Genomic DNA, 72,089 nt, shown 5'->3' with positions numbered 1-72,089 from the left:
GGTGTATAACTCAGCATTAGCATACTAGGCGTGTCTGATAATGGTGGCAGACACTATTTTTATATTAGGGTAAATAAAAATAAGAGCCCATTTTTTAAAATGCTAATTTGAGATACAAATCAAGAGCACCACATAGTCAGAACTGAGTTTTGGGCAATCTGGTCTCCTGAGCACATCCTCCCTTGAATTGTTTACCTGCCAACCTTTGCATTCCTTGGCTTGTAGATGCCTCACTTTAATCTCTCCCTCTATTTTTACATGGTGAGCTTCTTTCTATGTTTCCCTCTCTATTCTTTTCATAACACCATTCATGTTGGAATAAGGGCCCTACTACACTATGAACACATCTTAACTATTTACATCTGCAATAACTCTTTTTCTAAGTAAGTTCATATTCTGAGGTACAGGGAGTACGACTTGAATATATCATTTCTGGGCACACAATTTGCTCATAACAGGATGTGGAGATGATTAAGAATTGACTTCTGTTTTGGATAACTGCTAGGACCATAACTTATAGAAGTTCAGGCTTAGAGGTTAGACAAATTTTTCTTTGAGGTTCCACCAAACCCACTTAGTAACCAAGGAACCTTAGCCAAGGAACTTAAGCCATGGTTTTATTGTCTGCAAAATGGGACTAAAATTTGAGAAAATTAAATAAATCAGAGATTAGTTAGCATATATCAAGATGATTGGCCATATGGTTTCATTTATGAGGATTATAAAGAAACACAGCAGACATACTAACAAAACACAACAGAAATATTTGATGTTCACCAAAGGGAAAGGGGAAAGTAGAAGGGAGTATTGGGGGGGTCAAATTGACAGTACTGTAACTTTGGTGGTAAGGGCAGTGTGGTATATCAAGGTAAGAAGCTATAATCTGGAAACATAGTTTTATTTAAAAGAAAGGTAAATCAATTTTTAAAAAGTGATTAGAATAAAGTAGACACTGAATCAAGGCTACGTTTTACTTTCCCAATATCAATACTTCCATTGTTTGACCAATTTCTTCATTGACATATTTATTCTTTTTTTAAAATTATTTATTTATTTTATTTATACAAGCACTGGGATTAGTCAGAAGCATGGGAGGGCGAGAGAATTCACCAGAGTCAAAGCGGAGAGCAGAGCAGACAGACTGATTAAGTACACTGCTGAGGGGAGCAGTGGGCACAGCAGGAGAGGTCTGCGCACCATGTGGGACCCTCACCCGGTGGTTGGGAATCGAACTGGTGCTGCAGAGGTGGCGGGCAGCTTCTCAGCCCAGCACTCAATTGTTGCATCACCAGGGAGGCCCGACATATTTATTCTTCTAGTGAAGATTTATTGAACACATAACGTATGCTAAGCACTAAGGTATCATTCATGTTATATAGAGAGAAAGACAGATATAGTCCCTTCCCTCATGGGGGTTATTGTATGATCTATGCTGAATTAGAGTTTATTTAGCAAAATGCAAAATACTTTCAGGGTAAAAAAATATGCCCACTAGCATAGTATTATTATTGAAGAAAGATACAGGGAAAAACAACTAACATTTACTGAGTATTTACCATGTAGCAGACAATGTGCTAGATTATTATCTCACTGAATCCTAAACCAACCTAAAGAGTTATTTAATTATGTAAAATGGAACTGAGAGAAGAGAGGAAATCTACCAAGGTCACACAGCTGGTAATTACCAGAGCCTTTGTCCTCTGCTATATCTAGGACTCTATGGTCAGGCATTTAGTTATCAAATTGAAGATGCAGGATATAAAGATGATCAAGGAATAACAGAGGTCTAATCATTCATTGCCCTTGCTCAATACATTTAATGCCAATTTATCTCCAGTAAAACTCCAGGCCATTTTTATCCAGCCAGTTATGACTTCTCTTCTCCCCATATACATGAGAGCCATTCAAGAAAAATTTAAATTGTGCTTAATTCTACTTAATTTATGCTGGATGGGTTTGGGGAATATCTACTAGTCTTTTGAAAGTAGATATGGTCTTTTGAAAACAAAATGGTAAGAGAAGCAGTCAGCAGTCACATGCGGGAACCTATTTCAAGCTGTTGGCTCCCTTAACTTTGGGTTCTAAGAAACCAGACACCTATCCATTAGCTGAAAGTGATTCCTCCAATTTTACAGTCTCCCCCATCGACTGCCAGTCCTCCCAAAGCCCTGCATTACCATCAAAGGACTCATAAACAATAGTGCCAGGTAGACAAGCTCACCATATGGTTTGTCTATCCAGAGAAATCCTAGGATATTAGCAGCTTGGAAGACCATGATAGCTGTGGTGCTGATGTGTGTTTCTATGTCATTTTCTTTTATTTTATCATCTGTGTGGGTCATATATTCTCTAGAACACCAGCAGGAATCTCCAAACCCTTTTAGAATAATATATTTCCTCTTGTTCTCTGGGATAATATACATTTAAATCTTTTAGAAGGTCTATCATCCTGAATTTGCTCTAAGTTACACTTGACTCATTTGTCCACTTATGGTTTCAAATTGAAGTCTATTCAGAATTGAATAGGATAATTTCTTATTAGCATTGTTGTCAATGACCATCTCCTTTCAGAATATAAGCAGCAAGAACACACCAAAGTAGGAGTTTTCAACCAGGGAATTTTACCAGCCCCGAAGGACATTTGATAATGTAGAGATATTTTTGGTTGTCAAACTGCTGTGTGTATGGGATGCTATAGGCATCTACGTTGTAAAAGCAAAGGGTACTGCTAAATATCCTATAGTAATAGGGCATTCTTCTACAAGAAGGAATGATCTGGCTTGAGTATAAATAGTACTAAGTTTAAAAAATGCAGACCAAGAAGAATGTTTATTTTTCCCCCAACAATATTTAGGCATTGCCTTGGAAACTGTATGACCCATGTTCCATGACCACTGCTTATCAATTATTTTAGCAAGAGCAAACAATTTAATATCTTTGGACACCAGCTTGCTTGTATGTAAAATGAAGGAAGTGGTTTTTGGAAAAAAAATGGGAACATCTTGAAAACCACTAATTGTATGTTACAGTCAAAAAGAAAAATGTTTAATATTCAAAGGTGTTCACTGAAGAGTTATTATAATATCATATTGATATTTCAAGAATATTGTAAAATAGTAAAACTTCTGCTATAATAAATGATAGTTCATCTATTTCATAGAACATTATAAGAAGCTTACTTAAAACAGTTCTCATAAAATAAAAATGTCTTAATTACAATGTTAGAAAAGACAAGAGTCCTGGGATTAAAATTTGATATGAAGCAGTCCAGAGGAGAGGCTTTAAGAACATTCTTAGAGAGCTAATCCCTGTGCATATGCTATGGAGCTGAAAATGGGTTATGATGACTCTTTGATGCAGGGAAAATCAGAAGAAGAGAGAGAGGTGATGGGAAAGGACACGGGGTTAGGGACTGGAGAACTGGGACCTCACACACACGTCCTTTCTCCATGGTGCCTTCCAGCTTTCTCACCAATAATATTAGAAAGAAATAGTCAGCAAATTCAAGGGCTTTCCCAGTATAGTTTTATCTATTCATCTCTTGCCAGACACACTATTCCCAATTATTCTATGTTGGGAATCTTCTCCTATCCATGTGATATCTTCTACCTCAATCTTTTTTCTTCTTATTTTTTCAAGATTTATTTTATTTATTTATGCATATAAGAGCTGGGGTGTAGGCCAAAGATGGGAGTGGTGAAAGGATTCACCAGAGACAGTGGGGAATAGAACAGGCAGACTGACTGAAATACACTGCTGAGGGGAGCAGCAGGCGAGAAAGGAGAGGTCTGCTGCACCATGTGGGTATCTCCCTGGCCAGCCCTGGGATCAAACTCGAGCTGCAGTGGCTGCAGATAACTTCATAATTCTGAGACTTAACCACTTGCAGCACCAGGGGGGCTCTCTTTGTTCTTATTTTTTATTGAGGTAACATTGATTTACAACAGTATATGATTTGGAAGTATAGAGTTACACGTGTTCAGATATATGTTACTACCTATACCCACAACCAAGGCTCTAACTCAACCATTGTATGACTTTCACTTTTGAATTCTGAGGTTTTTAATTTTGTGTTCCTCCCATTTAAACTCTAGCTTACCGACCATTCCTGTTTGCTGACTAGCAATCTCAGAATAATGCAAGATATTTGTCTCAAGGTCTTACAGTTTTTTCAGCCTCAGAATGATGGTACTGAGGCTCATTGAAATAACTGAAGGTCAAAGAAAAACCATCTGGTACTGAGGAACCAAAGACAGTGGAAAAATCCTCCACAGGAAGCAGAAAGGTTAGAGAAATAGCAGATCAGAAGCTACTTGGAAACAGATTCATCATGATGAGTAAATTTTAGGCATATTCTATCTTGGTCCAGAAAGAACAACAGATGAATGAAGGCAAATATAGACACTGTATTAGAATAACATTGATAACAACTGTGCTCTGTAAAACAATGAAACTACCTTTCAAGGTAAGGAACTTCAAGATGGAAAATGGAAAGTTTTAAGCTGAATGCTGGGGAAGATTCTTCTGATGAGAGAGACTTATTAAAACCCACATTCTTTTCAGTTCTGAAATGACATTTCTGCCCATGAATGTAGCCAGACTCAGGTCCAATACACGGAGCAGCTTTCAGGCACTAGGCTAGAAATCTTCCTTTCTTACAATAATCCTAAAAAGAGGACTTTACCTCTTCCATTTGCAGTTAAGGATGTTGTGGTTTTGCCAAGCCGGTAGAGGTACTAAAGGGTTTGACTTGATCCATGGTGAAGAAAGCTTAAGAAGCCAGAAATCAGCTGGTTCTCACTTCTTTGACTGTACTGTTTTGGGTCCTCCATTTCTCCATACATATCTCAATGAAGGGAAGATTGTTGGTGACTTTGTACATAGAATGGAAAAGGCGGAGGAATATACATCTCTACTCCTGGACGAAGAGCAGGAGGGAGGGTCCCTGTGGGGAGAGATTGGGAGAATGTACCACCTGACGCCACTCATTTACCCTTTCTAGAAGCAGGACTGCAAACCCAGTGCCAGACTGTCAGTGCAAGAGACTGGCAAGAGAGAACCACGGAGGGGCCTTCAGACACATGAGCCCTCCACGGTTTACCGTGTGAAAGTGGGGAAGCTTAGGAGCAAAGAGTAATGGCTGATCTCAGTGGTCAGCAGGAGGGAAAGGAGCAGAAAAAGGCAGCTGAAAAGTACAATTTGTTTACTTTGTGTTAGGCACTGTGTTGTGTTAAGCGCTTTTTAAATGTTTTCTCTTTTATTCCTCTCAACAGTCCTATTAAGTAGGGATTATTTTCTTCATTTTTCCAAACACAGAAGCTAAGACCAAAACAGTTTTAGAGAATTGTCTTATTCCATAGGCCTTGGATATTAAAACTATTTTGTCTGATTCCATAGTCCACACTTTCTACCAGTCATGGTTTTCCAAATTCTATTCACAGGTGTTCCGTTTCATATCTTCACTATCTGCACAGCACTTGTCTTCAGTTTTCTATACATCAAATCCTCTCCTTCTTAAATTTCACTTACATAAATGTATTTTAAAGGGAAGATGGGTAATGCCATAAATGGAAAACACTTGCCGTAAATAGATGGTGGAAACAAAATAGTGTTATTAAATTATTGCTATTTAGTCTTATGTCTGGAAGCTTCTGTGCTTAAGGCATAATCTCTTTGTGAAAAAATGAAGATTAGCAATGTTTTAGAGAGGTGCTAAAGATAAAGAGTACCAAAATAATGTTTTTTTTTCCCCTTGGGTATAATCACACTGACTGAAAGAAAGTGGAAATTCATATTTTGCATTTCAAAGCTATTTAATGCCCTTCTTAACTCCCCTCTTCCTCCCCCCACCACACGCATCATCTCCAGGATGACCAGAATTCCATGCCCACATTTTGGGGAAGTCATCACAAAAGTGGTGATACTATTAGCCCCTGTTTTCAAATAAGTTCACTTTAAACAACATCTTCTCAAATGAAACAACACAGGTTATTAGAAGGGAAGCAAAGGGAAAGAAAAAGAAAATAAATGGATTTGGATTGTTGCAGTAATTTCCTAAATGGTTTTCCTACCACAAGTTTTCCATCTAATGTATCATAATTAAAGATCATGACAATTTTCCACTATGAAACATGCAATGGTTTCTTGTTCCAGATATAAGCAACTCTCAATTACTTAGCCTGGAATTTAAAACCTTGCAAAACTCTACTATGTCCCACCACCATTATACTTAGGCCACAGTGAGCCAAAAGGAACCACTCACCATTTCTCTTACTTGTTCTCAAAATGTCCTGCCTCCATTGCTACTCTGTTCTCCATGTTTTGAAAACCTTTCTCTGTCCCTACAGGATCTCCATGTATGTAATCATGGTAGACAAATACAAGTCTGGAAAGGTAAGTGTAAGACAAGTGTAGATATGAAGGTCTGCAAGGGGTGTATTGGGCTAGGCGATTGGAAAACTCCGAGACACTTTCTGGAATTGTTTCAGCTGTGTGCTGGGGATGTTCTTGGAGAAGGAATAAACTGGAATTGAGTAACAGGAGGCAGGAAGAACACATTATTGACCAAGATAAAAAACGCCTAATGATGTGTTAGCTAGGAACACAAGAAAGGATTTTCCAGCAGGTTTTCAGGTTTAGGTGTGGTTTCTTTTTGCAAGAGGCAAAAAGTTCGAGAGGAAGCAGTTTGAGATTTAAATCTAGGGACTACGGGAGACCAAAATTAAGAAGAAATGCGAAGGGATTGGCTTGGCACATGAGAAGAGACGTTTGGAGAAGCTCACAGGACAGTCGTGATTTTCTGTAAGTGGAATCAGCAGAATGAATTTATAGGACACAGTTACTCCTACGTAGTTGGAGCATCAAGATCTCTGGATTTGACCTTTTAATATCTAACACCAGGAGAGTCAGACTGCTCCGACTTAATGTGCAGTCACAGAATGTCTAAGGTCCTCTAGCTTATGCCTGAGCCCATGTCTCCGAGAGAAGAGCTACTCTGTTAACTGTAGTGGCAGGAGATTAATATCCACAAGAAAGACACAATTACATTTTCTGGAAGCCTTCAGTATCAGGAAATCCTCTTCTAAACAGGGTGTCTGCCTTCTTGCCAGGTGGTGCCAGTTTTGCCCTTAAAAATCCCTTGAGTTGAATCCTTCCTCAAATATGTGATGGTGATGGGTTTTTCTCCTTAAGCCAGAATGTTAGGCTATTGAACCACTTTTTCATATAAAATGATTTCAAAACATTTCATCGTCTCAGAGATTCTTTTTTGAATGTACCAACATCTGTTTAAATTGTCCAGAAATAAAAATATCACCCCGGATGTGGTTTGATCAGGGGAAAGTAGTGAAGAATACATTTCAGGCATGAGGTTTCATTAAGTCCAGCCAAATTGCTGACTGAGATTTATGAAGTACTTATTACCTGTAGGCAATTTCTTAAGCGTTTTAATGCATCATCCTATTTAATCTTTTCAAACCCTATGAGGTAGTAACTATTAATATTCCATTTTACAAATTGACAATTGAAAGCCAAGATGGGCTAAATAATTGTCCCAAAGTCACAGAGCTGACAAATGGCTGGGTTGGGATTTGAGCTTGAGTTTGCTTGGCCTTACTATGTTATGACATCCTGTGTGTGGGTGTGGGTATGTTTTTATTCATTTCTCTTCCATCCTGGTGTTTTGCAAGTAGGTTTCTTGACTTAAGCGCCGAGCAAAAGAAATGGCATATAGAGACTCTCATTAAATGTGAGTTGAATTCCTGTGGTATAACTATTAGTAGCTCCCATTTTGCAGATGAGAAAACTGAGTGTGGGATTAACAACAAATATTTACTAAGTCTTCTAAGTCCCAGAGACAGCATTCCTGCCAACAAAAGTGTGACAAAAGTAAGCAGACAGTGTTATGACAATAAAGTTGACTGTCTCTGGACTCAGAGGCCAACACTGTTTCCTTAACACCACAATCTTACCATGTAACAAAACTGCTCAGAATCAAGAGGAAGAAAAATATTTGCCATCTCCAGAAAAAAAGAAAAAGAAAACAACAACAAAAAATTCAGAGAAGTGAAGATGTCCTTAGAAAAAAGTTCTGATAAGGAAACACAATGGCTCTTTACCCTTGCCCTACAAATCTAATTTTTTTTTATTAATGCCCTCCCTCCCCACCAGTAAATGTGGCATTCTTTTAAATATGCACTAAAAGTGTAAATCAGGGCAAAGACCATATTTCACGCCAAGAGGCTTGTATATCCATCAGGTATTTATGGCGCTGCTGTTAGCCAACTCTTCCATCTGGGATGTCTTTAGTCATCTTTCATCTGGTACACCTATTAGAGAACTCCAGACCATCCATAACAAAGGGGCTCATCTTTTAGAACTCCTTTGGCAGGAGGGAGAAATCCAAAGGTTTCCCATAAAGCCTGTGTTTCCAATTGCGTTTAAAGCGGTTGTTTGATATGATAATGTCTTGGGGAGTGGGGGGAACTTGGCCCTGCCTCTCAAGGATAATAGAGGACAATTATTTTATTTTGTTGTGTGTCTAACAAGGAACCATCTATTAAAAGCACAAGGGTTTGTGTAATCTACAAATTACGGAGGGACGAGTTTGCAGCTCCTCTCTTCATTCCTCCCCCTGAAAAACTAAAAGCTTTGGCCAAAGAAAGAGCTTTTTATCCTTTCTAAATTGGGTAGTGGATACCTGCTATAACCTAAAACCAGTTTAAAAAAAAAAAAAAAACAGAAGGGGAACGATTTAATGGACTCTCCCATTAAATATGATCGAATATTCCTGGAACCAAAATGTTTCCCATATACTTTCCAGTTTGACTCTGTTCAAGTAAAGGTGAAAGCTAAAATCTAAACATGAGCTTGAGCTTTTTTTTTTCTTCCCCCTTTAATAATCATTTCGAAAGAGATGAATGCATCACTGGGAAAAAACAACGGCTTTCATCGTCACTTTGAACACCGCAATGCTCTCATTAATCCCTCAGCAGAATGCCTCATTATTAAAATAATATGCCGAGAGTTTGCAGTTCAAAAAAAGGCAGGAGACAAATTCACTTCTATAATGCTCCAGAATGTCTCAAAAGGAAATAAAACTACCAACTTTCATCCTATTCCAGTCATAAACACAATGTCCACGAGGAACTGTAATTCTTCTTGACATGACAGCTTAGCTGGTTCCAAACACACAAACCCTTGCTGGAGACCTCTAGGACCGCTCCCATCCTCGGCCTGGGTGCAGAGACACAGGCCTGCAAGTGTCTCCTATCAATTAGACATTCAGAACAGAGAAGGGCTGGCTAAATGCATGGGGGGAGGAAGCGGCAGGGTTTTTATGCCATATTAATTGGACATTGCTATTTAAACTCTTCAAGACTCCAAATGGTTTTGGCATACGATCAGAACCATAAAATAAATGGACTCAAGAAGTGAAAAGGAATACTCTGAGCTAGGCCATTTCCTGTTCCTCCCTAGAATCCTAAATTGTATCTGGTACCAGAATTTCAAGCTTAAATCTCAGCTGAATAATCAGCCAGCCTTTAAATGCTGCTGCAACTGTAATAGAGACTTCTCTTTTTCTTCATTTTGGCCTCCTTAAGAGGCAGTGGCATGAATAAATAACCATCTTTATTTTTAATTGGCAACAGGTATGCCTCTGTTCAAAAAATTTACCCAGCAAAATAAAACCTTACTGGAGATTTTTTTTTATTCTCTCTTTCAGGGCTAGTATTTTGTTAAGCCACAGGGCCTCCTCTGCCTCCCAGGGCTGTCTTTCTGAGACAATCATCCTGAAAAGTAGGTTACCTCTGGTAAGAAGTCTGGGTGGTGTTGTGCTCTGGGACAGAAGGTGGTGAGAGATCTGCATGGCCTTGCTTCCTTCCGGCTTTGCTTTCTTGACCATCGAGACCATCTCTGACACCAGTTGGCTTTACACTGTGATAATGACCACAGTCAGGCCACAAAGCAGTTGCCTCAGTAGTAAAGTCACTGCCAGCACTTCCCCTCTTCATACTGGGCAGGTAGATGACCCTTTCAGACCTGACCCAATCACTGGTAGAGGGAGATCTCACTGAAGGTCAAGGTGGTGAAGCCAGAAGACTGACAGCTGGCATGGGATAGAGGTTAAAGGGTGAGTTCACTAAAGCTGTTGGACAAAGCCAGGGCTGGCTGCTATGCCACTTACATTGTTTCCCTACCTAGGCTGTTGGAACCCTCTGCAGCTAACACAGGAATGCATCTATCTTTCCTTTGTGTTCTTTAGGTAAACACCCAGAACTGAAATAGCTGGATCTTATGGGTAGAAACTAGACTTTGGTGGAGTGTGTACAGATGTTGAATTACAGTATTGTGCCCCCGAAGCTTATATAATGTTATAGGCCAATGTTCCTTCCACTTTTATAAAGCTTGGGGAAAAAAAAAAAAAAAGGAATGCTATGCCCTTAAATTCAGGGTGGAATTTCTTTAGCAGAGACCCTGCTGAGAGATTACACTGCAGAGGGGGAAAGGAGACACCCTTTCATTACCTTCCAAGGCTGTACCAGATGAGCTCAGAGAGCTTCCCAGACATTCTCACATCTAAACTGCACTTTGAAGGAGGTGTGACTCCAATTTATAGATGAGGAAACTGAGACTTACAGAGTGTAAGGGACATGCTCAGGGAGCATGATATTAACTTCATGGTTGAAATTATATCAGTATATCCCACAAATCCTGGTGGCTACTGCCCAAGGCTCCTTGTGTCACATCTTGGGGACCCTGCATCCCCCCGGGAACCCTCTGCCTGTTTGGTGTTCATCACTACCTGCCTTCCCCTGAGGCTTCCGCTGGGGATCAGCTTGGTGTCCTGGGTTCCCATCACTCATCACAGGCCTCTACTCATTGCCTGGCTCTGGGGAACCCACAGCCTTATTCCTCCAAATGAAACCTAATCTTGGTTCTAACATTTCACTTGCCTGTGCTGTACTGACCCACTCTCAGGAAGCCAGGATAACAGGGACAGTGTGCTGGAGACTTCAAAATATCTCTGTATTCTTGTAGCAAGTCAAAGCATGAATTATTGCTAAGAGTACGGACTTTGAGTTTGCTCAGAATTGGGCTGAAATTGTGACATCACTTCTCACTAGGTGGGTCACCTTGAGCAAGTTTCTTATGTCCATTAACCTCAGTTTTCTTGTCCACAAAATGGGGGTAAGAATGCATTCCTCCTGGGGGGGCTCCCTGGTGGCACAAGGGTTAAGATACAACCTATGAAGCTGTCCGCAGCCACTGCAGCTCAAGTTCGATTCCCAGCCAGGGAGCTACCCACATGGTGCAGCAGACCTCTCCTGACTTGCCCACTGTACTTTGGCCAATCTGCCTGTTCTGTTCCCCACTCTGTTTCTGGTGAATCCTCTTACCCCCACATGCCTCTGGCCTGTACCCCAGCTCTTGTATGCATAAATATTTTTTTTTTTTAAAAGAATGCATTCCTCCTGGATTCATTGTTAGGCCAATGTGAGATAATGCATTTACGCTAAGTATAGTGTGGAGTGTTTTGTGAATACTTAATAAATGGAAGCTCTTATTTAGGGTAGATGTTCAAAATGAAATGGATTCCATATTTATATTCGAGTAAATAAATGAAGCTTACATCCCAGAGAAGGAATGAGACAGTGTTATCTGAGAATACTGCCCTACCTTCCCCAGGGATGCAGAAGTCCCTCCCCACCCCTTGGTGCAAATATTCCTTGTGCTGCAATTTTTCATGTCTTGCGAGGTCCAATCAATACAATTGATTTAATGATTAATTTATTGTGTTCCTCAGTAAAAGCCCGGCATTGACTTCTTAAAATGGAATCTTACTGCATTTTAGACAAATAAAACAAATTGGCAGCAATCATTTAAAGGGGAAGTACAAAGTGTTCTAAACAGCTACAATCAAAACGAAGAATAAAAAAAAAAAAAGCCTTGTACTATTTTAAGGATGTAAACTGGAGGGATAAGTTAGTGATAAAACTCTCCGAGTTGCTGAGCCATAGAAAGATCATCTGAGCAGTTATACTCATGTGGGTACTGACCTTATTGCTGACCTCGCCCTCTTACTGAGGACAACAGGGGATCCCTCCACCCTCCTTACTAGTATTAGACATAGCTGTGTTCCTCTTTGGCTCGTGGTTAGCTTTTATCTCATAGACTGTAACAGAGCCCTTGACACTTTCTTTGGCTTACGGGAGACCCACGGGCACGTCTATGTCCTTGCAGAGTTATTTGCATGGTGTGTCATTTCATTCTGGACTTGTGTAATATCTGCCATTGTTCCTCTTTGCTTCATCTGACCCACAACATTAGAAAATGGATTACCTACCTGAATGCTAATGCATCTTTTTAAGTTGCCTATAAATATATTTGGATGAAATATAAGTAAGGACTATAGCGCTTAATAAATAAATACAGAACCTGGGGGTGAGGGTCTAATTTCTTATTCTCCCACACCATGAGCTAGTACTTGGAGGTGTATTTCCTGCCTACTGAAGTAAAGTGGACTGTGCAAGCAGCCATCCCTATCCGGTGGTTGCTTCTCTCACTAGGGTTCTGTGCTCCTTGGTACCCCTTCCTGAGAAAGGCTGAGAGGGCCCGGCCCGTGGGCCTCCTGGAGGAGGAGGGCAGGGGATGCAGGGAGGGCCTGGGAAGGCGGAGCTGCCACACGGTGTCAGTGTTGCTGCACTGGAGGGAGACCTCTGGACTGTGTCTTTGGCAGCAGGAAATGCTCCCTGCTTCCCTCACACCACTCACTCTCAGGTGAACCAGAATAAAATAGCAATTATTAGACTTTTTTTTCATGCTCCAGAGAGGAAGGGATAAGAACTCTTTGATATATACTTCCTCAGCCGCTGTGAGTGTTAAGTTTAAGTTAGTGGCGGGACCAGTGATTTTTTAAAATTAATTTCCTTCACCAGGAAACCGTCTTGATGGGATTATCTCCCCAGCACCACATGGATAGAGCCTGCTGAGACAGCCAAGTGCCTTGGCAAAGCCCTGAGCTTTGGAAACCTTCAGGCCTGGGTTAGCAAGTGGGTACTCTTTCTTCTACACTTGCTGTATCACTGCAGACAATATTGAAATTTTCAGTTTCCTCATTTCCCACAAGTAATGTATAATACCTAGTGCAGAGGAATGTTGTGAGGATTTAATTTGGTTGGGCATGAAGTGCACTAGCTCACAATAGGTGCTCAGTAAATGAGAACTGTTAGCAAGAAAGAACAAGCTGGAGATTGCTGTCTGATAACTCAAATCAGGCCTGCCCCTTTTCCCAGTGTTGGCAGGAAATAGGCAGGGTGTGTGTGTGTGTGTGTGTGTGTGTGTAAGAAAGAAAGGGAGACAGATGAGATACCTCTGTGTGTGTGTGCGTGTGTGTGTGTGTGTAAGAAAGCAAGAGATCAGAAAGAAAGAGGCAGAAAAAGAGGGAAAGAGAGAGAGAAGAGCTAAGAGAAAGGGGGTGAGCTAAGGTGCATGAGAATGTTCAGGTTATGGGTAGAGGGAGAACAGTACTCCTACTATATCATATTAATTATGTCTCATTAGGCGAACCTGAATCCTAACATCTCTTTTCCTGTATAACTGTTCTAGAACTTTCTTCTGCAGTTCTCAGAGGCTCACTCATGACAGAGTTGGAGTTGTAGTTGAATAGGTAGATGGAGATGTCTGCTGGATAAAGAGATCTACAGCTTTGGAAGAACTCTGGATGGACTTTGGAAGACACCTGAATTGGTCACATTGCATTTAAGCAAGTAACGTTCGTCCTCATCTTTCCAGCCCCTTTGGGCTCCTTCATCTCAACTTCATGCATGCAGATGTTATACCTGTTTTCTTTCAAAAGGTCTTAGTCTAGATGGAGGTACTATTCTTGTTCCACCTGGCTTGTTAATTCTGTCTGGGATTCTGTACATCTTTACCTGTGTATCACTGAATATGGAATCCACCTGGACCTATGAAATTTTGCTCTATAATCTATGGCATCCTGTCTTGCCAAATTCAGAAGTTTGAGACTATTTCTAAATTGAACCATGATATGGTATTATAGGTGAAATTTAAAGGAGTGCTGATAGATTATGTATTACAATATCTTGTTTTTCAGATGTGGAGAGTGAGACCAGGGAATCTAAGTGGTTTTTCCCATCACAGTGAAGCACAGGAATGCCCCATCAGGCAGCCTTCTTATTTATAAAGTAATGGGTGATGATCCAGATGGTAGTTCAAATACTTAAGAAGCCTGAGATTAAACTCAACCCTTCTCATAAACCAGATGCTTTAAGGCTTGAAGGGAAACATCTCAATGGTCTTAAACACATAGAATCCTTAATTAATATGGGTCGTTGTGAATGTACACTTAGATTTGTCAAGGGATAAAAAAACAAATCCTAGCCTTCTAATATAATAATGAAGTAATGAAGTGCAGTTCCCCTAAAGGTAAGAATCAGATAGATTAAAGCTATTCTGGGCATCCTGCATGCTTTCCAGACTTGACCGCTATTTCCCACTGTGGTTATAGAACATGAATCCTTCGAGATACCTAGTTAGGAAAACAAAAGCTTTGGAAATGCTGAGTGTACTTTCTCTCCTACCCTTACTGGTTCACAGTGAAAACTGGCATATTTAGTCGAAAAGCTACTTAAAGTTTGTATTTAGTTCCGATTCATAGTCCCAAATCATAACTAAAATATTAAAATAAAACATATATTAACATCTGCTAGAATAAATATTCATGAATATTCATGCTTAGACTTTCTGATGACAACACTGTCTGGATACTTTCTTAGTATTGATATTGGTTTTGGTTTTCATATTTAATCTTTGAAACCAGCGAACACTTAGACATTATTTGTAATCCTTTTATGAGGAAATTGGGGCCCAGAAGGTACAGGAACATGCCCAAGCTCACACAAACAACAAGGCCTGCTTTTCCCCTTGTGTGATCATTTTCACACAATCACAAAGAGAGCTGCACCTTTATACATAATGTTCTTTATACCTAGACTTTGAGTTTTACCACTCCTGCCTGGAATATCTTTCTTCTCTCTTAATATCTATGTCTGGAATCATATCAGTATTTCTCCTCCATGTTCCCATAGCTCTTTCCTTACCTCGACCTTAATATTGTTTACTTTATTTTGAACGTATCTAGCTATGTGTCCCCACAATAACTTGTAAGCTCCTTAAAGGCAAGCAGTGCTTTGTCTTCATTATTTGTATACCTACTCACAAGCACAGTACTTATCCTATAGTAAGCAGGCATTTACTGCACCTCCTGTTGTAGAGGCTCAATGTCTCTGTAGCACTGAATTGAACTGAACTGAAGTCAGTTCTCTCTGTTCTCAAAGCCCCAAATATTTCCCATTAAACCACACTGCCTCCAAGCCATAAAAGCTCAATTATGTTTTGGCCTAAATAAGCAGTGGAGAATTACAGGGAGCAAATTTTTGAGGTGAATAAACACCTAGGCTCAAATTTATATGATATCAAGTATTACATTATCAATTTATATATAAATCCCTAATATCCAGAAAAGAAAGCACTCAGTGAACATTAGCTATTATTTAAATGATTACAATTTCAGAGAATGCATGCTCTTACTGTTGATAACATGTTTTTATGCCTTGAGTTAAAGATTAGCTTCCAGGATTTTTGCTAACGAATATCTTGGCTGGGTAGATCTTACCTGAAAGTTAAGATTCTAGTGCTCAGAGCAGAGAAGTCACCAGTGGGGTAATCTAACATGGAAAGACTTAACCTCTCTTGTTGGTAGTTGGGTTGTCATTAGGTCATAGAGGAGTCCTGTGTAGAAGTCAAGTTCAACCTCCCTCTTTTCCTACTTTGCCACTGGGTCCAGCACCATCTATCCATCAGGAGAACAGCTGTCTGAAGATGAATCTTGTCTATGTATATTTTACAGCTTTGCCATATCATTCTTTAAGAATAGATTTACAGGGTTTTACTGTTTATTTCTATGTGTCACTTTCTCTTTAGTTGAAGGCTTTGAAGTATGTTTTTCTCTTCCTGCCTCCTTTTTCTCCATATCTGACAGTAAACTCTGAAGGTCATTATTCATGAGTAGCCCCCAAGTTCTGTCTCTTGTTTATTCACAAACTGACATTTGTTTTGAAAAGTCAGAATAGGCCCTTGACTTGTTTTCCTGCCCCTAACCATATGCAAATCACGCCAGGGCCATGTCTCAAGATCGCCCATTAAATATTGGAACTATTCAAATTGATAAACAAAATTCTTTATGATCTATCCCAACCACTCCTATGGACATATCTCTTATTGCTTATCTCCCTCTCCCTGTCCAGTAATTTTCTTACCTTTTTCCATTCTGTGCCTCTGTACCATCTCAATGTCAGGAATTCTTCTTCCCCAGATATATGGCATTTTTCCCTTGTTCTTCCAATACTCCCTCTTCTTGGAAGCCTATCCTTTTCCTCTACGGTAGCATAACTTTGGACTTACAGTGATTTTGCTAGCCTGTGTCATTGATACAGGGTCCTCTCTTTTCTCTAACCAGAAGGAAAGTCTGGAGATACATAAAGGACCTCTTTTTCAAAAGATGTCAAGTGACTACTGCCATAAGACACTTTCTCAACCTAAATTTAGGTTGCAGAGATATTTGGCTAGGAATTTCCCAAGATGGAGAGGAATAAACAGGACCAAGTAGATACCAGGAGGGAATGAGAAATGGGGAACACTAATGTGTTGGGATTTTTGTTAAACTCAGCCTTAGAGTTTTTCTGAAAAGCTTATTTTTGATTCATTTATTCCACATGGGATCTATTCCAGTTCCCTGGAGTAGGCAGAGACTCAGACAAAATAAACAACAACAAAAACACCAAAAACACGTGTGGCAAGGAAAAACCAGGTACCTATAGTTGGCATTTCTTATGTTATATTTTCTCAGGTGTTTTACGTGAGAGAGTAGGGATTTGGGTTCTTGGTTCTGCCACTGCACACATTGTAACATCTAGCACGTTGCTATTTGTGTGGTGTTTTTCTGACATGGTAACAAATGGTATTTTTTTCTGGGTCTTTCTTCTCTGTTGGATTATAAGCTTTAGTGCCAGGGTTTGGAGCCTTTTTTCTCTTCCTCAGTCCCACACTGTATCTTATAGCTACCGCAATAAAACAGAATAGGGCTAGCCTCTTGGACTGTGGAGATAGTTAGTTTAGGTTCAAATCTCAGTTGTACCTCCTAGTGCAGTGCGGCTCCATGCTGGTTACGTTAAGCTTTCTGCATCTCAGTTTCTTCACGTATTTAGTGAAGATAAAAATAGTAACTTTCCTATATCATTGCTGAGACGATCTAATGAGCTAATGCGTACAGAAAATGTGTGCCTGTCATAGCAGTTATTGAATAGATGCAAGTTATAAATAATTTTATTTCTCTGGGGCATACTATTTTATCTGCATAGAGTAGGCACTTAATAAATGTAAACAAATAATAGAGCATTGGGTAGAAAGTTTTTCAAGACAATGTGTAAATTGACTTGCGGCAGGGTGATGTCCCACCAAGGTCATGGGCTGGAAGCAAGATGACTGTATTAGAGCTCTGTGCCTCTGACTTTCATTAGTACGGGCCCTGTCTCATAGCTGATTGAACTCAATAATACCTTATTTAACCCCAGAGGTAGGTGTTAGTTTCACTTTCTATTTTATTTCTGTCTCTGCACAATGTATGATGGAGTTGTCTAAACAGAAAACTGCTTTCTTAGGAGCTGAAGTTTTGTGACAGGGATGCTAATGCTGGGAACAGAGGTGAGGCTGAAAAGAAATCTCCCCTGATCAGGTGCATTGATGACTCCTGGATTCTACTCTCTAAATGGAGGCACTTTGTGTGATTATGACCCAGATTATTTATTTGGGCATTGGCTTTATTAAATTAGTAAACAAATAAGGCCTATATATCTTATTGTCTCTACCATTTTAGCTATTTTAGGCAACTTAGCATTTCACAAAATTGTTAATTCCAATATATTTTGAAAGAAGTTTTTTGATTCAGTTAATATACCAGAATTTTGCGAATTCAAAGGTAGTTATTTTGATTTTGAACATATTCAGAAGAGTTAACAATCTCAAAAGGAGTTATTCTGAGATCTATTTTGTTGAAGAGATGAATCATTAATACTAATTGGAGCCTGAAGGTTGGGTGAGCAGTGTTTTAGTGTTAGGCTTATTAAGTGCTTATTTTATGCCAAACCTCTTCAGCATCTGTCATCTTAACAAAAGTCCTCTTAGGTACTATTAGGTCCATTTTATAGATTAGGAAACTGGCACAAAATCACAGACCAGAAAAGTAGCAGCTCCAGAATTTGGAAACCTGATTCATGATTTTTGGAATACATCATATAACTTTATGAAGCAATAGCAATGACTCCCAGACAGCGCCTGGCACATAAGAGAGATTCAATAAACATTGCTGACATGACGAATAGATGGACTGAGGGATGGCTGAATGGATGGAAGGATGGATAGATGGGTGGATGGATGGATGCATGCATGCACGCATGAATACTCCCCCTAATCTCAGTAAGGTAAAATATGTGGAAAGTCACAAGAAGTACAAAGAGGTTTAGGGGGCTTAGGGAGGTAAAAAAGTTTCAGCCTTTACGTTTTGTGTCAAGTGACTGACAGGAGAATGGTACGAAGTTCAACAAGTGTGGACTGAATCCATAGACATCAGCAAGAAAAGGAATAAGCTTTTCAGACACTTCCCCTTCAGCCCCCTTTGCTGACTTGACAAGTTAATTACTCAGCTATCAGGAGATAACTTGGTAGCAGTAACACGTGTAACTGTGTAATTATCAGGGTTTCCAGTAGTCACTGTGTAATTATCAAGTAGTTTTCATGAAACAACATGTGTTTGCTTGTAAATATACAATTAAGCGGTGTCACCACTGTTAACTATAAAACAAAACCAGCATCTGGCACTTAAGGTACCAGCTGTGGGTTCCTACAATTAAACTTTTGGTTAAACAGGACTAACTTTCCAAAGGGCACCAAGTCACAAAAACTCAGAGTACGTCTGATACCACCATTCATTCTATTTCTTTTGCCTGGGATGACAAGTTTCCACACCTCTAAGAATCTTATCTATTCTTTTTTTTTTTTTTAAAGATTTATTTATTTACTTATACATACAAGCACTGGGTACAGTCAGAAGCATGGGAGGGTGAAGGAATTCACCAGAGCCAGAGCGGGGAACAGAACAAGGCAGAATGACAAAGTACACTGCTGAGGGGAGCAGCAGGCGGCAGGAGAGGTCTGCGCGCCATGTGGGACCCTTGCCTGGTGGCCGGGGATCGAACCGGCGCTGCAGAGGCTATGGGCAGCTACCAGGCCAATACTCAACCGCTGCGCCACTGGAGAGGCCCCAGAATCTTATCTATTCTTTAAGGTCAAACTCAATTTTCTATTATTTCCCTTGAATTTGGCATATTCCTTTAAACAAGATGTAATTCTGCCTTCCTAAGCTCCCTATACATTTTTGTACCTCTTAGACTTTTAATTCATTCTACTAAGTTGGGGAAATAGGGCATATCTACCCATCAATCACGCCACAAATATTTGTTGGGTCCCTATTATGTGACAGGTCTGGGGTAGGCCGTGGGAATGCAGTAATCCACAAAATAGATATATCCCCTACCACCCCAAAATTATAGTATAGGATAGGTAAGTATGTACAAATAATTGTCAGTGTGAAACCTCTTCTAAATAGAAGCAAAAATATAGTGCCATGGGTGTTAATGCTCTCAATATAAATCACTGGATTTATATATATATATATATATTTATAAGATCCACTGGATTTATATATATAAATAATATATATAGTATATGTATAGTATAGCAAGTAGTATAGCAAGTATAGTATTGTATAGCAAGTATATATATATATACATAGTATAGCAATATATATATATATAGTATAGCAAGTCCTACTTTCTCATTTATTCAATAATTATTAGTACTTATTTTGTGCTATTTATTGTGTTATGTGCTAGGGGTTTTATAATAAATAAGACATACATTATCTTTACTTCTATCTTAAACTCCCAAAGTGTCTATTTCAGGATCCAGTGCATCTCAAGTATATAGTGTGTATTTATTTTTTGCCAATGGCATTACCTAATTACTGTAATATAAAATTATTATCATTCTTATCGTTATGTTATTCAGGACCATCTAATAATATAAATTATGAATATTATCATAGAGTATGGATAATATTACTAATCATATAGGATATTGCCCAGAAGTTTATACTCATTATTAACTCTTAAAATTCTCTAGTTATAAAGTCTTTGAAGGATATTTGGAAAATACACAAAAATATGAGATAAAAATACAAGTAATCCCCTTCAAGTGGGCCTGTTAATATTCATTTTACTCCCTGAACTTTTTCATTCATGCTTTTTAAGAGTCTCATGCTGGGCCTCCCTGGGGGCGCAGATGGTTGAGCGCAGCTCTATGAAGCTGTCTGCAGCCTCTGCAGCGCCAGTTCGATCCCACCGGCTGCGGAGTGACCCACATGGCGCAGCACGCCTCTCCTGTCTGGCCCACTGCTCCCCTCAGCAGTGTATTTCAGTCAGTCTGCCTGTTCTGTTCTCTGCTCTGTCTCTGGTGAATCCTCTCACTCTCCCACACATTTGGCCTGTACGCCGGTTCTTGTATAAATAAATCTTAAAAAAAAAATTCCTTAAAAAAAAGTCTCATGCCTACTGACTCAGCTAACTGGGTGCCCTCATCCATGTTTTTTAAGATAAAAGTTTTGTGTCCTGATTTTGTCCGCTTAGCATTAGAACATGAGAATTTTTCTATATTATTAAAAAACCTCTCAATTTTTAATAACTATTACATGTCCCATCACAGGGATACCACAGTTCTGAAGCATTTCATTAATGCCTGAGTATATCACCCATTCATTCTACTTATATTTACCAATATTTAGTGACTAGTTTTTGTCATCACTATTTAGGACACTGTAAATAAAAATTAAAACTGAGGAGGACCCATAAGAGACTTATATCCTAGAAGACAGATAGTAAATAAAAAATGTTATATACTCAGATCAATGATGTGAGCTAGAAGAAGGGCAAGAGAGTGGAGTATCCTGGGGGGAAGTGCTATTTTCTGTGAGTAATCAAGGAGATTTTCACTAAGGGGATATTTAAATAAGAGCTGGAGGGGATAGATTTCCCATGCAGGAATTTGGGGCAACAAAGTGTAAACAAAGTGTAAAGGCCCAGAGGTGAGAGGGTGCTTGGCTTGTTAAAATAATAGCAAAGGGGGATAACACCAAAGGGCCTCCCTGGTGTCTCAAGGGATTAAGATGCAACCTCTGTGTTGGCCGAGGTTGTGGAGAAAAAGGAACTCTTCTGCACTGTTGGTGGGAGTGCAAACTGGTCCAACCACTATGGAGAGCCGTGTGGAGATTTCTGGACCTACTAAACATAGAGCTTCCACAGGATCCAGCAATTCCACTCCTAAGTATTTACCCAAAGAACACAGAAACATCAATTCCAAAGAACACCTGCACCCCTATGTTTATAGCAGCACTGTTTATAATAGCTAAGCTTTGGAAACAGCCCAAATGCCCAAAAATAGATGACTGGATCAAGAAGATGTGGTACATATATACCATGGAATATTACTCAGCATTCAAAAAAGATAAACACATGCAATTTGCAGCAACATGGATGACGCTGGAAGGGATCATGCTCAGCGAAATAAGCCAAAAAGAAAAAGAAAAATACCGGATGGTCTCACTCATAGCAGGGATCTAGAAAACTTAAATAAGGGACCAGGAAAATGAATAACTATAAGAAAGTGAAAATCAAAATCAACAAAAACTATGAACCAGAGACACTTTTTGGGGGCTGGGGGGCGGGAGGGGAGGGATTGGGTTCAGAATGGGCGGATTGCAGTTGTATGGGGAATATAAAAATAAAATTTATTAATTAAAAAAAAATAAAATTAAAAAAAAAAAAAGATGCAACCTCTGAAGCTATCCCCAGCTACTGCAGCTTGTGTTTGAGCCCTGGCCAGGGAGCTACCCACATGGAACAGCAGACCTGCTGCTCCCCTCAGCAATGCATTTCACTCTGCCTGTTCTGTCCCCCACTCTGTCTCTGGTGAATCCTCTCATGCCCCACAATTCTGGCCTGTACCCCAGTTCTTGTATGCATAAATAAATAAATCTTTCAAAAAAAGAAGAAGAAGAGACCAGAGAAATATATGGGGTAGCCATGCATGGATCTACTTTGGACTGGCAGGTCATTGAAGGTTTTGAGTCAGACAGAGAATGAAAGTGCTTCTATCTGAACATATTGTGGTGTCATGTTGAGAATAGATTATAAGAAAGCAGAATGAAAGCAAGACATTCCGTTAGAAGACTGTAACAATGATGCAGAACTGTTTTTCTGGCTTTTGAGTTAGGAATAACTTTTAAAAACCTTTATTATAAAAATCTAATTAAAAAAAAAAACAGTGTAATGAACTCCCACACTCAGTTTTAACACAAACAACACATGACTAATTTGGATTCATCTGTACTCTTATTCATTACCAACCCCTATGCTCTGTTGGATTTTTTTTTTTAATACAAATTCCAGAGATAAACTTTTACCTCTAAGTAAGAAAACATTTCTAAGCTAAAAAAAAAACCATGATGAAATCCAAAAGGAAAATCTTACAGAATTTCTGGATGCTAGAATTAAATGTTCTGGACATAAAGTACTATACTTGGGAAAGTATTCACATTAAAGATACACAAAATTCGTTTTGTCATAGGTAAAAAATTTATAGAAATGGATAAGAAACATTATTAATATTCCAGCAGATATTTGGGCAAAGTAAATAATGATCTCTAAAAAAATGATTAAAAATTTTAGTCACCAAAAAATCAAATAAAAATATGCTAACACAAGATATTATCCACTCTCTCACTACCACATAACATATTTCTCTTTAGAAAAACTAGTGGTGTCTGCTGGGGGTACAGGGGATACACAGTTAAGTACCAATACTGGAAAATAAACAAATGGACTCTGTATCAAAGGCTTTAGAAACTAATTCTTTGCACCTTCTATTGGACTTCTGTAGGCTCACTCCACACAGCACCTTTGTCTTTCTCAGTGGTCATGCAGTCACTAAGGTATTTCTCCAATTACAAGAGAATCTCTCTTTCATAACAAGTTCCAATAAAAATTGTATATGTTGATGAGAATCTTTGGCCATAAGTTGAATCAGGCAAGGGCCATGTCTTACTTATTATGTCCTCAGTGCTTAGCATAGTAACTCGAATACAATCAACAAAGATTTATTAATTGAATGAGAAAAGTCAACACTCTAAGCACTGTGTGAGAATACAATGACATGAAGAAATTGTATTATTTAAGTTATTTTAACTGAGCAGATGCTATATACTAGGCACTGAAGTAAATGGAAGTATTCATATTATTCATAGCAGGTATTTGATAAATCTCAGTAAAATGAACACATGATTATGAATGAGTTTTATAGTGGAAAATTACAATCTAGTTGGAGAAAATAAAAACATATTATGGGAAAAGATTCTGAAATCTCCGTATTTGTTGATATATCCCAGAGGTTGTCGACTCAGTCTTAAAGTTACTTTAACAAAGAGAAGAGTTTATTCTTTTTGAATTTCAGCCAGATGGGTTTTTGCCAATGTTATTTGAATATATTTGGCTGAAACTAAGGTAGCTGTGAGAAGCTAAGCTCATACCCAACTCTCTTCTATGCCTTCACCCTTACTTGTGAGGTTTTCTTTGGCACAATCTCCTTTTACGACAGCTTAGAATTAAAAACAGTTGAAGTCTCATGATTTTATAGCCAGTTTATTTTCAAAGGAGGTCTGATGTAGCAGGGTTCCATAAACCATATTTTAGGGTATTCTTATTGCTGAGGCTCATAAGCTAAAACTAGTATGTGAAGATGAAAAATGAAGTTGTTTTTAAGGAGAGGCTAGTTTTGAGTTTAGAAACTGGAATTTATACTCCAGTTTTTGCTCTTCTCCCAAAGTTAAAAGAAAGTGATCTTGTCATATGATAATAATAATAATAATATTACAGAGATAATTTTACTTTTAAAAATTTCAATTCCATGCAATTTTGGTTGGTTTTTAGATGAAAGGATTAACATATCTACTCTACTGAGAACAAACTGAATTGGAAGTGTTGAAGATACATTTGAGGCCAAATCTTACTGAAACTCTGATTCTAGAATATTACATAATGCAAGAATAAAAGGTATTGGACCAGTTGAATAATTAGCAATAATATGATTTATGCTTTATTTTTAATTTCTTGATGTGATTTAGATTATGTTTCATAATTACATGCTTCTATCTTAACATCAGCAAAAAGTATTGGGTATGTACCAGGTGTAGCACATTAATGTACTAGCATATAAAGAAAAACATCAAAACAAAAATTTAAATATCATAAACCACATACATGCATCTAATTCTACCGTGCTCTAATTTCAGCCATTCCTTCACCAACCAAAGGAGGCTTGAAAATGTTTAGTGTTTGCTATAAAATTGTGAAGTATTGCAGTATACTGGCAAAGTACAGTGAAATATGTGGGTTCAAATTTTACTTCTTTACTGACAATAGAGCCATGTTCCTTATTTCTACTTATTTCTGTGTCCTTGGGAAAGTCATCTGCCTTTTCTGGTCTCAAGTTTCTTCGTTGAAAAGCTGATCATAATAACAGAACTAGCCCAAAGTCCTTTTATGGTAAGGATTAGGTGAAGTGTCTAGAAAAGAGTCTGTAGTAATACATGAAAATATCTTTAAATTGAAAAATTTTGTTTGTTTACTTCCCCCTGACATCTGTGTCACTAAGTATAAATTCCTTAATAAGTCTCTAAAAGCCCTGCCTTATCTATATTATGGACCTTTCCTTATCTGTAATACTTTCCTTACATGTAATATGGGTCTTTACAGTGTCTTGTGAAGGCTGAATGAGATCGTCTTGGAGAAAATTGTCATACAAGCCACAAAGTCTTCCCATTATCAACACCCCCACCAGAGTGGTACATTTGTTACAAATTATTAACCTACACTGACATACCACAATCAGAAAAAATCATAGTTTACATTAGAGTTCACACTTTGGACCTTCAATGCATTTGGGCAAATATATATTGATATGTATCTATCAGTATCATGAAGAGTATTTTCACTGACCTAAAGAGTTTCTGTGTTCCACCTGTGCATTCTTCTGTAACACCTGTCAATCACTGTCATTTTATAGTTTCCATAATTTTGCTTTTTCCAAAATGTCATGTAGTTGGAATCATACTGTACATATCTTTTCCAACAGGTTTTTTTTTTCACTTAATAATGTGTATGTAAATTTTCTTTGTCTTTTCATGGCTTGACAGCTCGTTTCTTTTTTTTTTTTTTTTTTTAAACAGATTATTTGAGGCATTGGAGGTTTCTGAGCAGTTTTCATGGGAATGCCATGCAGAATACCCATGCAATCTGTTTATTTTTTTTTTCTTTTTTTTTTTTATTTATTTTATAAATTTTATTGTTATATTCCCCATACAATTGCAGCCCCCCATTCTGACCCCAATCCCTCCCCTCCCGCCCCCGCCCCCCTAAAAGTGTCTCTGGTTCATAGTTTTTTGTTGATTTTGATTTTCACTTTCTTATAGTTATTCATTTTCCTGGTCCATTATTTAAGTTTTCTAGATTCCTGCTATGAGTGAGACCATCCGGTATTTTTCTTTTTCTTTTTGGCTTATTTCGCTGAGCATGATCCCTTCCAGCGCCATCCATGTTGCAGCAAATTGCATGTGTTTATCTTTTTTGAATGCTGAGTAATATTCCATGGTATATATGTACCACATCTTCTTGATCCAGTCATCTATTTTTGGGCATTTGGGTTGTTTCCAAAGCTTAGCTATTGTAAACAGTGCTGCTATAAACATAGGGGTGCAGGTGTTCTTTGGAATTGATGTTTCTGTGTCCTTTGGGTAAATACCTAGGAGTGGAATTGCTGGGTCATATGGAAGCTCTATGTTTAGTAGGTCCAGAAATCTCCACACAGCTTTCCACAGTGGTTGGACCAGTTTGCACTCCCACCAACAGTGCAGAAGAGTTCCTTTTTCTCCACACCCTCGCCAACATTTGTTGTTGCTAGTTTTTTTAATATGTGCCATTCTCACTGGTGTAAGATGGTATCTCATGGTAGTTTTGATTTGCATTTCCCTGATGACAAGTGATGTTGAACATTTTTTCATATGCCTGTTGGCCATTTGCATTTCCTCTTCAGAGAAGTTTCTTTTAAGCTCTTCTGCCCATTTTTTGACTGGATTATTTTCTTTGTTGTTGTTGAGTCTCATCAGCTCTTTGCAGATTTTTGTGATCAGACCTTTATCATTAGTGTTGGGTGCAAAAATGTTCTCCCAGTTGGTGGGGTTTCTCTTTGTTTTTGTTATTGTCTCTTTTGCTGTGCAAAAGCTCTTTAATTTGATATAGTCCCAGCTGTTTATCTTTGCCTTCACTATCACTGCTTTGGGTGATGTGTCTGTAAAGATGTCTTTGATGTGCAAATCACGTAGTGTTTTGCCTATATTTCCTTCTATATATTTTATGGTTTCAGGTCTTATGTCTAGTTCTTTAATCCATTTTGAGTTGATTTTTGTGTATGGTGTGAGGTGGTGGTCAAGCTTCATTCTTTTGCATGTAGCGACCCAGTTTTCCCAGCACCATTTATTGAACAAACTTTCTTTGCTCCAATGCATAGTCTTTGCTCCTTTGTCAAAGATTAGTTGACCATAAATCTGTGGGTTTATTTCTGGATTTTCTATTTGATTCCATTGGTCTGTATGTCTGTTCTTGTTCCAATACCATGCAGTTTTGATGATTATGGCTTTGTAGTATAGTTTGAAGTCTGGGAGTCTGATGCCTCCATTCCCTTCTTTTTTTTTCAGGAGAGTTTTGGCTATTCGGGGTTTTTTGTGATTCCATATCAATTTCATCAATAATTGTTCTATTTCTTTGAAGAATGACATTGAAATTTTGATTGGAATAGCATTGAATCTGTATATTGCTTTTGGAAGGATGGCCATTTTAATAATGTTTATTCTTCCAATCCATGAGCAGGGGATGTCTCTCCATTTCTTTGTGTCTTCTTCTATTTCTTTTAACAGTGTTTTATAGTTTTCTTTGTATAGGTCCTTTACCTCTTTTGTTAGATTTATTCCCAAATATTTGATTTTTTTTGTTTCAATAACAAAAGGGATGGTCTTTTTGATTTCTTCTTCTTCAGATTTATTGTTTGTGTATAGGAAGGCTACTGACTTTTGCATGTTGATTTTGTATCCTGCCACTTTACAGAACTGATTGATGAGTTGAATTAGCTTTTCTGTGGAGTTTTTGGGGTTCTCTATGTATAATATCATATCGTCTGCAAATAGTGACAGTTTGACTTCTTCTTTTCCTATTTGGATTCCTTGGATGTCTTTCTCTTGTCTTATTGCCCTGGCTAGGACTTCCAGTATTATATTGAAAAGCAATGGTGAGAGTGGACATCCTTGTCTTGTTCCAGATCTTAATGGAATTGCTTTCAGCTTTTCACCATTGAGAATGATACTGGCTGTTGGCTTGTCATAGATGGCCTTTATGATGTTGAGGTATGTTCCTTGTATCCCAAGAACTTCAAGGGCTTTTATCATGAATGGGTGTTGCACTTTGTCGAAAGCTTTCTCAGCATCTATTGATATTATCATATGGTTTTTATATTTCTTTTTGTTGATGTGTTGGATAACGTTGATTGATTTTCGGATGTTAAACCATCCTTGTGCCCCTGGAATGAATCCAACTTGGTCGTGGTGAATTATCTTATGGATACATTGTTGGATTCTGATAGCTAAAATTTTATTGAGGATTTTTGCATCAGTGTTCATTAGGGAGATTGGCCTGTAGTGTTCCTTTTTTGTGTTGTCCTTGTTCGGTTTTGGTATTAGTGTAATGTTGGCTTCATAGAACGTGTTTGGTATTGTCCCTTCCTTCTCAATTTTTTGGAAGAGTTTGTGAAGGATAGGCACTAATTCGTCTCTGAATGTTTGGTAGAATTCATTTGTAAATCCATCAGGTCCTGGGCTTTTGTTTTTGGGGAGGTTTTTGATTACCATTTCAATTTCGCTAATTGTAATTGGTCTGTTTAGGTGTTCTATTTCTTCTTTATCTAGCTTTGGGTGATTGTAGAGTTGTAGGAATTTGTCCATCTCCTCTAGATTGTTAAACTTGTTTCCATATAACTGTTCATAGTAGTTACTGATTATTCTTTTGATTTCTGCTGTGTCCGTTGTGATTTCTCCTCTTTCATTGATGATCCTGTTTATTTGTGCTTTCTCCCTTTTTTCCTTTGTGAGCCTGGCTAGGGGTTTGTCTATTTTATTTATTTTTTCAAAGAACCAGCTCTTGGTTTCATTGATCTTTTGGATTGTTTTTTTAGTTTCTATTTCATTTATTTCTGCTTTGGTTTTTATTATTTCTTTTCTTCTACTGGTTTTGGGGTTTTTTTGTTGTTCTTTTTCTAGATCTTTGAGCTTCGAGATTAGGTTGTTTCTTTGCGTTCTTTCTTGTTTCTTGATGTGAGCTTCTATTGCTATATATTTTCCTCTTATTACTGCTTTTGCTGCATCCCATACATTTAGGATATTGGTGTCCTCCTTGTCGTTCAATTCAAAAAATTTTTTAATTTCTTCTTTGATCTCCTCATTAGTCCAATGGTCTTCCAGTAGTGTGGTTTTTAATCTCCATGAGGTAGGAAAGTTCCTTGCCTTCTTTTTATGGTTTATTTCTAGTTTGATGCCTTCATGGTCAGAAAAGATGGTTGATATGATTTCAATCTTAGTGTATCTGTTGATGTTTGTCTTGTGCCCCAGTATGTGATCGATCCTGGAGAATGATCCGTGTGCGCTTGAGAAAAATGTGTACTCCGTTTTTTTGGGGTTTAGTGTTCTATAGATGTCTGTTAAGTCCAATTGCTCTAGGTCTTTATTTAGAGCTTTGGTTTCTTTACTTATTTTTTGTCTTGTTGATCTATCCATTGTTGATAGTGGTGTGTTGAAGTCTCCCACTACGTATGTGTTTTCTCTGATGTCTGTTTTCAGAGAGGACAACAGTTGTCTGATATATTTTGGTGCTCCTTCGTTTGGTGAGTATATGTTAATGAGTGTTATTTCTTCTTGAAGTATTGTCCCCTTGATCATAATGTAGTGACCATTGGGGTCTCTTTTTATCTTTTTGAGTTTGAAATCTGTTTTATCTGATATAAGTATAGCTGTTCCTGCTTTCTTTTTTGGCCCATTTGCTTGTAGGATTGTTTTCCATCCTTTGACTTTGAGCCTATTTTTATCTTTTGTAGCTAAATGTGTTTCCTGGAGACAGCAAAAGGTTGGGTTTTGTTTCTTAATCCAGGCTGCAACTCTGTGTCTTTTTATTGAAGAGTTTAGTCCATTTACATTTAGAGTTAATATTGATATGTTAACATCTGTATTTGCCATTGTGTTTGTCTTTCCTTTGATTTTATTTATTTATTCTTTTAATAACTTTTTTTTTTTTTTGGCCTTCTTTCATTGTTATTCGTCGCTCTGAGGTTCTGGCTTTAGGACTCCTTGTAGTATTTTTTGGAGTGGGGGTTTAGTTGCAATGAAATTCCGGAGTTTCTGTTTGTCTGGGAAGGTCCATATTCTTTCTTCAAAGAGGAAGGAGAGCTTTGCGGGATAGAGTATTCTTGGTTGGCATCTGTTTTCTTGGAGTCTGTTGACTATGTCCCTCCACTCTCTCCTTGCCCGTAGTGTTTCTTCGGAGAAGTCTGATGTCAGCCTGATTGGTTTTCCTTTGAATGTTATCTGTTTCTTCCCTCTTGCCAGCTTCATTATTTTTTCCTTGTCCTGGATTCTTGGGAGCTTTACTATTATGTGTCTTGCTGTATTTTTCCTTTCGTCGTGGAAGTTTGGTGTTCTTCTTGCTTCTTGTATATCAATTTTCAGCTCCTTCTTCACATTTGGGAAGTTCTCTTCAATTATCTCTTTGAATATTTTCTCTGTTCCTACATCTCTCTCCTCTCCTTCTGGTATTCCTATAACTCTTATATTTCCTTTCCTCATGGAGTCAGATAGTTCCCGAAGTCTTTCTTCGTTCTTTTTCCTTCGTACTTCTCTTTCCTTCTCTGTTTTGGTTCTTTTTATTTCTGTGTCTTCAAGATTACTTATTCGTTCTTCCATTTCATCTATTCTGCTTTCATTGCTTTTCCCAGAATTCTTTAGTTCTTCCATTAATTCTTTGATCTTCTGCATTTCTTTTACTTCCCTCTTTAGGGACTCAATTTCTTTCTTCTGACCATTGTTTTCCCTCTCTAGGGACTCAATTGCATTCTTCTGATCGTTGATTATTTTTCCCTTATCATTGTTTTCCTTTATGACTTCTGTCAGTTTCTTAATCACGGCAATTTTAAATTCTCTTTCTGGAAGGCTCAGAAATTCTTCCAAGTTATTGTCGTTGCAATCTGGGGGCTGGCTTTCTTTTTGTGGTGTGCTTTTTCTCTGGAGAGTTGCTAGGTTGCGTGTGGTTCTTCTCCTCCCTACTGTCTGTTTTCTAATTTGCCGTATGCGTTGGGACACTGTGTTGTTGGGACTTGCCGGCATCTTGGGTGGGCTTCTCTGTTCCCCTCTGGTTCTTCCAGGAGTCATCTGTCAGTTTCAAGCAGCCTTTACTGGAGAAAGGTCCCTGTTCTAAAATGCCGATGTGGGGACACACTCCCCTGTGCGCCTGGTCTGCCCCGGCGGTGGGTTCCTGCTCCCCTCTGGGCTTGGACTGCAGGCCAGAGGGGGTCTGGCGTGGGCGAACTTCCCCCGCTCACCTCTGGCTCCTGGGGAAGCCTTCTGCAGGTAGTCTTTACTGAAGAAATGTCCCTGTTCTAAAATGGTGATGTGGGACACACTCCCTGCGCTTCTGGTCTCAGGCACACTATTCTGCGCGCCTGGTCTGCCCCGGCTGTGGGTGCTCGCTCTCCCTGTGGGCTCAGACTACTTGTTCAGAAGGGGCCCGGTGTGGGCTAACTCCCCAGCTGGCCACTAGCTCCTTCAGTAGCCTGTGCTGGGGTCAAGTCGCTAGGTGGCACCAGAGATCTCTCCTAGAGCCCTTGGGGAGCTGATTTTCCACCCCGTGGGACAGGGAGCAGAGCGGGGATGGTAGGGTACACCTCAACGGCTTTGGGGTGCTGTGTCTGCCTTGTGCCCCACCGTCGTGGGGAACCCACGCCCCTAATTTCGTGCCCCGGGTCTCAGTTCCAAAGCCCTCAGTTCCAGGACGCGGGCTGTAGCCCAGATCAGTGGCGCGGGAATGGCGCCTTTTGAATCCCGCTCCCCTGCCTGGGCGCCTTGTTCCTGCTCACTCAGGGAGGGCCTCCGCCCGGGTCTCAGTTCCAAAGCCCTCAGTTCCAGGACGCGGGCTGTAGCCCAGATCAGTGGCGCGGGAATGGCACCTTTTGAATCCCGCTCCCCTGCCTGGGCACCTTGTTCCTGCTCACTCAGGGAGGGCCTCCGCCGTCTCCCCGCAAGCCTAGGTCGCAGGCGCAGGGCCCTGGGCAGCTGCAATCCGAACGCCGCTTTCGCGCAAGCTTACCGGGCGGCCGGGGCTGTGTGCTGGTGCTGGTCTCCTCCTGGTGGGCGGGGCTCTCTTTAATTGCGCGTGGAGCTCACCTCCGCGGCGGATCCTGCAGGGTTCGCCTCAGCTCCCGTTCACGGGGTGTGGTGGCTGAAATAGTTCCTTTCCACTCACAGTCCCACTTGCTGCATCCGTTTTTCTTGTTGGGCGTTTTGGTTTGTTGTTTCCCTCGTCTCTGCCGGTCTCTGCCGGTAGGAGAGTGCCGCCTCTGTGGGCGGGGGAGGGGAGCAGGGTTCTGCGCTTCCCTCCCTTCTGGTCCTCTTTTATGGCAACTTTCTTCTTCGGGCAGTTTGCTGGAGTCGTCCGTTTATCTTCCGTGTCCCAGTTCTCACTGGGACCTGCCGCTTTTCCTCCCTATTAACTTTTTTTAATGGGAGATCTTACTCGCAGCGTCTCCTCGCCGCCATGTTGCTCCGCCCCCTTTGACAGCTCGTTTCTTTTTAACACTGAGTAATATTCCATTGGCTGGATCATGGTTTATTTATCCATCATTTACTGAAAGACGTCCCTTGATGAACATTATTTTTTCACTGAACTCTATGCTAAATGAAATCAATCAATGACCATTTATTGTGCCTTAAAAGATGGAGTTAAATTGTTTATCAGATCAAATGTGAAGTTTGGTTACAGATAAAAGTTTTGGGAAAAAACTAACTCAAATGAAAGTAATCATAGTGTCCAACTATTGACTATCTTCCATATACCTAACATTTAACAAGTACAGTTTGATTCAATCTGCATAATCCATGAATAAATATTGCAAATTAAAGCTCTTTAAAAGAAACTGAGCAAAATTGCTTCAAGATTACATGACCAGAAAATGTAGCAAGCACTGTCTACTTGATAATAAAAATCCATGCTCTTGGGCCTCCCCTGGTGGCGCAGGCGGTTGAGCACCACACTGTGAAGCTGTCCACAGCCTCTGCAGCACCAGTTCGATCCCGGCCAGCTGGTGAGGCCGGCTGTCACGCCTGCTGCTCCCCTCAGCAGTGTATTTCATCAGTCTCCCTGTTCTGTTCCCCACTCTGTCTCTGGTGAATCCTCTCACCCTCTCGCGCATCTGGACTGTACCCCAGCTCTTGTATAAAAATAAATAAAATCTTTAAAAAAAATAAAGAAAAGAAAAAAATGCATGCTCTTTCTAGCATAGTAGACCATTCTTGGGAATATTTGGGGCTCAAATCTTAGCATCAAAGTGGGTGATCTTATAGATCTTTAGCTTTAGGAATTGGCTCCCGAATTCCTGTCTGATGAAGATATATATAATTATATATATACACACATATATATATTAGATGTATATATAATGATATACATCTCTTGCTTTCTCCTAATGGGGACATTACTTACTTTTGTTCCCCCAAATGAGACACATGCTTGACAAGTTGGAATAAATGGGGGGGAAATGAGGATTAGGACATCAGAGAGCATAGAGATATCAGGAAGTCAATGAAGGATATTTTTGGTATCCTGAAATTCCCTAATATTTTCAACTTCACATTAGTCAACACTTGAAGGAAATAACCAACACAGTAATTATAAATCCACAACATCCCCTAATGGAAACCATTTTAAAATTTTTGGAAATCTTATTACCAGAGGGATAACCAATGATATAGGAGACTATATACAGGGAGAGAATTTGTTGGTCACTCACCAATGGATGTCACTAAAGAAGAAAGGAAATAAGAGAAACTTTGTTCTGAAGAGAACCATAGTACAATTGTGTAGAAATAAAAAAATAAGATATTAATTTACTGAGGTATGGACCAAGCACTGTAGTGAGACTTTATGTGCATATTTGCTCATGACATTTTCTCAGTTATTCATATATTCCCATTTTACAGTTGAAGAAACTGAAATATAAAGAAGGTAAATGAATTGTCCAAATAAGCTAACATTTAGCTCATAGAGCTGCAACTGAGAATCAAACCTCCATCAGTGACTCCAAACGCAGCCTATTTTTCCATGGGAATACTTTCAATAAATGCTGGATAAAGAAGGAAGGGAGTGAGGAGGGGAGGGACTCAAATTTGACCCATTGACAGGTTATGTTTTATTTGTCCTTATGTCTATGGTTTTATTTTTGCCCTACATTTCATATTGATCAGCTGCTCCATTTAAAATGCTCCTAGAATGTTTGGCTTATTCAGTGACTTCATCGTTAAAAGGACACTAGGGAGGGAGGCAAGAGTCGAGTTTTCCAAGATCCATTACTATGTGCAAATTGCCCTCTCCCACATATCTCTTGAAATATCACTGCCCATTCAGTTTCATGCTATCACAGTAGTGATAAAACAGCTCTCTGCAAGGTACATGGAAAATCCATCATTCTTTTCTAGAGTAGAGATCTTTAAGACACAGAGCTAAAAGAGGAAGCATCATTATGAAGCTCCATAAAGTGAAGAAGACTTTAGTCTGCTATGGAGAAAAAAAAAACACACACACACACTCACACACACATAGATGGCAATAATATTTATACCCATTTCACACATAAACATTTAAAATGATCAAGTATCAAGTAGAAGAGTATATTTGAATTGGTCTGCCTGTTAGACATATTTGTTTGAGCTTGGGAATAAAAAAAAGCACGTCCAGAAGCAACAATTACTGTAATTGTTTTAAATAATGAGAGGCATTCAAATCCTGAGAGGACTACACATATATACAAGATTTAAGGTTGAAATTAAATAATTAAAAGCTTCTATAATGATGTGCATGATTATTATTGCATATTGTAATAATGAGGTGTACATGGTAAGTCATTTACCACAAGAAAATAATCACTATTATTTGTACTCTGTCAATTCTAGTTTTCCTGGAGTTAGCTGGGAACAAGTGGTAGGCAAGGGGGAAGACACAATGGTTCCTATCTCCCATTGCTTTTCCTGCTGTTTTGTTGAGACAATCACTTTTCCATTCACCTGACTCCTAACAGATCTGATCTGCTCTGCTTGAAGATGAATCCAGGTCCCTAATGCACGTTCTGTCTCTGTCCTGGGAAGAGTCGCAGATCCCTCACATGACGCTGACACTGCAAGGCTTTGTTCAGTGTCTTAGAGAAGGTGGGCGCATGGTGCAATGTGGATTGGTGGTTCTCAAACATTAAATGCATCAGCATCACCTGAAGGGATCATTAAAATACAGGGTAATGGGCTTATGTTCCATCATTTCTGATTGATTATGTCTGGGCGACTCAAGGTTTTATGTTTTCAAGAAGTTCCCACTGGTGGTCTGGACATGACACTTAGAGAATCACCTATATAGAGATAAATTAAAATCACAGACTTTGGTGTTAGACAGATCTGTGTTCCTATCCCAGATGTTCCACTTACCTGACCCTGGAGGATTACTTTAACCCTCTAAGGTGCAGTCTCCACAGTCATAAAATGGGCTCAATTACAACATTATTGTGCAGATCCCATAAGATAATGCATGCAAAGTCTCATTGCTGGCTTGGAGTTTGGTTAGCATTTTATAAATTGCAGCTAATATTTTGTTGCTTTTCTTGGCAAAACATTCCCTACAAATTATTTTCTGTTACTAACAGCTGAAAAAGAAGGACTAGGATTGAGTAACAGACATAGTTTACATTTAAGTCACCGCGAGTAATCAAATTTTATTGTACATGGATTCTGGGTGGGTTACATGAGAACAACCTAAGAGACAATCTAAAATCTATATATCCTGGGTTCCACTCCCATTTTGATTTAGTAGGTACAATACATAATCTAAAATATGTATTTCTAAGTCCTCCCTGGTGGCGCAAGTTGTTCAGCACAGCACTGTGAAGCTCTCTGCAGCTTCTGTAGCATGAGTTTGATCCCCAGCGAGGGAACTAACCCACATGGCGCAGCAGACCTCTCCTGTCTCGCCCGCTGCTCCCCTCAGCAGAGTCTTTCAGTCAGTCTGCCTGTTCTGTTCCCCAGTCTGTCTCTGGTGAATCCTCTCACTGCCCCCCCCCCCGCAGCCCCCCCCCCCCACCCGCCGCCGTACCTCTGGCCTGTAGCCCAGTTCTTGCATGCATAAATAAATAAATCTTAAAAAAAAAAAGAAGAAGAATCTGTATTTCTAAAAAAAGCTCCCCAGACTACTCTGATGTGTTTCATGTGTGAAAATGTTTTATCTATCATGTCAGCCATCAGATTGTTTTCCTGACATTCAACTTCCAAAGCATTGTTTTCAACCTTAGCTAAGCAGTAAAATCATCTAGGGAGATTTCAAAAATCCCAGTGGCCTGACTTTTCCCCAGGCCAATATATCAGAAACTCTGTGGGTTGGCACCTCATCAGAATTTTTTTGTTTTATTTTAAAGATCCCCTGTTAGTTACTATGTGCAGCCCAAATTGAGAATTCTTGTTTTAAAACAAGAAGAGTTTTATTAGATGAAGATGAATTGAGAAGAAATGATTTTGAAGTGTGGGGCACTATTGTGATAGGCAACAGCTGATCTTGGTGATAAAGAAGGGCTGCTTATCAGAGGGGATTTCAAAGGCATTAGTTGTCCATTATGGTGAATTAGGTGTAATGGGAGAAGGACACAGAAGGAATGGTTCCTAAATTAGAGTTGCCTATTTGAATTTTTTTTGGGGGGCAGCTTTGCCTCCTCTATATCTCAAATAAGATGTTTCATATTTGTTAATCTCACTTCTGTCATTATAAAATATGAACAGTTTTGTTATACTTGTAATGGGTTAAATATCATGCAGTATTTTTATATAAGTAATCTCATTATAAATTCAAATAATCAGTGGGAAATAAATATCATCCCCACTTTACAGACTGAAACTCAGTCATGACAATGAAAGTTCCATGGTTATCACCAGTCCCCACCTAAATGGACAACTCAGCAACACCTTTTAAAAGAAAAATTTTTCCCTCAAATTCTACTTTCAAATTTGCAAAACATTTCAAATAGGATGAAATTAAAACTGAATTGTAACAGACAAGAGAAGAGGATTTATTCTTGACCATAGTCAGAAAACTGAGGTTCTTTCCCTAGGAACATGTTAAGAAGCCAGCACAAATGTTTTCTGGTAGTAGCTTCACTCAATGTGTGTCTGGGAAAGAGATAGTTCTGGAAAGAATGCAGCTTCTATTAAATTTATTTGCATACTTCCTTAGGTTGGCTTCAAAATTGGCTCCTTAGATTGGCTTCAAAATTTTCCATTATAACTTTTCACCATTTACAATATTGGACATTAAAGTAAAATGTTATTGAACAATAAAAATGTTCTAATAAAGTAAAAGTGACAAATCCTTCCAAGTGGCAACACAGAAGGTAATTCCATGGAGCCAAGAGAATAGGCCTGTATCTGGAAATGTAGTCCTACTTATGAAATAATACTGAATCACATTTTTACAAAATATAACAAATAGAAATATAACAAATAGTTAGACCTACAGAAGAGATAACAAGTGCGTCTGTGAGGAATTAATCAGCCCTTAGAATGTTCAGATCAAGTCTCAATATTTCCTCTTGCATGTGTCCTGCCTTGATGCTTGACATTCAAAGCTATCTTAGTCACTTTGGTGGAGGGATTTATGAGGTATTGCTTGAAAGGTTGATTTAAATGTGTCTCTGCTAATATACTTAGTGTAAACTTACCTGTCAAGACAATGACATTGTTTTAAGAGAGGATTTTTAGGTTCATCCCAGTCAATATGATATTTTCCTCTATTATTGCATCTTAAAAAATAAGATGTTTAGCTAAGGCTGCTAATTCTTTGAAACTCTAATCATTTAAGCTGTCTAGCCTTGTTCAGGGTAATTATTTCTATCCATTATCCATCATGCTAAGATATGACAGCTCAGGGACAAGGAGACTTTTCAAGCAAATGCTTTAAGACAGTATTTTAGTTTGCAGGCACTGGCCAATGTTAATTAAATTATACAAACAATGATTCATGGCATAAATACAGTACAGAGAGGCTTGGAAGAAAAAAAGGTCAGTAACCAAAACTATTTTTTCTAGAAGAAAATAAGGGAGGATCTTTATTGTCATCATTTTATTTTTATCTTCCTAAATTTCAGGTGTTGTCAAAATACACTGTCTCTGAAAGTCCCACTTCTAAGATTATCAGGGGAATCTTTCTGGCTTCTATTTATGGATTGGATAAAAGGGGGGGAAATAGGATAAAAGTGAGAAATGTAAACTCCTTTGGGAGTTACAGAACATGAATCAAACCCCTCGTCATTCACAAAGTGGGAAATAAATCCCAGAAGATGGGAACTGTGACAGCTAATATTAGTATAACTGCCAATAATTCTCAAATATGCATCATTGTGTTTAAGTTCTAATGTCTCTCTAGTACACATTTTTTTTCTGGGAAGTTTTATAGGGTTACCATCTTTTGAAATATCCTCTAAGATGCATAATAATCTCAGAAACAGTGGCATATATAAAAATGCAGTACTATCACCCACCACCCATTATCCACCTTCTCTACCTGGAGGGGAAAAATACCTGACAGTTTAGCTATGTCCTTTAATCTATTGTAAAGACCACAATTTATCAACCAACCAGAAATTCAGAATTTTGGAGGGCTGATTTGAGATCTACAAAAAGAAAAAAAATTGCTGGGTCACCCTTACTTTCTCTTTATTTTATCCTTTTGCATGCAAAAAGTACTGGAAGCTCTGGGAAGAATTAAAGTTTCATAAACATATCAGAGACCTTTACTATATGAACATATCCTAGTAAGTTAGGGGATTTAGGTAAATTAACTTGCAGGCTCTTTGAGGTCAGAGACTATGTGTCATTTATCTTTGAATTTTCCACAAAGTGCAACAGGGTACTTCCCTGGCCCTCAATTGGAATGATAAATGTAAGAACCTCTGCAACTTGAGTCTAAGTAGACTCACCGTAAAATTCAAGCATATCTAGAAGTGATACAGAGAGTGCTTACAAGACTATATTGTTTGAGGACTTGATAAACTTGAAAATAACACTTTCTAAAGGAAGAGAAAATCAAGAACCACAAGTTGTATTTAACATTAGTGCTGGAGGGCAAGGGAGATGGCATCAGAAGAAGTTAATGCCTTGCTCCTGGGAGAACAAGCTAGTAGAGTACAGGCAAATAGCACACTTGGAGGAAGCTGTGACTTGGGTGAAAATAGAGCACCTCTTGATCAGAGGTCAATGCTGACAACACAACAGAAAAAAATCTGAGAAAATTCAACTCTGGTCAACAAAAAGTGAATGAGGAGGCATGTCAGCCAGGGCGGAAATCAGTTTATACCATTTCCTGAGGAGGGCAGAGCTGCTTGCTGTGGCTCTAACCATGGGATGATACTTGGAAGAATGATGGGTAAGCCAGGTGGACAGGACTTCCAGCAAGTAGGATCAAACTTAGAAAGGCATGAATCCCTCTACCCACTTTCTTTGAGATCAGACAGATGTAGGAATTGAGCAGATGCAGTGAAATGGAACTGAGTGTACCTGGAGACTGTGCAGAAAGCGTAGCTGGCAGAGTGTATTAGGAAGATGTGGCATGTACACGCAATGGTATAGTACTCGGGTATTATTGTAAAAAAGATAAAATCTTGCCATTTGTGACAACATGGGAGGTGAAGGGGATTATGCTGAGTGAAATAAGTCAGAAGGAGAAAGACAAATTCCAGACAGTTTCACGTATATTGGAATACAGAGAAACAAAGCAAAAATTGATAGTATAGGTTGTAATATATAGTATAGGTTTTAATCTCTTATCTTGATATAAAATTTCAATTTTTACTTTCTCCAAAAAAATAATTAGTTTCAAAGAAGTTTGTGTAGTTTATGCAAAGTACTTTTGACTGTTGCCATATAAGCTATGTGATCTCCAATATGTTGTCAAACATAATCTACGCTGTTTCCTTACCTTTAATATGGGGCTGATAATACCGATCTCATTTGGATACAAAGGCTTGAAGTAGTCAGATATACAAAGCCTGGTCCCGAGGGAAAATTGACAAGTGTTTCTATCATATAATTACTGCAAAAAGGGGCAGAATTTTATATTTTTCTCTAGACCATTGTAAAATATTCTTATTTCTCCTATAAATCAAACTCCCAATTAGATGCATTTAAAAACAATGATCTCTTATTATTGTATTTCAATTTTTCCTTCATATCACCAAAAAATAGATATGTGTTTCAACTATGGTAGAATTTAATTGAATGCCCAGGTCAAAAACAACTTTATATTGCACCTTTCACAAACCACAAGGAATTAAATATATATATTTCATTCTTGGCCACCATTATATGCCTTAATCTCACAAAGGATTCTAAAAACATTTTCCAATTTCAAAGCTAAGACATACATGTTACTCTTTTCCTTCATTAATAAGATAGAATACAGACCCCAATAAGCCAATCAACAATCATTCTGAATGCCAAAACAAAGTTTATTAACTTTCAGAATATTCTGACTTTCATATTCTATTAGTTGGACTTACAAAGATAAGACCCAATGAAGATAGATATGTACCCCAGTTCCTGGAAAAATGCCACAACAGCAAGAAAGAGATCAGCTCAAATCAATGCATGAATAATCAAAAGAGTATTTGGAACTGTTGGTATCTTACAGATCATATAGTCCTCTTACAGAGCAACCCCAAAAGGAAATGAGATGACCTAGATGTGAGTCCTCAACTGCACACTTAAAAAAGCTTCTTGTTTACAAGAGAAAAGAAAGAGAGAGAGAGAGAGAGAGAGAGAGAGAGAGAGAGAGAGAGAGAGAGAGAGAGAGAGAGATTGGTCAATGCATCCTACCAGAAACCTGTCTGAGCTGGGGTCTCCCAGGTGTACCCTGAAGTTAGGCAAAATGAACAACCCCCACCCTCCAGGCCCACATGTTTGGTTTTATACCAACATGCATGCTCAACTCCACCCTTAGTTTCCAGCAGTCCCCCCTTCAAGAGGTCAAGAGTTATGGCAGATTCATGGCATTATGGGAGTTGTACTCCTTGGCACCTGGGATCTCTTTGGTAGGGGGTGGGGGTGGAATTCATAAAGCATAAGTGAGTGGAGTTCATTCAGGAACACTGTTCACCCAACAGTCCTGTGGTTTTCAAACTATGTGTCAAAGATGAAAAAGATGAATCTGGGACAATAGGAAAAGGGAGAGTAAACTGAAAAGACTAGATAGTCTCCTTTTTATTTTCATATAGAATAGCATGAAAAAATATCTTGAAATAAGAGAAGTGTTGCTCACCAAAAACATTAATCACAATTTAGTCAAATAACCTCATTTTACAGATGGAGAGTGACAACAAAAGAATGACTTCATGCAAGTTTATATAGCTAGTTAGTGGCATTACTGTGATTAGAATTCAAGTTCATGATCTTCTAGGCTGCTATTTCTTATAAAGAAAAAGGATCTATATAAAGGGCAGATTTTCCAACTGTTGCTAATTTATTTTTCCCACTATGTTCCAGGTCATGTGCTAGGTTCCAGGGAAATTAAATTAAGGTTAATGTCTAAAGGAAAAAAGCTTATCAATCTGACAATAATTACAATTCACTCTTACAAGTCCATTTGAAGGTAAGCACAGACATCTGTCAGAATTCAGAGGAAGATCATATAAATCTGACAGTGGGTTAAAGAATAGGTGTTATTTGAGCAGTCTTAAAGGATATTTAGATATTTGGCAGTAAAAGAGGAGAGAATTTCTTTCTCAATAGAAGGAAAAAAGTGTGCAAAGGCATTGAGGTGAGAGAAAAATTTGTGTTCCAAGGTTGTGATGTTAAAACAAGGGAGGAATAAGAAGCTCTGAACACTCCTTACCCACTTGGGCATACTGATTCGATTCTACTGTCTGGATCAGTTGCATTGTGCCAGTTGAGAGGTTGCTGTAGCCTGAGCAAGGATATAATCAACCACATCAAAGCTGGTATCATAATAGATACATTGTGGAAACTTCCTAAATGTCCATTGAAGAAATGATGAGTATAAACATCATGTGATATATACATAAAAGAGAATATCACTCAATCTTCAAAAGGAAGGCTATCTTCTCATTTGCAACAACATGGATGAAACTTGAGGACATTATGCTAAGTGGAATAAGCCAGTGACAGAAAGAAAAATACTGTACCATTCCACTTATATGAGGTATCTAAAATATTTGAAGTCAAAGAAATAGTGTCATGGGGGATGGGATAAAGACGTTTGCTGTTAAAGGTGTATAATTCAGTTACACATGATGGATCAGTTCTAAAGATATGCTGTACAAAAATTATGCCTATAATTAACAATGTTGTACTATAATCTTCTTTAAAAAGCTTTATTTATTTATGCATACAAGAACCTGGGTACCGGCAGAGGTGTAGGGGTGAGAGAATTCACCAGAGACAGAGTGGGAAACAGAACGGGCATATCGACTGAAATACACCGCTGAGAGGAGCAGTGGGGGAGTCAGGAGAGGTCTGCTGCCCCATGTGGGTAGTTTCTTGGCCAGGGATCAAACTCGTGCTGCAGTGACTCCATCTCAACCCCTTATGCCACCAGGGAGGCGCATGTACTATAATCTTAAATAATTGTTAAGAAGGTAGACACATGTTAAGTGTTCTTACCACAAAAATAAAAACAAGAGCCTCCCTGGTGGCACAAGGGATTAAATCTCAGCACTATCAAGCTATGAGTAGCCACTGCAGCACGAGTTCAATCCCCGGTCAGGGAGCTAACCCACATGGTGCAGCAGAACTCTCCTGTCTGGCTGACTGCTCCCCTCGGCAGTGTATTTCAGTAGATCCACCTGTTTTGCTCCCCACTCTGTCTCTGGTAATCCTCTCACCTCTCCACACCTCTGGCCTACACCCCAGCTCTTATATGCATAAATAAAGAAATCTTAAAAAAAATTAAAACAAAACAATAATTGTTTTTTGGGAACAATAAGCAGATAGTGTAGCAGCAAAGTAGGTTACAAGAGGGAGATTTGCATTAAAGATGAGAAGTAAACAGAGGTCAGGTCAAAGAAGGCTTATAAATCCCAATGCTAAAAAATTGAGGGAGGAGCCACAGTCATTATCACTGTGCCACCGTGTCCCTCTGGGCTACAGTGATAGCTCAGCCCTCTTGTCCCTCACACCTTCTTATCACATGTCTCCTAAGGAACACACCTATTCCAAGCCACTGCTGAATTACCTGCAACACTTCCTGTGCTCTACTGTTCTTAAGGGACTTTTCTCCAGCAGTCATCTTACGACAACTTATAAGTGAACTAGAAAAGGGGCTTTAAGAAATGTGTGACTCAGATATTGGTTTCCAGTCACTCTCTGTCCAGTCTATAAAAATACTTCAACAAGGAGAAAATGAGTTAATGCCATCTGCATGTGGAGACAGTTTCTCTCAGCTGAGTCTTGGCTTCAGGTCTTTAGCTATACCAGTCACACAAGAAATAGTCTGAATCAAAACTCTGATTTTACACTGCTCATGAGGTGTGAAACAACAGAAACAAAAATACAGGTGCTGAGGGTTAAAGTATTGATATAATCAAAAGTAGAATAAAACATGATCACAACATCTCTGTTACTATGTTACTGCTCTCAGTGGAAAAATATAGACCCAGATATTGCACGCAGGTTGTATGCCACAGTGCTAAAGGCAAATCACAATGGGTTGAAAAGTTTCATTTCTCTTTACTCCTGCTTTGCCATAAGTTTAGAATTCTATGGGCTCCAGGGCAAAATGTGCTTTGGTTTAGACATACCTGGGTCCAAATTTCAGTTTGGAATCTTGCTAACTGAGTATTAGCAAGACAAGTTAGATAAGCTTTTGAACTTCTATGTCCAGATCTACAAAATGGAAATAATAGTTCATCCTTTTATTCCTTAAGAAGCAAATTAAATCCAATTCATTTATTATAGAATATATACCTGTTTTATTTTGAGTTTATTTGTACACAGACAAAGGCCATACCTACGAAGGTATGGGGTTAGGATTTGATGGTTAGTATTGGGACTTGTAATCAAACGCTCATGAAAACCTATCTTTCAATGACAGTAACTTTTTTTTCTAAGATTTATTTATTTTTATACAAGAACTGGGGTACAGGCCAGATGTGTGGGAGGGTGAGAGGATTCACCAGAGACAGAACGGGGAGCAGAACAGGCAGACTGGCTGAAATACACTGCTGAGGGGAGCAGCAGGTGAGAGAGGAGAGGTCTGTTGTGCCATGTGAGATTGTTGAGGCTGGCTGGGATCGAACCCACTCTGTAGAGGCTGCGGACAGCTTCACAGCGTGGCACTCAACTGCCTGCACCACCAGGGAGGCCCTATGACACTGACTCTTGAACCAATATCCAAGCCCCTCTTACTACGGGTGGTCATCATGACAGACTTAACTGACACATTAAACCTGGCAGCTTAAAGAGATAGCTGAACGGGTACTCTAACCATCAGTACTGTTAACAGTGAAGCTGAAATTTAAGTAGAAATCCTATGATTTGGACTGGCACCAGAGGGAAGCAATGGATATATTATAGAATCTGAATCATTTACCTAAGGAAAAAAAAAAGGTAATTAACTGTTACCTTCTATATAAATCTCAGGTAATTACAGACCCCAGAATTCTGAAAAATTAAAATAAACATCATTTACAAACAGAAAAAACTAGTGAGAGCTATTTGTAGATTTTCTGAAGTGCTTTCATCAGACCAGTCTAGCAGGACTGTCAAGATCATATCTCGAATCATGTTAATGTGAACATATATCACTCAGACCTCATCTCTACATTAGCTAATTGCAGCCATTTATATTAAGGAAAAGGACAATTTTGATTGGACATAGGGCTTAAAACTTGTCAGTGAGGTTCAAAATAACTCCTCTAGTTTCTCACTCCCAGAAGGCTATAGATTCTTTGTGCTAAATGTGAGAAGTTAGCTAGCTCAACATTCCACCCCTATGGACAGTCTCCACATAACATCCTACTCTGCTTTGCCAGAATTTTCTTCAGTACTTTGCAGACACAAAACTCACTAATTAATAAGAAATTTTTGTCAGTTCTAATTTTTAGGAAGATTTTTTTCTGTATTCTACATGAAATCTCTTTCTTTTTTCACTTCCACTCACATTCATTTAGGTTGTGACTCTGGCCCACAAGCCCGCCCCCTTCCATGTGACTGTGTTCCAGATCTCTGAAGACATCGCTCATGCCTTCCTTGGGTCTTCTCTCCTCCAGGCCTAGCAGGCCAGTTTCCTATGATGCACTTTATGAGTTCATATGTTCTTCCTTGTTCTCTCCTCTACGTAATTCAATTGCTCAGTGGTTTTTCTTAAAAATGAACTTGCATAATGGAACCTGCCTATTTTGACATTGACCTCATCTTTATACATACATAGTTTTGTTTGTTGGTTATACAAATTTCTGGACAAATGAGAATCAATTTTTGGATAAATGAGCAATTATGTTTTAAATTTTACATAAATACCCTTTTAAACAAACATAGACTTCTGAGTTAAAAATGTTGTTACTTAAAAACAAAGAGAAACCCCACCGACTGGGAGAACATTTTTGCACACAACACTAATGATAAAGGACTGATCACAGAAATCTACAAAGAGCTGATGAGACTCAATAAAAACAAAGAAAATAATCCAGTCAAATAATGGGCAAAAGAGCTAAAAAGAAATTTCTCTGAAGAGGAAATGCAAATGGCCAACAGGCATATGAAAAAATGTTCAACATCACTTGCAATCAGGGAAATGCAAATCAAAACTACAATGAGATACCACCTCACACCAGTGAGAATGGCACATATTAAAAAAAGTAGCAACAATAAATATTGGCGAGGATGTGGAGAAAAAGGAACTCTTCTGCACTGTTGGTGGGAGTGCAAACTGGCCCAACCACTATGGAGAGCTGTGTGGAAATTTCTGGACCTACTAAACATAGAGCTTCCATATGATCCAGCAATTCCACTCCTAGGTATTTACCCAAAGGACACAGAAACATCAATTCCAAAGAGCACCTGCACCCCTATGTGTATAGCAGCACTGTTTACAATAGCTAAGCTTTGGAAACAACCCAAATGCCCAAAAATAGAAGACTGGATCAAGAAGATGTGGTACATATACACCATGGAATATTACTCAGCATTCAAAAAAGATAAACACATGCAGTTTGCAGCAACATGGATGGAGCTGGAAGGGATCCTGCTCAGCGAAATAAGCCAGAAAGAAAAAGAAAAATACCAGATGGTCTCACTCATAGCAGGAATCTAGAAAACTTAAATAAGAGAACAGGAAAAAGAATAACTATAAGAAAGAAAATATCAAAATCAACAAACAACTATGAACCAGAGACACTCTATGGGGAGTGGGGGGCAGGGAAAGGAGGGCTTGGGGTCAAAATAAGGGGGTTGTAATTGTATGGGGAATATAAAAATAAAATTTAATTTAAAAAATGTTGTTAATTAGAAGGCAAACAAATAACAGGAGAAATTGGGAGAGTTTAGTATAATTGCTTTTTGAATACTGAACCAGTTTTACCTCATCTGAATAGACCCCACTTAGTAAAGCTGTATACTTCTTTCTATAGGTCACAGATGTCTATTTGCTGGTATTTCATTAAGGACTTTTGTGTTTATATTCAGAAGGGGTATTATTCTGCATTTTTCTTTTTTGTGTTGGTTTTGCCTGATTTTAGTATCAGAAAAATACTAGCTTAACGCAATGAATCAGAGAGTGTCCTCGCCTCTCCTCCTTTGTGCAAGGGATTGTGTGGAATTAGAGTGAATGCTTAAGAGGTTTTTTTTTTTAATATGTATTTATTTTTTTATACAAGCACTGGGTACAGTCAGAAGTGCGGGAGGATGAGAGAATTCACCAGAGCCAGAGCGGGGAGCAGAGCAGGCAGAAGGACTGAAGTACACTGCTGAGGGGAGCAGCGGGCGGCAGGAGAGGTCTGCGCATCATGTGAGACCCTTGCCTGGCAGCGGGGCATCGAACAGGCGCTGCAGAGGCTGCGGGCAGCTTCGCAACCCAGCGCTCAACCGCTGCGCTACCGGGGAGGCCCTGCTTCGTAAGAGTTTTGATAAGTTCTCTAGTTAACTGGTTGAATTAACTGGTGATTTCATTTTTGGGTTTTCCAAAACAGTATTGTCAACTTTTGAAATTATAGGGTTATTCGAATGATCTATTTCATCATGAAGATACAGGTGCTCTCAACTGCCCATGATCTATTAAAGAAATTAAATTTGTAGTTTATATTCACACACACACAAAACTCTAGGTCTTGATGGTTTTACTGATGAATTATACCTAGCATTTACAAAGAACTAGCGCCGGCTTCCATTGAAGGACTACCATAGGGTCCACTATACCCTGCCCAGCTTCATGTGTTTTTTTACCAGCCAGGAGAAGAGGTAGGGAGGACCCAGAAACACGAGAGAATTCAGGTCAGTGTCACCCATTGATGTAACCCAGCAGGCAAGCGCTCAGTTTCCTCTCCCAGAACTGCATCTCTAGTTAGCTTCCTGGCAGGGGATAGGGCAGCGGGGCAGCACCCTCTATGTCTCCACTGTGGAGATGTAGGGGCAGATCCCCATCTTGTGGTCTGTAATGAAGTTCTTTCGTCAGCCTGGAACCATTGTGTCGCTGTCTTCCAGCTTCCCTCCATCAGAATTTATTGAGGAGATACACCAGCCTCTTCTGCCAAAGTCGCACAGCATTGGAGAAGGCGACAAGCCAAGTGTCTTCCCCTGATCCAGCTTGGCTACTTTGAACACGACAGTAACACTTTATTGTTTAGAGTTTCAATTACCTGACATTTCCCTCTTTTCCTTCTCTTCTCAGTCCTCTCCTTCCTGCCTCAAATGCCCTGCCTGAGGCTCTCTTCAGAAAAACCAATCCCTCAAAGCCTTGTAGGGCCACAGGACACACAGTTTCAAATGTTTGATGATTGCCACGGGCTTTCTCTGATTCAGCCCAGCTACCACATTTGGTGGCAGCTTTACCAGTTTTACCATTTTTCTGGCTCTATTAGGAAGAAAGTCCGGGAAGGGGGTCTGGAGGCAGGGGAAGGTTGGGGTAGTGGGGAGAAGGAAAACTTTAGACGCTGAGATGCAACCTTTTATTATTTCGACCTCAACAGTATCTGTGATTGAACATTTTAAAATTAATTAATTTATTTTCTTACATTCTTGTTAATTCGTGTAGAGTATTTGATTCCCCCCTTCAGATGTGGTCCCCAGACTTCTCCCATGATAGCACCCATGATCTATAATGGAGCATATTTTACCAATATATGAAATGATCTATTTCATATAGGGTGATATGTGGCAGTATGTGTTTTTTTTGTCAAATTGGTTAATTTAATCTTGATTGTCAAATATATCTGTGTTAACTTGTTTCTAGCATCCTTTTATTATTCTTTCAATGACTTCAGAGTCTGTAGTGATAGTCTCTGTTTTATTACTAATTTTAATAATTTCCTTCATTAGTTTTCTTTGTTAGCCTTGTCTATTTTATTGATACGTCCAATGTACAGCTTCTACTTTATTTTCTTTTGTCAATTTTATTGATTTCTGCTCTTTCATTATTTCCTTTCTGCTTGCTTTGGATTTATTTTTGTTTTTGCTTTTCTGGGTTCTAGATTTTTAATTGAAAAATTTTCCTATTTTCTAATGTATAAGCATTCCAATGTAAAGAAGGTTTTTCTCAGCATTGCTTCATCTGTGTCACATTTTTTCATGAGCTGTGTTTTCATTTTTGTTCAATTCAATGTCTTTTATCTCCTTTGACACTCCCTCATTAAGTTACCAAAAGTATATTGTTAAGTACCAAGTGTCTAGATTTTCATGTTATATACCAATTGCTGTTTTCTAAGTTGATTCCTTTGTGGTCTGAGAATACATTCTGATAATTTCAATTCTATTAAATTTGCTTAGGTTCACTTTGTAGTCTATTTTGTTATATATTTTATGAATACAAGAAGAATGTGCATTCTACTGTGATTGCATAGAATGTTATGTAAATGTTTATTAGAAAAAAATCCACTGATTGATGATATTGAGTTCCTCTGTAATCATGCTTTTTTTTTTTTTTTTTAAGATGTTCTGCCAATGGGTTTCCCTGGTGGTGCAGAGGTTAAAGACAGCACTATCAAGCTATTGCCAGTCACTGCAGTATGAGTTCAATCCCCTGCCAGCCAGGGAGCAGTCTACATGGTGTAGCAGACCTGCCTTTCCTGCTGTTCCCCTCAGTAGTGTATTTCAGTAGATCTGCCTGTTCGGCTCCCCACTCTCTCTGGTGAATCTTCTAACCCCCTGCATCTCTGGCTTACACCCTAGTTCTTCTGTGCATAAATAAATAAATCTTAAAAAAATGTTCTGCTAACTTCCAGGAGTGTTGTAGTTGCTGATTTTTGCATTTTTTTCCTTTCAGTTTTAACATTTTTGTCTTAGATGTTTTGTAATTCAATTTTTCAGGGCATACACATTTGGGATTACTATGCATTTTTGTTGTATTAGCCCTTTTAATTTTATTATGTTATGTCCTTCTCTCTTTGCTGTGAAGTCTGCTTTATCTAATGTTAATGTAGACACTCCTGTTTTTGTTCGATTCATGTTTACATTAACATCTTTTTTTCATCCTTTTACATTTAACTAAATAAATGGTTAAATTTGAAGAGAATGTCTGGTATATTGGGTCATATTTTTAAGTCTATTCTAAGTCTTTGTTTTTTAATTGATGCATATATAACATTTACTTTTAATAAAATTTTAATAAAATTATTGCTACAATAAGACTTAGGTACTTTTTTTTTCTGTTTTCTTTTTGTTTGTTTTTGGCATGTATAATACTCTTTTTTTTTTCTCACTCTGCTATGGTTTATTTTAGAAATCCAAATATTTTAGATTTAGAAATCCAAATATTTATTTTAGAAATTCAATATTTTAGAAATCCAAATTGATTTATCTATAGTATTTTTGAGGATATCTCTTTGTATAACTTCTTCATTGGTTATGCTAGATATTGTCACCATTTATTTTTGGTAAAATGATAACATGATAAAAACATTACCTCTCTTTATATCTTTTTACCCTTCCTAAGTTATAATTTGCAGTACTTAGCATGAGAAAGTATATCAGATTTACCCATGTTCTCCTTTTTTGTTGTTCTTTTTTCTTCTTGAAGATCTGATATTCCTTATTTTATCATTTCCTTTCTACTTAGAGAAATTATTTAATCATTTTTAGGGTGGATCTGGTGGTAAAAAAATTCACTTAATTTTCTTTCTTTTGATAATGTATTTCTTTTTCTAAAAAAGATTTAGAATTATGATTTATGAATACAAGAACTGGGGTATAGGCCAGAGGTGCAGGGGGTGAGAGGATTCACCAGAGACAGAGTGGGGAGCAGAACAGGCAGACTGACTGAAATACACTGCTGAGGGGAGCAGTGGGCGAGTCAGGTGAGGTCCTCTGAGCCATTGGGCAGCTCCCTGGCTGGGGATCAAGCTCATGCTGCAGTGGCTGTGGATAGCATCATAGGTTGTGTCTTAACCCCTTGTGCCACCAGGGAGGCCCAGATAATGTATTTCTTAAGGATGTTTCTGTTGAGTACAGAATTGAGGACTGGAAGTTCTTTTCTTTCAGTACTTAAAAATATTGTGCCACTTCTGGCATTCATGACTACTGGTAATGAATTCATTGTCATTCAAGTAATTTTTCCACTACAGTTTTCTCTGTCACTGCTTTAAAGAATTTTATGTTTGTAATTTTCATGTTTGTGTACAATCCAGAATAGCCATAACAATTTTGCAAAAAAGAACTAAGTTGGAAGACTTGTTTTTAATGATTTCAAGACTTACCATAAAGCTAGTGATCAAGACAGCATAATATGACAAATGAACAGATACATTGATTAATAAAATACAAGAGAATCCAGAAATTGACCTACACACACATACACAGATACACACAGAGACACCTGACTGATTTTAAAAGGACATAATAAGATTAATTGGTCTTATAAGGTGATTCAGCAGGGAAATGACAATAATTTCACTGAGCAGTGCTAGATTAATTAGAACCACGATACTTAACTTATACCATATTCATAAAGTAACTCAAAATGAATCATAAACTTAATTGTAAAAATTAAGGGTATGAACCATATAGATAAATACATAGGAGAAAATCTTTTTAACTTTAAAGTAGGCAAAAATTCTTTAAGTAGCACACAAAAGGTATAATTTACACTTCGTGTGTGTGTGATAACTATCATTAATGGTAGATTACAGCAATTCATATTGGAGCATTTGATTGATAAACTGACAGATTAATTTTCTGATGTACTTTTATTGAAATAAATATCACAGTTTTGATGGAGGGTTTGATATGATTTGAAGACTGATCATCAGATAATCAAGGATATAAAAATCCATTAATTCCAAAAAGATATTTTAATTTGTACAAAATAGGAAATGTAATTTCAATAGTCTAAGCACTCAGACTTGAATAATGTAAAAATGGACTATTGCATCAAAATTATTGGGAGCTATGCATCTTAGGAGAAGGCAAATAAAAGAATTATAGGATAGGAGAGGCTTGCAAACAAGTTAAAATGTTATCTTGAATAGAAAGAAGAAAGTAAATATTGTTGGAAAAATAAATTTAAAAAATCACCATTTTATTAAAAATAAGAGACTAGATGCCAGAATAGAGAATGAAAGTGTTAAGTAAATCATGCTCAGTGGGGAGTTATCTGTGGAGTAGGTTAAGGATATATTTGGCATGGGAGAGGTGTGGAAGAACAAAAAGGAATGAGGCATGGGACATCTATTTAAAACAAATCTGCCAGTACGATTTATCTTCAGATATAATATACAGCTCTTACTTTTATAAAAATGGATATTGCATTTAAAAACACGAGGAAGTAGTTTAATGGGAGGGAGGAAAAGAGAAAGGGGAAAAAAGGAGAGAACTGTCTGCTAAGTTGCTTCATTGTGCAAATTATAAATGTAACCTTGTAAGATAAATGAACCAAAACTAGCTGAATGTTATGCAAATGGGTGTTTATTGCTTGGAATAAAAATTGCAGTGACAGCGTCTTATAGTTGTAAAAGAATCTCACATAACTTAGGCAAAAATCAAGAAGCTTGTTAGATGATTTCATGTATCACTATTGACAACCCAGACATTGGAGTGTAAGATGCATATCTAGAAACTAATAGTAACAGATAACACTTATTTGGCCCATATTCAATTGTCCTATATTTTTTTTTTGAGAATTTCCTGTTTTGTTATTGTTAAAATGGAGGTAAAATTGACATATGAAATTATGCTTGTTTCAGGTGTCTTACATAATGACATAAATACTTTTCTGTAGGTTAAATCCTCACCCATCCCTAGAAGTAGCAGCTAATATTATCATTTTATGGGAAAAGAAACTTATCCAAGGTCAGAAGAATTAAGTAACAGACCCAGGATTCAAGCCAAGGCAGTCTGACTTGATATTCATACCAAGTGGAACAAGTAATAATTCTGATGTAATTAACTATTCTGTAAAATACATTATAATGTATATGATTAAATAAATTAATGCATGAAATATTAGAAATATTTATTTCATCTCTATTATTAGATACATATATATTCAAGTATATAAAAGCAAGTTTAAACATTTATTTGGTAGAGGGTAGGAAATCTTATTATTGGAAAACAGATCATTTTTATTCATCTTTGCTATATTTTATGGCATATTTGTTAATTTAGAAAGCTTTTCCTGACCAATGGACTAGGATATATTTTTCCTATTATATGCTTTCATAGCAGCCCATATTTTTACTGTATGACAACATACTATAATTCAAATTTTAAATTACATTGTGTACATATCTGCATAATTTTCAAAACTATAAGTTGCACAATGGCAGGTAGTTTACCTTGTTCTTGCCACTCTGTCCTTAGTATCCATCACAGTGAGTGTCACATGGTATATATTGAACATTTGCTTGTAAATGAATGAATAAATACCCATTATGTGAGTGCAGTGACATTTTAGCCAATTCTCCGTGGAATTTAATTAATCTCTTTTATCTTTTTGCTATTTGCTATTTTGCTATTTAGGCATTGTTTGTAAACAATGCCTAAATGAATATACTTATACGTGTTACTTTTACATTTATCTGATTATTTCCTTACGATCACTATCTATGTGAAAAGTCATTGGATCAAATGCTATGCACATTGACAACACTACCCTTTATATTTTATGTAAAGTTATACTCCTATCTATAGTGCATCTGTTAAGGCAATGTTAGCTGTTTATACTGAAAAACACAAATCCCAAATCCCACTGTTTTAACAAAAAGAAAACTTATCTCTTACTCATGTAAATTTCATTTAATGCTGAATTTCACAGTGGGAATTTATACAGTTTTTGAGACCCAGGTTAAAGTATTTTTCCAACATATATATATATATATATATATATATATATATATATATATCTCACTACTTTCATATGTCATTATCTAGAACTTGGTCACATGACAATACCTATGTGCAAAGAGAGAAACACAACTGTTTACACTAGAGGAATCACTTGCAGAGAAAATCTAGTTGCTGACTGTCATTCTATGAGTAGGCCCATTCTATGCCTTATGAAAACAGAGTTGAAACAAGTTTTTTAACCCTTTCGATGTTTTACTTTATGATTACAAAAACTTTAAATGTTACCTCAGTAAATCAAAATAAGTAGTCTCTGAAGAGAAACATAATTTTATTTGTAACTTGTTCCTTTTTAAAAATCTCCTTTTATGATTACATGTTAATGTCTTTGTTTCCATATTTCTATTGGACAATCTTTATTCACAGCCTCTTCATATGTGCCTCATGTGTCTCTTTGCATCCAAACTTAAATTGGTATGATTCTACAGTCTGTTTCTTTTAGCACCATCATGACCTAGTAGAAACTGGAAATTTATATTCAAGTTCTATAACCTGGAGTGTTATTGACTGAGACCAAATATAAGTAGACTGAAACAAATATAAAGCAGTAGAGCTTGACTAACGGTAGGTGATAGACTCAACTGCAAACCTGAGTCTTTGCAGTACCAAGAGTGAATTCAAAAATATACACGATAGTCAGAAAGTTCAAAGATAATGCAAAATCAAGTATGAAAACAAATGAAGAGGTTAAGACCAAGAAAAATAATGGAAAAAGGCATGAGTTCAGAAGAGAAATGAACAGGTTCCTGGGCTGTCATAACAAATGGGGCTGACTGACTTTGGTGTGTTTTTATTGGCAGAATAGCATATTTAATTTATGAATTTAATTACACACATATTTTTAAATTATGTATTATATAAAATAATAGCATAATTTAAATATATTGCTTTTTCCATGCTTACATTTCATAAAATAATTTTATTAGAACTCTTACATGCATTTTTGACCTAGTGTCTTTATAATTAGTAGAACCAACTTTTTCTCTTTTCCTAATTTTTCTTTAATAAACACATTTTTCAATACTCCAAGCACCCCTCCCTCAACATTTTGATATAAACTCTACTCAGTTAGAAGTCTTGTATACTATTTCTACTATTTTATGGGTTCCCTGTAAACTGATGTATTTAAAATGTTAACCTGTCTTTCCCTCCTTTGCTTATCCACTAAGTTTATATATGGATACATATAAGAGAAAATTCAAAACAGCAACCATCTAAACAATGTAAGAGTTTATCTATCACATAGAATAGTTTCAGAAATAGTTTAGTGCTGATGTGGCAGATCCATGGTCATTGGGTACTCAGAACATTTTATCTTACTGTTCCATTTTCCCTTTAAAATCAGTTTGTTATTCCGTATGGCTATTGGAATTTGCAGTATCATACCCATATTTCATGAATAAGCAGGAGAAGATGAAGGGAAAAGTGACTTTCTACCAAACTGAATCCTATCTCCTTAAGAAATCTTCTTTAACATCTCACATATACCATATACTTTTCATTGACAAGCTATTGATTTGTAAGTATTCCTAGACTCCAGAGGCAGGTGGGAAATATGAAACAGTCAGACTGCCGAAAGCAACATATATTTTTTACCTAATAAGAAAGGAAAAAATAAATATGATATAGACAACTATTAGTCTTTGTAGCCATATCCTCAGATGAGAAATTCAAGATGTACATCATTGAGAATCAACATTTGTATGTATCATGTTAAGTTCACTACTAAATATCTAGCTATGTGGGCCTCCTTGGTGGTGCAGGGGTAAAGTCTCAGTACTATCAAGCTATCCCAGCCATTGTAGCATGAGTTCGATGCCTGGCCAGAGAGATAACCCCATATGGCACAGCAGGCCTCTCCTATCTTGCCCGCTGCTCCCCTCAGCAGTGTATCTCAGTAGATGTGCCTGTTCTGCTCCCCTCTCTGTCTCTGGTGAATCCCCTCACCACTACCCTCTTGCATACCTCTGGCCTACACCCCAGTTCTTTTTTTTTTTTTAATAAACTTTATTTTTATATTCCCCCATACAACTGCACATGCCCCATTCTGACCCCAATCCCTCCCCTCCCGGCCCCCACACCCCAAAAAGTGTCTCTGGTTCATAGTTTTTTGTTGATTTTGATTTTCACTTTCTTATAGTTATTCATTTTCCTGATCCCTTATTTAAGTTTTCTAGATTCCTGCTATGAGTGAGACCATCCGGTATTTTTCTTTTTCTTTTTGGCTTATTTTGCTGAGCATGATCCCTTCCAGCGCCATACACCCCAGTTCTTGAATGCAAAAATAAATAAAAATAAATCTTTAAATGTCTAGTTATGTTTTATAGCATTTCAGAGATTTCTTATGCTTAGTACTGTTTCTTTCATCTTTCTTACTTTCTAACTAATATTTCTTCTTACTGATGTATAACTTTTAGTGGTTCTTTAAATAAATGTATGTAGTTGAAAACTATTTGTAGACTTTATATTTCTGAAAATCTTTATTTCACTCTCATTCTTTAACAGTTGTTTAGTTGCTATTGTCAAGACTCATATTTGAAGCTCTAAACTTCAATGTTACTATTTAGAATTAGGACTTTTAAAAGTGATAATTAAGGTTAAATAGGGTTGTAAAGATGGGACCCTAAATCAGTGTGACTGGTATTCTTATAGGAAATAGAAGGGGCAGCAGGGATGAATGCACACAGAGGCAAGTTCATGCAAGGTCACATGCAAGATCACTGCAAAGCAAGGAGAGAGGCCTCAGGAGATACCATGCTTGCGGACACTTAGGTCTTGGGCTTCCAACCTCCAGAACTGTGTAAAGACAGATTTGTATTTTCAAGAAACCAATTCTTTGCTATTTTGTTATGGCAGCCCTAGCCGATTAATACAGTTAGCTATAGAATTATTGGTTTTTATTGTTTTTCACTAGCATTAAAATTTTTAATCTTCTAGCAGCTGTTATTCTGATTAAAAGCGTTAATGTTCTTGGGGCCTCCCCGAGTGGCACAGCGGTTGAGCACGGGGCTGAGAAGCTACCCGCAGCCTCTGCAGCACCGCTTGGATCCCTGGCTGCCAGCGAGGGTCCCACATGGTGCCCAGACCTCTCCTGTTGCGCCTGCTGTTCCCCTCAGCAGTGTGCTTTGCCAGTCTGCCTGTTCTGTTCCCCACTCTGGCTCTGGTGAATTCTCTCACCCTCCCGCGCTTCTGACTGTACCCAGTGCTTGTATAAATAAATAAATAAATCTTAAAAAAAAAAACCTTAATGTTCTCTTATGGAAAATAATCTGTACTTTCTCTTTGATTGATTTTATTTCCTCTCTTTTCTTGTTATTGTGTTTTCTTACTCTTCTGTTATATCTACATGAGGATTCATATATTTCATAAATTACTAAAAAGTTCAGTCATAAACTATCCATCTTTGTTTTTTCCATGAACAATAAATACATCTTTTCCCCATTCTCTTTTTTCTGGAATTGATAATTAGTGTATGTTGCAGTTTTTGGTTTCTTCCCATATTTTTATACTTCCTTCACAGTTTCTGCTTTTTATTTTACCTTAAATGTTTTTTGGATAATTTTCTCAGATCTATATTTAGACTGAATAATTCAACTTTTTAATCTATAATTTAATCAATTAATTTTTTAAAATTTCAATAACTCTACTTCTAATTTATGGAGTTTTGATTTTGTTTTACTAATTTAGTTATGTTTTTGCTTCAAGTCTTATTTTATTTTAGGGATACTGTTCATTCTTCTTTAAAATAAAAATTTGAATTGCAGAATAATTTTAAATTTATAGAAAAGTTGGAAATACAGTTCAGAGAATTTTTCTATAACTGTTTCCCCTATTTTTAACATCATTCATTCTTAATGTTTGCACATAATTTAATATTTGTTTTAAAGTTTCTTTTGATTCATAACCATTTTCATAAACAAACTATTTTTTTAGTGAGAATTACCTTTCTTTTTTTTTTTCCCCTCAGTTCTCAGATGGGATATTGTTTATTACGAACTGTGCAAATTCAAACATTTTCACTCATGCACTGTATAGACTTTGGGTTCTGAAGTGTAATAGGTGATTCTCTTTATACTAATAATTTAAGGCAACTGATAAGTTTCCTGGGCATCTGGGTAGGTAAGTGGAAATTTTCTTGATAGAAACATTCAACTGGGATAATTCACTTGGGAGACTTGTACTTTGTTCAATGCATGCTCAGTAAACATTTTTGACAATTTTAAGCATTTGCATTAATTTATTCTTCTTTCTCCACCTCCTTCGGCATTTGGCTATATCTTCTACCAAGTTTGCCCCTACCCTGGCTTTCTTTTATTTTTTAAATGTTGATACTTCATTATATAGACCAGTCTGAGCTGTTGGCTTTCCATCTATGTTCAATATCTTCCCCTCAAATAATTTCTGCCTTTTCTATCAGCAGTTGAACTACCGATGATATGTACAGTCTATTGATATATATTTCAGGTTGTAAATAAACTATTGATATATATAGGCACAGACATATATCTAATAGCTCTAGATCTTCAATGTGGTCTCAGGGATCTTTTTTTCCTTATTAGCCCTTTGGATAATCCTCTAGTCACATTATATTTGTAAATGAGACTCAAACACCTATACTCAAAACAATAAAGATAAGGAGAGGTCTTCCTTTCATATTCAAAATGAATGAGACCCAGGACATAAAACAACATTCAACTCTGACTAATGTAGGATAAGTGAAACTTTTCAGAGGACTTGCCTAAGTGTACTTGTGAAAAGAGTATTAGATTTGTTAACACATTAAATTCAGTTGCAAATAACAGAGACCACTCTATTTTAAATATAAAGTGATTCAACACCAAAAGTAGGGGTTTATAACTTTGTTGAAGAGGCAGGCCCATAAGAATGACAATTCCCAAACCACAATAAAATTGACCTTCCATGAGAAGTTTTACCTCTGCTATTATCAAGAAGCTGAGGTATCAGAAATCACTAAACCAACTGCTAGTTCTAGGATCTCCCTCCCTTATCCCTCTTTCAGGCATCTGGGAGCTGCCATAGTCAACTGTTAACTCCAAAATTAAATCACCTTAGCTGCAATGTGGAAATCAGAAAGCTGCTGCCAGAACAGCTGGCTCCTATGTCAAAAAACTGGTCCTATACCCTGAAGTCAGACAGACCAGACTGGCTCTCTTATATAAGGGGTATGTAAACATGAGAAAATTGTTTTACATCTCTGGACCACAGTTTCTTCATTTGCAAAATGGGGATGGTTATAATTCATAAGTTTTTTCTGAATATAAATGAGCTCCCAATTACAGTGTCTGATATATAGTCATTACACCAAAAAACATTTTAGTATTACATTCCTAACTTTAGCTATGCTGAAGTTGCTCTCCCATTAAGTCTACATGTGCTTATGTTAACTTCCTTATGTACAAAATGCTACTTATGATCCTTTTCTTACTTACCCCACAGGTTTATTCTGAGAATCTGGTGACACTGTATATATAGAAAGTACAAAGGGCCATAAACTCTTAGGTAATATTATTTCTTTCATATTGTGGATTGGATTACTATAATGATTTGACCAACCAGGTTGGTATGAGGAAGTAATCAAGTCATTTACAAACCATTTCCTGTACATTGGTCTTTCACTGACAAAATATCAAGTAAGTTAAGTTGTTAACAATTGGTATATATGGTTTTGCATCTAGAAAGATAGATGACAAAAGAGTAAGAGCCTGATGTCTAGGTTTAAAGGAACAGAGGTTATTTGGCCTGTAAAGATGATTTATTGTGGATCTTCAAGCATAGAGATAGGTCTTAATGCAAGAAAACCCAATATCTGAACACTAATGTTTATGAAACCCAAATGAGGGAATAATCAATCACTCAACTAGAGGATTCCTCACCTCCAAAACAGATTCTCTTTTACACAAGGGATATTGCAGATAGAAATCAATTTATTTTATAAAATTTAATTTGTCCAAAACGTTTCAGAAAAAGGAGGTCCATCTGTCTCAATGCCTCTCACTAAGGATGGTCACCATCTGTTGTCCAATCCCCACAGGGCAGCAAGGAAGAGATTGCATTCAAAAATATAAGATTTAAGTTGATCCAAGGAAGAGCTTCATATCTTGTTGGGCCTGTTAATGATAAGCATAGGTTAATGAAGGCAGATTGTGGACTTTACCCTGGATCGTCAAAAGAAGATGACCTCTGCTTTCTCCAGGAAACTAATTCAAGAGTGGCTCTATCTAAACACTAAGGAGGTTAAGGTAACCTTTAAAGTGCTTGCTGGCCCTAGGAGGCCATAGCATTTCACAGTACAGATAGAATTCAGAACTATTTGTGAAAAGCATTAGGAAAGATCTGGCCATATGGAAGAGAGTCACAATTTGAGATTGCATATAGAAGACAGTGTAAATATAGAGTCAGTTGAAGGACTGGAAGACATCTCTTCAGCAATATGTTTTCTGAAACCAGAACACCTGTTTTGCCAAATTGGGAAGGAAACCTGGAGAGAATATACTTCCTTGAAAAGATTTTCCTGGAGATTTCCATGACTCTTAAAGTTTAGTACAAACACACAGGTACAGAGACCACAGAGCAGGAGAGAAAAGCTTGAAGAGCATTTTATGAATGTTTAATATTAGCTAACCAATTCAAATTTAATCTTATTCATTGGTATGTTAGATGATTGGTTTAGTTTTTTAAGATAATAAGCTTAAGATAATTATCTTTCCCTCCTAAAAAAAACACTCTCTTCGCACTGTGTATTTCTACTGGCTTGCTGGTTGAGAGAGGAAAAAAAAAAATTAAAGCACTGATTTGTAGTGCTTACACCACTGGTTTCCCTGGTATAAATTGTTCCACCATGGACAATTTCCAATAATCAACAGGATGGCAGTAAATGCAGAGCTGTGAAGAGTGGCATGTAATCAGTTCTCATGTATCAGCTCTGGTGTACGACTGTTTATTCTTTGTGACATTTACCACTCTCATTATTGCATTGTAGCCTCATATATGCCTTATCTCCTCTGTTTCACTGTAAACACAAGTCTCTGGCTTTTCAACTTAAGTGCCTTTTCCTTTTTCTGATTCATCTCTGTTTTCCATCACGCCTACCACAATGCCTGGCATGTGTCTAATGCTTGAATAATATCTATTGAGAGAATGAATGACTGAATTAATGAATAAATAAGCTTTTGAATTCTAAATTACACTGAAATGTCATGAGGAATTGTAAAATTTTGTTTTATTAATTTTCTGGTTTTTGCATGTCAAGTTTTGAAATATGACAGGTATCACTTAACCAATTCTTCTCTGCTTTCTTGGTATTTAAACCCTGACTTTGTCCAATATTGGCAATAGTTTATTCAAGGACATTCCTTTGCTCAGTGTGCTAACAAAAAATACCAAGATTATTTGTTTACAGATGGCATGTGACCCAAATTCTGCAATATGTAAGTGTAAATCTGCTGGGATGTTTTTGATGAAGGTTCTTCAGAGTAAAGAGAGATGCACTAAAAGAAAGACTGTCTTCTCATAGCACATGGGCATCTGACCCTCAGATCCCAGCAGACACCTGGTGATCTTTAGTGAAGTCCAAGAGAATCACAGAGCAAATGACCTAGAATGTTGACACAATTGACATATTGAATTTATAAACTTGAAACTGCCCCTCTTCAACACCTTGTTGTTTGTGATAATAAATTCCTATTAAGCTTTTTAAAAATGGAATATATCATTTAATTCAGATTTCTAAAAAAAAGATTTATTTATTTATTTATACAAGCACTGGGTACAGTCAGAAGCACAGGAGGGTGAGAGAATTCACCAGAGCCAGAGCAGGGAACAGAGCAGGTAGATGGACAAAATACACTGCTGAGGGGAGCAGCAGGCGGCAGGAGAGGTCTGCGCACCATGTGGGACTTTCGCCGGCGGCCCTGGATCGAAGTGGTGCTGCAGAGGCTGTGGGCAGCTTCTCAGCCCAGCGCTCAATCGCTGCGCCACCAGGGGAGGCCCTCATTTAATTCAGTTTTTAAAATTTTATTTATTTATTTTTATTGCGGTATCACTGACTTACAATAGTATATGTGATTTAGGAAAATAGACTCACACCTCCTCAGATGTAAGTTACCACATCACAGTTCCCACCAAAACACCTATCTTAGGGAGGTGGTGCCAGCTGTGATCTGATGCTTTAAGTCAGGCCACATGTGCCCTTTTTCTACCAGAAATTGTTTAGCAAAACACAAACTCCAAGATACCCTATGTAGGGTTTCAAGACAGTGATCACAGAGCATTAAACTCCCCTGGGAATGGGCCTCATGTGACTGCTCTGGTCACATGTCCACATGCAGGTTCTGTTGGAAAAGCAAGGCAGTAACAACACCTTGGGTCTTTCAATTTGTCATCAATGCCTGCTAGATTGTTGGATGTTACCATCATGGTGATACCTGAGCTATAATAACTTAATTCATCCTCACAATCAGTTTATCATTAGATTTCATTTATCACACCCATTTTGCAGAAAAGGAAAGTTAGTATAGTATACAATTTGTAAAGGATGTATACTAACATACAAAGAGTATACAATACTATACAAATAGCATACAATTGTATAGTATACTATACAAATAGTATACAATCTGTAAAGGATGAAACTTGAACTTGGGGAAGAATCTCTATTCTTAGCCACTAGGATATATTTCCCAAGAAATCTGAAATTACTTTGCTCAATGTGTTGTTCCTCTATTGAGATCTTTTAAGGCTTAGCATCCTCATTCTTGACTTTAGGAAAATCTGTAAGGATTTTGTTTATTATTCCATTCAATAACATGTAAAAGTCCAACTTTACATGTAAAGATTTCTCTCAAATCCTTGCTGTCATCCACACTGGGCAGGATAATTCCTGAATTTTACATTTTTGTTTCCTTCACCCTTCTGTAGAGGAATAAAAAAGACTCAACAGTATCTCCCCAAGCAGCCTCATCCAATAGAGTTTTGATTCCTGGAGATCTGTGCTTTCCCAGTTCTAGGGAAGAATTAAGAGGGTTAGTAGTAGTAGTATTTTAAGCTAAGATCTATGTTCCTGAGTTAAAGAATTAAGTGCACAGTGAAGAGAGACTTTGGAACTTCAAAATCCAAAATTGTAGGATTTTTGTTCCACAGAGAACAAAAATTAGGGTCCTGCATCTTTCATGACATTCCAGAAATTAGCAGCCCTCCAGAGGGAAATGCTCCCTAGACATCTTGGTATTCACCTTCAGCCAAGACTTCCTAAGGATCAATGACTATAAAGGACCACGTAGTCTTCAACATTGGACAGTCAAGATGACTAGGATGCTGGTCCTGAGTATTCCAGGTTGACGAGACTTTCAGGGCCTGGAGAGCTCTTTGGGTGAGGAAGAGAGCTCCAGTGTCTGAAATTGAGGCATAATGCAAGCTCAGAGCAGATTAAATTATTATATAGAAATTAAAAATATGGTATTTTTGTACCTTTCCCACAACAATGATAAAGTAGGGAGGGGGTAACAGGTTGACTGTCTTATATGCAAACTGATACTGTCATTTTGTCAGGAGGACTCCATTTATTGGTTTAACTGTTGACCTAAGGGAATAAACTTTCCACATTGAAGAATGGACAGGCGAGTTTCCTTCTTCTCCAAAGTTCTCCAATCCTCTCTGCACTTCCTTATCCACAATGAAAAACAAACACAAAAACACACAACCATGTGAAAATATCAGTGAAACAAGAGGAGACAGATGGGGAAATTTCTCCTGATGATGCACTGATTTGCTATAAGACCCTTGTAGTGCACTATATTATTTAATTCTTGAAAGGGTTCTGAAATGTATTTATTCATTTTTATACTCACGCATTTGAAAAACCTGAGGCTTAGAAAGATAGAAGCCTTTGCCAGAGGCCACACACTAAAGAGATGGTAGTGATAAATTCCTATCAGAGCCTAGTGGTATTTCAAAGAATGTTGTTTCTTCCATTAAAAAAAGGAAATAAAAATAAATAAACAAAACTCTTTCGAGTGGCAGAGTTGCAAACTCTGAGAAAGGCTCCCATGATGTCATTAGAGAAGGAAGTTTGCAGTCTGTTGATCCTGACTCAGCCTTCTAGCATCTTACATCATTCTGAGAGGCCCTCTCTGACTGATTCACCACACACATTCTAAATGGCTTTTCAGTTCTTAGATTCTTCAAAAAGGCAGTTCCTAATTTCTTCCCCTGCAAAATGCGAATGAATGTATGTACTTCTTACACGTAGCATTAACAATGAAATAAGATAGATAAAATTCAGCTGCCTGGAACATTTAATCCTGATTCCATTCAGCCCAATTGTAAACCAATTCAAGTATAGTAACAATCTGTCTAAGAGGTGCTCTTTAAGACAAAAAGCAGTCACCTCTTTTAAAACAGTTTGAAAAATTCAGGGACCTACATGTAGGATAGTTATAACCTTCTTTCTCAAGTCATTTCAATAATTCTAAGAGAGCAGACAGCTCTCAACTCAAAAGGCCCATATATAAAATAGTGAGTCCTTCCCAAGTGACTAAGAAATGTGCATGTAAAAGAATTTTCCGCAATTATGTTCAGAGAATATTATGCCTTAATTAATGCATTGGTGATTTCAATAATAAAATGTCCACTGTTGTCTAAGAACAAATGGATAGCATTAAACCAATGGTTAGATTTATGACTGAATAAATCAAGGCTGTTGTCAAATTCATCAGGGAAATCTCTCCACCTATATGTGTCCTTGGTTCTATAGAGCTCCCTCCCAGAATGCTATTCTGTCAATGATGCTCCCCACTTATGAATTGTGACTATTGCAATACATTTAAATTATATATGGAGCATTTTCTGGTGAGCTATGTGCCTGTAAATTGACCCGAGGCACAGAATCCCTGGGTTTGCCTAATCTAGACACTTGTGTACATCTGTGCATGTGCTTCAGGGGTATTAGACTGGGGAGTGCTGGGAATACGGAGGCTGAGGTGCTGGGTTTAATGGTGGAGAGAAGCAGCTGCATTGAAACATATAAAAAAACAAAGAGCCAAAAAAAAAAAAAGATTTTTTTTTCTTATGAATATATTTAACGTGTTAAACAGATTCTGGCAATTTCCTGATGGCTCCAAAAGAAGCCTGAGCTGAGATTTTCACAGAGAGTGTTCCAGGCTCTGAATCCTGTACCTCGTGTATTGAATCACATCTGCTACAGAGAGGAAGCAATGAATAATTAACTCGGCCTCCACATCACCGCCATAGATTACAGTCGTCTTGACTGCTGAACTGCCTGCACAACATAAACCATTTAGAAAACTCGGTTACTCTCTTTCCTTTTAAATTTGTCTTGCTATCACTTACCATTTAAAAGGGTAAATCTTTCTCAAGTTTTAATTAAAGCATTTAAAATAATTTACATTGAAATCATATGTGCTCGGGTCTGTCAGAATTGATGCTTTAATAACATGCCATCCCTTTCTCCATTGCCCTGAAATCTGTTAAAATTACCACTAATCTAATTGGGAACAAAGTTGTCAAATGCATGCAGATCTGACAGTTTGTCTTTCTGCAAACTGCCGACAGATTGCAAGTTACGCATGTGTTGAGCAGATGGGTAAGTTAAAAGGAACACCAAAAAAAAAAAAAAAAGCAATTTATTAAATCACCTGGAACCAGCAGCTCCAGTCCAAAAATAGTGAGAATGAAATATAGCAGGAGCCGGGAGTGCTGGCACTAGAATATACCAGAAGGTACCGGTTACAAAACAAGATAAACATTTGGAGATGCCTCAGCTGTGTTACAGAATAATGAGGAGTTATTTAACCCGATATAGATTACCAGCCAAAATTAATTTAGGGTGCAGCTTTTTTGGAAAATGGTTTCCAAAGTAATTGCTTTAACCCTTTACTGTCTTTCGTTATCATGGGAGGACAGGCAGGTTTTTCTTCTCTCATTCTCATAGGCGTCATTCACATACATCTATGCAGCCCACACCTTTGCACATACACCATGCTAACATTTGCACACACATCCATCTATATTAATATGCACTCCTGCACATCTGTGCACCCCCATACTAACTTGTATGTGTATATGCAAGAATATACATGAAGTTGTATATAATACATTTGTACACTCACCTGTGAGGTACATATGTACATGTACATCAGTCTCAATCATAGATCTCTTCCATCTACCTACCTACCTATCTACCTACCTATCATCTATCCATCTATGATTATGCCCAGGAGAGAATGCTTATTTTCCATCATCCAAAGCAAGTCAGCTCCATGTACCTGGCTCCATGTACCTGGCTTTCTCAGCCTGGAGTTGCTGTTATCATGACTGTACTCACGTGTTCCACAGGGAAATTCTCCAGGCAGGAGGCTGGGAAAAGCCGAGGTGAGTGTGTGGGAGGTATGGGGAAAGAAGTGGGTCTGAGGCTTCTTTTGGGGGAGGGGCTCCATAGTGTTACTCTCTGTGTGATCAGAACACTTGAGGGGTGTTCTTTGAAGACTTAGGTAGAAGACACGTACCAACTAATATTTTGTCTTATTTATGCAATCTGGACTTGTGCAAAGTTGCCACTTCAATTTTTAAGGTCAATAGGTCTAGAGTAAAGATATAGTCTGCCTCTATTAGAGATCTTGACAGGCCCAAAAGCACAGAAAAGTAACTCTCTTTTTTGTTCCTGGAACAGACCAATACAATTATTTTAAGGAGATACTCTTGCTGGAAATGTAGGTGATCAGTAATCAAGAACCAAAAACTGGGCCTCCCCTGGTGGCGCAGTGGTTGAGCGCTGGACTGTGAGGCTGCCCGCAGCCTCTGCAGCGCCGGTTCATTCCCCGGGGGTCCCACCAAAAAAAAAAAAAAAAAAAAAAACCCAAAAACTGAGAGCACACCATGATTCCCAGGGCACAGGGAAACGTAGACACTAAATATTGGTTTCCTCTTGGCTCACTCCCCTATCCCTTGGCTTTCTGGGGGTGTCATTTACTTGTGTACTCTGGGCCTCTCCAGCCCTGGGTATTCTCATTAGGGGTCAGAATTCTATGCTGAAATACCTGTGGTAAATCTTGACTTGAGTACTCCTCACTTCTCTCAAACATCAGGGCTTCAAAATGGATGCTCTCCATTGCTGCAAAAACCTGCCCCTTTTCCTTTGTACCAGGCAAGTTTTTTACCTCATTTTACCATGTAGCATCCAAATGATACACCTGAGAAAATCCTCAAGTCACTGCCCTTCTTTACCAGCCATAGCCAGTTACTGTCTCACAAATGTAAACATACCAATGATCCCAAGTCTGTCTTTTTCATTTTCTCTCACTGAATGTTGGCTTTCTCATCTCCCGTGCTGGTGTGAGCATTCTAAAATTTCATTATCTCCTCTAATTTACAAGCTATAGCTATGGGGGAACTGACATAAAATTCAAATCAGACCACATTACCTTTTTTCTTTCTGTGCTGGACATCCTGTGTTTGCCCTGACATGGAGAGATCTCTCTACCCTTCTCCACTCTAACTACAGGCTAAGAGACAGGTAAACATTCTCCTGCTCTATCTTTGTCAGGCCAAATTAGTTAAGGCTGCATTTCTCTCCTGAAGACCATTTGAGTTGCCTTCTTCTTCATCTCTGGCTTCAGCTGGAGCTCTCACTAGGATCCAGGAAGATTTTCCACCCTTCATCCTTTGAACCCTTGGGTGCTATTATCTCTTCTCTGTTGCTAATCCCAGGATGCTTTACTGGACCTCTTCAGTTTCTCTTCAGTGCTGCCCACACAACTATAAATAGATCCTTCATTACACTTTCTTCAGTTACATCTCTTCAGGCATCTATTTCTTCCTGAGTTCCTGACTTATACATTCCTTCATTGCCAACAAAGTCAAATTTCTAAATAGATTCTTTCAGATCTAGTCCTTGCCTGCTCTCCACGTTCATGGCCCTTGCGCTCACTAGGTGTGCATTTGGCTCTCCATGTACGCCATGCTGTTCATCCTTCTGTGGTCCTGCTTCTTCCATTGCCCTTCCTGGTAATGGACCCTCAGCCTCCAGATCCTGCCCTACAGTCTCTGCATGCTGACTCTGGCTCCTGCTTTTTTCTTAAAGAGTTAACTCTGGTATCACCTCCTCCAGAAAGTCTTCTCTGAGAGCCTTTGGTGATCCATCCTATGTTGTGTTGTATAGACAATGAATCACATATAAAACCCTCTGAAAAGTTCCTTACTAATGAGATATATTCATCTATTTAAACCTAATATCCCCCAAAGTTATTTGACCTTTCAAATTAATTTTCATATTCATTTATTTTCTTTTTTCTACCATCCTTCCACCCTCCTCTTTCCATTCTTTGTTTTCTTTCTTCTCTCCTTTTTCCCTTCCTTATCTTCCTTTGCTAAAAACTTTACTGAATCATCTCATTTAATTTTGTCAATGATTTACAAGGTAGATCTTTGTATTACATTTTTAAACAGAAGATAAGAATTAAGAATGTTGAATCTTCTATTCAGAGGTAAATCAGCTAGTAAGTAAAGGAACCAAGAGTTTCACTCTAGAATCTGGTTCCTTAATGAAAATATTAACGGCAGGATTTGATTATGTTTAGGAGTTACTTATATTTATAGCATATATGTGAATAAGTGTATAAGCCCCTCGCATGTAACTAATAACAGCTATACAAGGACTTGTGAAAAGGAAAGAGTGAACCATTATATTTTAGTTTAATAGATTAGATTAAGTTAGTATTCTGCTTCAAGCCAGAGTCAAATTCAGGAACCCTCAAGTATGCTGTTTAAAATCAAACAAGTTAATAATACTTGCTCAATAGTTTAATTTTCAACATGAAAATTTCTCTCTCTCTTTTTCTTTCTCTCTCTCCCTCACACACACACACAAATTAGAAGTAAAAGAAATATTAAGGTCCACAAAATAAGTATAGAAAGTCAAAAAAAGCAAGTGCCAATTTTCCAGCCAAACTCAAAATATTTTGAAGAGTGTGGTATGAGTCAGGAAGTTGCGGGTGTCCGATGAGAAAAGTCAAAGAGAGCCATCACCAAGGTGTGTTCTACAATGGTCAGACACTGGCAGGAAGGGCTTAGAGCCAATGAAGTAAAAGCTCTCAAAGTTTCTGCATAGAAGTAAAACCTCACATCCCATTGGCTGAAAAAAGTCACATTTCACTTCACCGGTAGTGGAAGATTATACTTCCACCAGGTGCCTCGAATTGGGGAGACCTGGAACAACATTTCTGACTGCCAACATCTCTGAATAAAAATGATTGAATTCAGTATCTTTATTTTGCAAGGAAAGAAAAAAAGCACAAAGAATTGAAGTGAATTTCAAAATCGTAGTTAACTGAGGGACCTGAATTAACATAATGGTCTCCTTACTCTACAACTAGTTTCTTGTAGGAGTCCAACTAATTTAACCTACTTTGCTTGCCACAGGTTTTCATCTTCTTTCCTCATTTTTTTTCAGAAATTTTCAAAATCAGAAAAATTTCTCCCCTGAACACATAACTTAGTGTTTGTGATTTATTTGATGGCAGTTTTAAATAAGATGTTTTTAACCCCACTTAGAAACAGTCCACTTTCATGATTTATTGCAACTTTCTTTCCCTGGTTAATTAAACTCATTTCTTAGGAAATGACTCATGGCTAATCACGCTAAGAATAAAATTAGTTATAGTGCCCTCTTTGTTATAAAATGAGTGTAAATAACTTTTAAGGCAATTTTTCTAAAATCAAAAAAGCATGTAATAGTCCCCAATTCAGCAACATTATGTAAAATAGCAGACTCAGGGAGTAATAAATCCAGATGCTGTCCTATTATTGCATGAAACAAGGCAGAAATTTACATTCCTTTATTATTAAACCAAGCTCTATCAATTGAATTTCTTTGTGGAAATACTGTGTTTTGCAGGGTTAAAATACCATTAAAAAATTCCTAGACTAAAACCTGTTGTACAGTTTCTTTGCCCACTGGAGAGACATAAAACCATTACATTTAAGTATCATAATAGCTAGCATATGCTATTTCTTAGAAATGACACCACCATCTGGATTAAGGGCCACTGATGATTTCATACAATACTCCAGCTTTCTTCGGGTAGAGAGTGGATGAACTGTTCCAACTTTAACTACCCTGTTGTACTAATGAAAAATAATAAAAGGCTACACTTATGTTTGACCTACTTACTGGAGATCACATACTGCTTTATTAATAAATTATATAATTATCATAGTAGCTGGGTATACAGAAGGCAAGCCAGATGCCCGTGTTAAGAAAGTGAATTGGGACCCAAACCCATCTCCCAATATTATGAATTTGTAGGCAAGCAGATGATGGATTTTCTTAGTTGCTTGAAGCACTGTTCGGTAGTAGGAAGCCCAGGGGTCTTGTATTCACCTACTGGCTTTCCTTTTTTGCTAATTGTGGGACCTTGAACATGTCAATGAATCTCCCTGAGCCTCAACTTCCTCAACTGTGAAGCAGAAATAATTTTAAATGTGTATATTGAAAAGCTTAACAGTTATGATTGAAGAATCTTCAGCAAAGTGCTTCTTTCACATAGTAATAGATTAGCAAATCACAATCATCATTGTTATTGTTATCATCCTCACTATTATTATTACTAGTATTATTTACTTTTCTTCTCCCCAGGCATCTTTATTGCAGAGAAGAAAAACAAGAAATTAAGAACAAAGATGGGTTTAAGGATATGAAAGGAGAAACCAAATCGCATGATAAGCATGTTACACAGCAGCTTCTATTCCTAGAAGAACTTTCTAATGTGACCAGAGCACTAGACAATAAACACATATATTGTTACGTATAAAGCTGCAGCCACGTTGGTTTGTGTTCATGGCTGGATCTTTAAAGATCATTTGGTGAACTCTCACTGATGAAACCAGTTTAATCCCTTTGATTCACTGAAGTCCTTAAATAGATGAGTAAGTGAGGGTGGGGAGTTAGGCTGGGAAGGGAGAAGAGCAGAGGAAGGGGATCCTCTCACCTGACTGCTTCCTCACTGGCCTCTTGCCTATTGTCATGCACACAGCAAACCTTCTGGGCCAATCCATCTGACTGACTGTGTGGGGAATGGGGCAGCCTGGATAATTGATGGACTCAATCTGACCAGGCACAGGTGGCACGGAGACAGCGTACAGCAGCTTCTCGGGTTTGCCAGTGCCATCTGTTGCCATAAGAACATCTGTCGCCAAGGTCACCCTGTCACCCTCTGTTAAAGTTACAGGTTTGGTGAGTAGGATAATGTCACCTAAGAAGAAGGAGTCTGTGTGTTGGAGGCTGGGAGGAAAGGGAAGGGAGACCAAGAGACACAAAGAAAAACAGGGACTTTTTCTCTTCATTGTGAAAGATGAAAAAAATAACCATGGGAAGAATTATTGGGTAAGAAAAAAAAAGGAAAAGAAGGAAATCATTTTTAAAGGAGAACTTTTTTGAAAAGGTTTGCCAGAAGATTATTTTCATTGTTCTCGCTAGCTAAAACATTAGCTCATTTTATAGAGTAAGAATGTTTTTACCAGAGGGATGACTCTCATCTGCAAAAGAAATATGATACGTAATAATAGTTGCATTTACTTGTAAAGACAAACAATTTTCCCATCAGCTTGCTAACCTTAAAAACCAGTTTTTTGATATGATCCTTTTGTGTTTATCAGTACATTTGATCAAGGATTTGTGTGTGTGTATGTGTGCGTGTGTGTGCGCACACGCACGTGCGCACATGCTCATGGGCATTTGTGTGTATTCACAGCAGGTTCAGGGAGGGAACCGAGTGAAGGGAGCATTGCATTTATCAAAGTATTTAACTGGCATTTGAGCTTTGCTTTGCTGCCAGAGAGAATGACCCATTTGTTAATAAAGAACAATTAAGTTAATAGACTCAAATGAGCTGATGGACAAAGTACTGTAATGAAGCAAATGCAATATTGGATTTTTAAGCTGGGAGTATTACATGTGGCCGGACTTTCCCCAGCATTGGGTCAGCCTCCCCTCCCTGTTTGTTGCTGACACGTTTTAAAGCAATTTCACCCAGTGGCAAAGAAACATCATTCCCATCTGTTTAGGAAGTGTGTGTGGCTTTACTTATTGGACCAATATTGCTGGCATTGTGGGCTTTTGGGGACTTAATGATTAACATTGAATGGTGAGATGAGAAGGGGAGATAGTCTGCTCAGTTTTATAAAATATACACACATCTGCCCTGTCAAACCTAACGGACAGTACATGAAAACAAAAGGATTTTTCAACAAAAAGGAGATCTGGGAAGGAGCAGACAAATGAACAGATAAACACTATCTACCTTTTCTCTGTAGCCTTACTAATCCTGTCACCAAACACCATACACAACATTAAAATGGGGCTTTGGGAAGAAACAAAATGTCATGGCCAACTACAGTACTAGTTATATATAGAATTTAGTTTCTTCCTTGACTCAGATGTTTTATGTTTTACTAGGAGAAAAGGGAAGACTGGCAGCAATTATGGATCATCCCTCCTCTACTCCTTTCTCCTGTTTGGGCCACCAGAAGAATGTCTCTCTCATTATCTTTTCCTGATCCTCTGTTCCTAGTCTAATAAGACAGGTAATATAAGTAACATGGAGACCAAAAATCCCAGCCAAGAAGTCACAAACATTGATTTCTTGTTCTGGATTTCAAAATAATTTAGCAACACACACTTGAAGCTATATTCCAAATAGAGCAAAAGGTTATTTAAATTACTTGACTTTATAAGGTTCACAAAAATTTATTTTCTATACGTTATAGCTGCAGGTTGCAAATAATAGTCTTTACTATAAGGAGATGGAGATGATCTAGCCCTCCCTGGGCTAAGTTCAGGATCCTACTGTTCTAGTTTGGGAGACAC

This window comes from Talpa europaea, assembly GCF_964194135.1.
Source record: "Talpa europaea genome assembly, chromosome: 9".
Classification (NCBI taxonomy): domain Eukaryota; kingdom Metazoa; phylum Chordata; class Mammalia; order Eulipotyphla; family Talpidae; genus Talpa; species Talpa europaea.
Note: the sequence above shows the minus strand (reverse complement) of the source record.